At 36.4% G+C, this 71,593-nt stretch overlaps 8 protein-coding genes and 1 pseudogene across 8 annotated transcripts in view; all 9 read left to right on the top strand.

Annotated features, from left to right (window-relative positions):
• LOC141134035 (nodal homolog 2-A-like) overlaps positions 1–4,117 on the top strand; it is a 5,507-nt gene extending 1,390 nt beyond the window's left edge. The window contains exons 3-4 of the mRNA XM_073623623.1: positions 3,005–3,387; positions 3,965–4,117. Of these exons, the coding sequence (XP_073479724.1) occupies positions 3,005–3,387; positions 3,965–4,117 (536 nt within the window). The remainder of the gene's footprint in view (positions 1–3,004; positions 3,388–3,964) is intronic.
• A 5,847-nt stretch (positions 4,118–9,964) lies between these two features.
• Positions 9,965–12,227, top strand: LOC141134693 (nodal homolog 2-A-like). Its single transcript, XM_073624137.1, has 3 exons — positions 9,965–10,250; positions 10,775–11,496; positions 12,075–12,227. Exons 1-3 carry the CDS (start codon positions 9,965–9,967, stop codon positions 12,225–12,227), a joined length of 1,161 nt encoding a protein of 386 aa, XP_073480238.1.
• A 5,701-nt stretch (positions 12,228–17,928) lies between these two features.
• LOC141134692 (nodal homolog 2-A-like) lies at positions 17,929–20,191 on the top strand. The gene is made up of 3 exons (XM_073624136.1): positions 17,929–18,214; positions 18,739–19,460; positions 20,039–20,191. The coding sequence occupies exons 1-3, from the start codon at positions 17,929–17,931 to the stop codon at positions 20,189–20,191; spliced, it is 1,161 nt and encodes a 386-aa protein (XP_073480237.1).
• Positions 20,192–25,825: 5,634 nt separating this feature from the next.
• LOC141134691 (nodal homolog 2-A-like) lies at positions 25,826–28,088 on the top strand. The gene is made up of 3 exons (XM_073624135.1): positions 25,826–26,111; positions 26,636–27,357; positions 27,936–28,088. The coding sequence occupies exons 1-3, from the start codon at positions 25,826–25,828 to the stop codon at positions 28,086–28,088; spliced, it is 1,161 nt and encodes a 386-aa protein (XP_073480236.1).
• Positions 28,089–33,722: 5,634 nt separating this feature from the next.
• On the top strand, positions 33,723–35,985 carry LOC141134690 (nodal homolog 2-A-like). The gene is made up of 3 exons (XM_073624134.1): positions 33,723–34,008; positions 34,533–35,254; positions 35,833–35,985. The coding sequence occupies exons 1-3, from the start codon at positions 33,723–33,725 to the stop codon at positions 35,983–35,985; spliced, it is 1,161 nt and encodes a 386-aa protein (XP_073480235.1).
• Positions 35,986–41,834: 5,849 nt separating this feature from the next.
• Positions 41,835–44,097, top strand: LOC141134689 (nodal homolog 2-A-like). Its single transcript, XM_073624133.1, has 3 exons — positions 41,835–42,120; positions 42,645–43,366; positions 43,945–44,097. Exons 1-3 carry the CDS (start codon positions 41,835–41,837, stop codon positions 44,095–44,097), a joined length of 1,161 nt encoding a protein of 386 aa, XP_073480234.1.
• Positions 44,098–49,731: 5,634 nt separating this feature from the next.
• Positions 49,732–51,994, top strand: LOC141134688 (nodal homolog 2-A-like). The gene is made up of 3 exons (XM_073624131.1): positions 49,732–50,017; positions 50,542–51,263; positions 51,842–51,994. The coding sequence occupies exons 1-3, from the start codon at positions 49,732–49,734 to the stop codon at positions 51,992–51,994; spliced, it is 1,161 nt and encodes a 386-aa protein (XP_073480232.1).
• Positions 51,995–57,629: 5,635 nt separating this feature from the next.
• On the top strand, positions 57,630–59,893 carry LOC141134687 (nodal homolog 2-A-like). The gene is made up of 3 exons (XM_073624130.1): positions 57,630–57,915; positions 58,441–59,162; positions 59,741–59,893. The coding sequence occupies exons 1-3, from the start codon at positions 57,630–57,632 to the stop codon at positions 59,891–59,893; spliced, it is 1,161 nt and encodes a 386-aa protein (XP_073480231.1).
• A 5,634-nt stretch (positions 59,894–65,527) lies between these two features.
• LOC141134686 (nodal homolog 2-A-like) lies at positions 65,528–67,790 on the top strand (annotated as a pseudogene).
• Positions 67,791–71,593: the final 3,803 nt, after the last annotated feature.

Below are 71,593 nucleotides of genomic sequence, written 5' to 3'. Positions count from 1 at the left end.
GTGGTAGGTTAACCAAAGCACAAAAACACAAGGTGAGTATAGTAGCAAGTCCAAGTTGCAATCTTGAAACACCCAATACGAGGACAATATGCGACCGGTCTAAACTATGTGGCATGTTCACCAATGCCAGGAGCCTGGCGGACAAGATGGGTGAACTAGAGATACTGTTGTACAAGGAGGATTTGGATTTTGTGGGAATTTCAGAGACCTGGTTCAACAGCTCTCATGATTGGCTGGCAAACATTCAAGGGTATACCCTATACCGCAAGGATAGAGAGGGTAAAAAAGGGGGAGGGGTATGCCTATATATCAAGAATAATGTACAAGTGAATGTGAGAGATGACATCACTGAGGGGGCTAGGGAGGAGGTGGAATCTTTATGGGTAGAGCTCCAAAGGGATGAAGCTAAGGGGAAAATAATACTGGGAGTATGCTATAGGCCCCCTAACCTGAGGGAGGAAGTGGAGACGGATCTCCTATCACAAATTGGATTAGCAGCAAGGATGGGAAGTGTTATCATAATGGGGGATTTTAATTATCCAGACATAGACTGGGCGGAGGGAACCGCGCATTCATTTAAGGCTCGCCAGTTCCTTAATGTCTTGCAGGACAATTTTATGGGTCAGATGGTAGACGCACCAACTAGAAATAAAACATTACTAGATCTACTGATTACCAACAATACAGACCTGATAACAGATGTGGAAATACGGGGCAATTTAGGTAACAGCGATCACAGGTCAATTAGTTTCAGTATAAATCACACAAATAGGAGACATGAAGGGAACACAAAGACACTGAATTTCAAAAGAGCCAACTTCCCTAAACTACAAACCTTGCTAAAAGGCATAAATTGGGATAAAATATTAGGAACAAAGAATACAGAGGAGAGATGGGTTTGCTTTAAGAGCATATTAAATAAGGGCATTAGCCAATGTATCCCATTGGGTAATAAATTTAAAAGAGCGAACAAACATCCTGGATGGCTTAACTCCAATGTAAAAATGCATATAAAAGCAAAGGAGAAGGCCTTCAAAAAATACAAGGTTGAGGGATCATCCACAGCATTCAGAATTTATAAAGAATGCAATAAGAAATGTAAGGGTGCAATTAGGATGGCTAAGATAGAACATGAAAGACACATAGCGGAGGAGAGCAAAAAAAATCCCAAGAAATTCTTTAAGTATGTAAACAGTAAAAAAGGGAGGACAGACCATATTGGCCCCATAAAGAATGAGGAAGGACATCTGGTTACAAAGGATGGGGAGATGGCAGAGGTATTGAATTTATTCTTCTCCTCAGTATTCACGAGTGAATCGGGGGGCTTCAGTAACCAAAACTGCAGTGTTTATCCTCATGACACAACACAGGAAGCACCTACATGGTTAACAGAGGACGGAATTAAAATTAGACTTGAGAAACTTAACATTAATAAATCACCGGGACCAGATGGCTTGCATCCGAGGGTACTTAGGGAACTCAGTCAGGTGATTGCCAGACCGTTGTTCCTAATTTTTACAGACAGTCTATTGACTGGAATGGTGCCAGCTGATTGGAGAAAAGCCAATGTAGCACCAATATTTAAAAAGGGCCCAAAAAACATCCCTGGGAATTACAGACCAGTTAGCCTAACATCAATAGTATGTAAACTCTTGGAGGGGATGATAAGGGACTATATACAAGATTTTAGTAATAAGAATGATATCATTAGCAGTAATCAGCATGGATTCATGAAGAATCGTTCTTGCCAAACCAATCTATTAACCTTCTATGAGGAGGTGAGTTGCCATCTAGATAAAGGAAGGCCCGTAGACGTGGTGTATCTGGATTTTGCAAAAGCATTTGACACAGTTCCCCATAAACGTTTACTGTACAAAATAAGGTGCGTTGGCATGGACCATAGGGTGAGTACATGGATTGAAAACTGGCTACAAGGGCGTGTTCAGAGGGTGGTGATAAATGGGGAGTACTCAGAATGGTCAGGGGTGGGTAGTGGGGTCCCCCAGGGTTCTGTGCTGGGACCAATCCTATTTAATTTGTTCATAAATGACCTGGAGGATGGGATAAACAGTTCCATCTCTGTATTTGCAGACGATACTAAGCTAAGCAGGGCAATAACTTCTCCGCAGGATGTGGAAATCTTGCAAAAAGACCTGAACAAATTAATGGGGTGGGCGACTACATGGCAAATGAGGTTCAATGTAGAAAAATGTAAAATAATGCATTTGGGTGTCAAAAATATGAATGCAATCTATACACTGGGGGGAGAACCTCTGGGGGAATCTAGGATGGAAAAGGACTTGGGGGTCCTAGTGGATGATAGGCTCAGCAATGGCATGCAATGCCAAGCTGCTGCTAATAAAGCAAACAGAATATTGGCATGCATTAAAAGGGGGATCAACTGCAGAGATAAAACGATAATTCTCCCGCTCTACAAGACTCTGGTCCGCCCGCACCTGGAGTATGCTGTCCAGTTCTGGGCACCAGTCCTCAGGAGGGACGTACTGGAAATGGAGCGAGTACAAAGAAGGGCAACAAAGCTAATAAAGGGTCTGGAGGATCTTAGTTATGAGTAAAGGTTGCGAGCACTGAACTTATTCTCTCTGGAGAAGAGACGCTTGAGAGGGGATATGATTTCAATTTACAAATACTGTACTGGTGACCCCACAATAGGGATAAAACTTTTTCGCAGAAGAGAGTTTAATAAGACTCGTGGCCACTCATTGCAATTAGAGGAAAAGAGGTTTAACCTTAAACTACGTAGAGGGTTCTTTACTGTAAGAGCGGCAAGGATGTGGAATTCCCTTCCACAGGCGGTGGTCTCAGCGGGGAGCATTGATAGCTTCAAGAAACTATTAGATAATCACCTGAATGACCGCAATATACAGGGATATGTAATGTAATACTGACACATAATCACACACATAGGTTGGACTTGATGGACTTGTGTCTTTTTTCAACCTCACCTACTATGTAACTATGTAACTATGTAACAGTTGCACAGACATATCTACTGACAGAGTTTTATTGATAGTGTTCACAAAGGACAACCCTTCTGCTAAAGTCAATGGATATCCCAACCTCATCCAAACAGTGGAGTCTTCTAAATATGTGATGTCACCAGAAGTCAAAAGTGAACAAGGTATCAAAAGGCACAGGAAGAACAGAAATACAAAAGACAGCATCATAATGAACCACTTTCCATCCAGAACCGTGGAGGAAGGAAAACCCTTGTGTCAAAGGGTTGATGTGATGGTGGACTTTGAGAAGTTCGGGTGGGGAAATCTGATTATCCACCCGAAGAACTTCAATGCCTACAGATGTGAAGGAGCCTGCCCCATTCCCCTAAGTGAGCCCTTCAAACCAACCAACCATGCTTACATTATGGTAAGTGTCATTTTTTTTACTGATAATTGTCTTTGCCTTTTTCAAGTATTCTTTAATATTTGGTGCTATTCAGTATTTCGTAATAATGGGTGCCATTAGACGGACAGCATTGGAGGAATATTACATATTGCATGTAACTTTTATTATGGGTTTATAGGTCTTTATGGATCCTTAGAGGAGTGTCAACTAGCCTGACTCCTTAGGGCAGGCATGTCAAACTCAAAAATGTGGAGTCCAAATCTGGATAAACTCTATAAAGGGCAGCATTTTATGGAATTTCTCTTACAGTTATGTTTAGGCATCAGTATGGCAATTAAAAAGCCTTGTTTTTTTAATGTAATTCACCTTACAGTAAACCAATGCTATGTTCAATTGTAATCCTCATATTGGCTGAGGGCCATAAGAAAGATGTAGATAAAATGCATGAAGCCCAACCAGTTTGACATGTCTAATTTAGAGGAATGTTAGATGTATCAATTGTATATTGCTGTGCTAAATATGTGGATTGTTTGATGTGTGCATCATCATTTTCTAGTAGATTTGTAAACTAACAAATATCTATTTTTTTGTTTTACAGAGTTTGCTGAAGCTATTCAATTCAGATAAAGTTGAATGTGCCTCCTGTGCCCCAGTGAAAATGAGACCTTTGTCTATGCTGATGAATGACAATGGAGATGTGGTAATGAAACACCATGAAGATATGATTGTAGAAGAATGTGGATGTCATTGAGGAATTGCTAAAACATATGTCACAAGTATTGAAAAGATGCAAAGTAAGCAGTGACTTTAAAGGAATAATGGCACTTTGCAGTGTCTGGTGAAAGGCCTGCTGAACTCTCTGCTTTAAGTTAAAAAGAGTTCAAAAGCTAAAAACTGGAGCCAGAGGAAGAAAAGAAACTTCCATTGCTGGCCTACATTATTGCCATGAACTGGAGATAAAACCTGGTTTATAAAAGGCAAATACTTTTTTTAAATATTTATATTTTTTTATTGCCTAAAATGTATTTTGTAGTTTACAGTGCAGTCATTGTATGATTATTATCCATTAAAATATAATGAATAAAATACATCTGTTTCATTTTCTTTATTGTTTGATAGCACTAATTGAACAATGGGAATATGGAGCTGAAGCTTTCCAGTAGAGCCCCTAAAATGTTTTAGATAAGACTTGTGCAGAAAATGGTGGATTTTGACTTTAATACACAGACTTAAGTAGTCCTTGTAAACAACTTAATGAAGTGCAGGCAAAAAAACATTTAGAATTAAACAAATATTTTAAATGCTTCGTTGCAGTGTTTTCCATTTCCAATGTTTTTTTGATTTGCATTGTTCTTGAACTTGCTGGAATGGCCTAGATCTTTTGGAGGAGAGAAAAGGGCTTTGAATCTGAATTGTACAAGCTTTACATTCAAAAGATTAGATGCTGTATGATGCAACTGAATTAGAAAATAATATTGCTAAATTGCTGAAGTTAATCTTAGAGCTATGTAGTGCATACATATGCAAGATAAAACATGAATAATATTGATAGTAAGAATTAATTATAAAGAGCTTCAAGTATTGAATTGGATAGCCTTAGTATAATATATATATTCATCATTTTGGACAGGGGTCAGCAACCTTTTTCCACTTAAGGGCAGGCATTCAATGTATGTGAATGCGTGGATGGTGGAGGGCCACATTCACCTGCTAATAAATGAAGATAATAATAATCCTAACATAGTAATAATACCAGTACAGGTTTACCTCACTTTAAGGTGCTTCACTAATAAAAAGCCAGTTGACTCTGAGGGATCATGTGGCTGGGGATTCAGATTTTACTGCCCCCTTCCCCATCCTGGTACCCAAGGGTGGCTGACACCAGCCCTGCCAGTCAGCATGGTCTGGAGATGGGGTTCCTGTCCCTGGGGAAAATGGGGTTCCTGCCCTTAGGGGAGATGGGGTCCCCATTACTAGAGGAGATAGGTCCCCGTCCCCAGGGCTGATGGGGTCCTGTCCCCAAGTGAGAAGGGGTCCCTGTCCCCAGGGGTGATGGAGTCCCTGTCCCCAAGTGAGAGGGGTCCCTTTCCCCAGGGGAAAAGGGGTCCCTGTCTCCAGGGGAGATGGGGTCCCTGTACCTAGGGAAATGGGGTCCCCAGGGGGAGGAGTTCTCTGTTACTAGGGGAGATGGGGGCCCCATTACCAGGGTAATGGGGTCACATCCCCAGGAGAGAAGGGGTCCCTGTCCCCAGGGGAGAAGGGGACCCTGTCCCCAAGTGAGAGGAGTCCCTGTCCACAGGGTAGAAGGAGTTCCTGTCCCCAGGTGAGAAGGGGCCCCTGTCCCCAGGGGAGAAGATGTCCCTGTCCCCAGGGGTGATGGTGTCCCTGTCTCCTGCCCCCACTGTAGTGTCCTCTTACCCCTGCACCCAACCCCACCCCACCCAATCCCCATACAAAAACACACTGTGTAGGTAGAACTCTCCTACCTTACACACATGTGCAGCAGAGCAGAGATCGGCATCACAGGTCTGGATTAGTGTGGGAACTGCTGAAGTTAACTTTTTACATTAACAGGCTAGTGATTGGTTGCTACGATCGCTCGGAAACCAATCACCTGCTGTTTAACGAAAAAAGTTAACTCCAGCGGTTCCTGCCCCATCCAGCCCTGTGATACCAGCCACTCGCTGCTGTCCAATGAAGAGGACAGTGGCAAAAATCTCCGTGGCCTGGGTGCCAGTGAATTACTTATGGCCCTGACGGGCTGGACATTAAATGGTGGTGGGCCGGGTGCGGCCCGTGGGTTGCTGACCCCTGCTTTAGGAGATACTTGGAAAGAAAAGTATTGTGCTTTGCCTAAAGTGCAGTGGTATTCATAGATTAAGTTTTATTTGTTAAAATGAGAATGTATGTTTTTATAATAACATGGGTTTGTCATTTTCTAGCTCACATACTTTTAAAGAAAATATTTAATATAAACTGGTGTTAACGTTACCTAATATCTGTAATTCCTCAACATTATTGTTATTATACAGTATATAAATAGCACCAACAGTTCACGCAGCGATTTACAAAATAAGGACAGACAGTACATATACAATTTAAAGCGGACATTCAGTAATTTTTTCAACTTTCCATGTATTAAATCTTCTGCCCTTGTTGTTTTAATGTTGGATAGTAAAAAAAAAAGATTCTGCCAGTAAAATCCTTATACAGCCCACTTCCTGTTTCTTGTCTGGTAAAAAGCCTAGGCTTAGGACATCATGAACAGCTCGCTCTCTAACTCTCGTGAGAGTTTGCCAGGAAGGGAGGGGGGATTAGTAATAAGAGGGCTAATGAGAGCTGTAGAGCTGGAGGTGTGCCTCTGTGTGTCTGTGTAAATCCAGGAAGTTAACAGGCAGCAGCTTTAGCTGCCCACAGTTAACATGGTTGCAGCCAGACTCGGTGGAGGGAGATTTCTGCAGCATATTTGGCAAGTACAGAATCACAGTATATATAAAATAATATGCAAAGTGGTTGGAGGGAAGCTTCAGAATGGCAAAGATGTTTGTATTACAAATTATGTGAGCAGAGTGCCGGTTCTCTTTGAAGGAATCAGAGGGCCCTGAATAACAGAAGAAGTGCAAATTGTATTATTGACACTGGTAATATTTGATATTGGGATCATTAATATGAAAGGTGGGAGGTGTAAAGACTTGGATCCAGCAATAGGAAAAAAATAGGAGAACCCTTTAAACCTTTAAGATGGAACATGACATGTGAAAGTAATTGGCTATGGTGTTCATTGCAATAGGTCATAATCTTTTGGTATTTTTATATGTCCTAGACAGTTTTTTTTTAAATTGTACATGCCATTGACAGATTTGGTATGAGGGGCATTACTCTTGTCTAGCTCCTACAGTTACATTTCACATAATACAAAATCAATAAAAAGTCAGGCAGAGTGGGAGCCCTTCATAAGGCCCACAGGAACTATGCATACCCGGGGACTTAACACAGAGATCTCACCAAAAGAGTTCCTGAAAGATCTAAGAAACTGTTAGATGGTTTAACACTTCAGCATCTTCCAAAAACCAAACGATCAATGAGGCCACCCTGTAATGTTGTAAGATAATTTTTTATTATTTAAAGTTAGTTTAGGTTGTACTACAAGGATACATTGGGCTTGATTTACCAAAGGCAAATAGGCTGTTCACTTTGCAAGGCAAGTGCACTGTGCAAATGAGCTTTCCCCAGAGCCTAATGATTAAATGTTTTTCATACAAGTTACTGTGATGCACGCCAACTGATAGGTTGGAATAGCCATTTTACAGATATTTGTAGGAACAGCTGTAAAAGAAATCAACATGATGTAAATAAAGTTATCAATTTAATGTTTGATGTATTTCCATGCATGATTTGTAATCATATATGTACATGGGAGCAGCATTATTTGCTCATGGCATACGAAGACTCTGTTTCCTGCTTTGCAGTGCTACACTATGGTTGTGCTTTACTGCTCCTTCTCACAATGGATGTCTATGAGTCAGCTGACTGACTAAAGATAATTTGTTTTGTTGATAGCCTTTCTAAATATCTATTGAGCAGTTATGCTGAGTGACTGAAACAGCTAATTTTGACATAATAATAAAATATAGCAAACATCTAAAAATGTAAAAGTCACTCCAAATTTTAATTTGTAAAAGTCACTCCAAATTTTAAAGTGAACAAAGTTAACACAAAATATGTCCTCACTGAAAGTACTGTATACTTTCACTTTAGCCCTGAAGTTTCACTGTTGGGTAGATTAGTTCTCTAATGTCAAACAAATATGTCCTTTAATCTAACCATAAATGAAAATGAGCATACTGATTTCATTTCATGTGTACTATGTGTTAAAGTAAAGTGTTAAATGTTGATGTTTTGACATAATTGATTGTTGTGCATGCAATGGCTGTCTACAACAACAGCAGATCAAAGCAACATTCAAAGATTAAGTATCTGCTATATCTATATGTAGGTTTGCCTTAATTATTTATAACATTAAATGTATAATCGTAAAAGTATACATAGTTTATAAAATGAATGATTACACTTTAAATGTCTTTTAAACACTTTTTATATTGATAGAAACTGTTGAATCAAATTCCATATTATAAAACAATTTTAGAACTGCATACATTTATATATATATTATTTTGCAATGTTATATAAAGCCCTATAATATTCCATAAAGCAGGTTTGCCAAAAGTATCAAACTAATATGTCTAATGATAAAGTAATTATATGGGTCATGTATTGATGCTTTGCGTATACATAGGCTTTTCATATTGCATACTAGTCTACAAATAAACTATTAGAGCTAATAAGTAGTTCATTGTAATTCCTTATGATGTCTCAAATGGTTATTCTTCTTTACAAATTGAGTCTATGGGATAGTATACTGGTTATTCTAACCATATGTGAATAATTTCTATCACTGAAATTGTTATTAAGTTAATCATTAGAATTTGTGGCAGGGAATTTTTTTGTACCCTGCTATTTCAATTCATAAAGAAAATGTGGATTTTCATGATATTTAATTGCAGTTTAATATTTGTAGATCATGCAAAAAAAAAAAACATATACAGTATAGTTTATAGTTTATATAGTTTATAGTTAAAATCTCAAAATGCTATCATGTGGTCAATTAGGAGAGCACATGTCAGTCAATATAAGCCAAATGATAAATTGGCAATATGTTTCAAACATTGAGTTGTTTATGGTATATGATAAATAAGTGATTATTGTTAGTATTGTATGTACTGTATATATCAAAAAACAAACATATAAATTAAAACAGAATAAGATAATTCTTAGTAAACATTACCTGGTAGCATTAGGTCCCCAATTATATACTTATATTCAATAGCCATTATTTATTATAATATCTGAATGTAAAAAAAAAATGTAAATGTGATATATGGGTAGTATGCTTTAAATAACCTAACATACTTCAGGATACTATGCTTAAAAGCAATGTCTTACATACTCAAAATTAAAATGCTACCAAACATACACTTGTCCCCGTCACTTAAAGAAAACAGAATATAATATAGTATAATACAATATAATACTTTTCTTCTGTTACTCAAAACAAATAATAATATACAATAATTACAATCCGTTACAATAATTTGCTGTTATTTCTATAATTGGAATTATATTGTTCACTAAAGGCAAAAATATTTCAGAAATATATTTTGTGTAAATGTAAACGTGTATAAATATATTACTGACAAAGTTTCAGTTTCTACATTAAAATAATATAATAGTTTCTGTTCACTTGATACTGTCAAAAGATTTTCATACCTCATTTAAATAATGCATATTTAGCTCATAGGATTTTGAGCATGTGTTACTAACATGAAAGGATGACTTTATACCTGACAGTTACCTTGATAGTCTTTGATGTTGAGGTCAATGACATCAAAGGTCACAGGTGTGAACATGGGACCTATTCATCCAACCATATAAAAAAAATGAAGGAATCATAAGGACTTCACTTCAGGCTTGCAGATCTTCTGATGAACATCTCCTAAACATTACAAGTCAAGAGAGGGTACAGGAAATCTGAGAAGAAATGACCTGGATGAATGTCATTCTCTACCTCACAACCATCTCCATGGTCCAGGGATTGCCAGCCTTTATGCAAGAAAACCAAAAAAGAATTCCTCTTCAACAATCTAACCATGGATTAAGAACTTCAAGCAGTCTTGATGGACAGGCATACTCTCCAAATAAGAAGTACTCACCATTTATGATGCAGCTCTATCAGAGCCTCATTATGGGGAATGACACAGGTCTGTCCAGCCTGGAGCATTCCATCCTTCAAGATTCAGATACTGTCCTAAGACTTACTGCCAAAGGTAAATACGGAACTCTATATTTTTCCATATAACAATGTAACATGCTGCTTTATTTATTACCTAAATGTAATGATAATTTTATTATTGATGGGCTAGATTATCTTCCACAGAGAAGGGCAAGAACACTTTTTGTGTCAGGCATTTTAATTAAGGGCAATTTATTTCTTATAGCTGATTCTCTAACAGTGATAAAACTAACTTAAAAGTATGTGCTTTTGTAGTTTTAGTCTTCCCTTTAACACTCCTGACATGCCTCATATATGACAGATTTGCCTTAGCAGTTTCACATACATCGCCTACTGCCTAAAGATTTATTTTAAATAGTAAACATCATTTTAAAGAATATTGCTTTATATAACAATATTTTTTTTTATATATGTATTATTTATTTATTTAATACTATTTATTTATTTATATATTTATTAATATATTTTAACCATAGATTCATATATTGTAAAAACGAAGTATGTCTTTTTATAATTAGAATGATTTTTATGTCATGTTTTTTGTTCTTTCTTCCCCAGGATGCACCACGATGGACAATCATCGATCACTCTACTTTGACATGTCCTCTCTCTCAAGCAGTAATGAGATTCAATTGGCAGAGTTTAGGATTCAACTTTCTCCTACAGAGAAAACACAAGATATGATACTGCATATTTACCACAGCGAACAAGGTTCCAAGAGATTGCTTCTGCAGTCTTTTCACATTGATTCCTCTGTAACAATGGGTGACTCCTGGAAAGTATTTACCCTCACTAAAATTTTGAATGCTTATCTCAACCTTCGTCAAACTTCATATTATGATGATATCATGGGGGGTGGAACCTCATCTCAGATGGATCATGAGAACGGTTGCACAGACATATCTACTGACAGAGTTTTATTGATAGTGTTCACAAAGGACAACCCTTCTGCTAAAGTCAATGGATATCCCAACCTCATCCAAACAGTGGAGTCTTCTAAATATGTGATGTCACCAGAAGTCAAAAGTGAACAAGGTATCAAAAGGCACAGGAAGAACAGAAATACAAAAGACAGCATCATAATGAACCACTTTCCATCCAGAACCGTGGAGGATGGAAAACCCTTGTGTCAAAGGGTTGATATGATGGTGGACTTTGAGAAGTTCGGGTGGGGAAATCTGATTATCCACCCGAAGAATTTCAATGCCTACAGATGTGAAGGAGCCTGCCCCATTCCCCTAAGTGAGCCCTTCAAACCAACCAACCATGCTTACATTATGGTAAGTGTCATTTTTTTTTACTGATAATTGTCTTTGCCTTTTTCAAGTATTCTTTAATATTTGGTGCTATTCAGTATTTCGTAATAATGGGTGCCATTAGACAGACAGTATTGGAGGAATATTACATATTGCATGTAACTTTTATTATGGGTTTATAGGTCTTTATGGATCCTTAGAGGAGTGTCAACTAGCCTGACTCCTTAGGGCAGGCATGTCAAACTCAAAAATGTGGAGTCCAAATCTGGATAAACTCTATAAAGGGCAGCATTTTATGGAATTTCTCTTACAGTTATGTTTAGGCATCAGCATGGCAATTAAAAAGCCTTGTTTTTTTAATGTAATTCACCTTACAGTAAACCAATGCTATGTTCAATTGTAATCCTCATATTGGCTGAGGGCCATAAGAAAGATGTAGATGAGATGCATGAAGCCCAACCAGTTTGACATGTCTAATTTAGAGGAATGTTAGATGTATCAATTGTATATTGCTGTGCTAAATATGTGGATTGTTTGATGTGTGCATCATCATTTTCTGGTAGATTTGTAAACTAACAAATATCTATTTTTTTGTTTTACAGAGTTTGCTGAAGCTATTCAATTCAGATAAAGTTGAATGTGCCTCCTGTGCCCCAGTGAAAATGAGACCTTTGTCTATGCTGATGAATGACAATGGAGATGTGGTAATGAAACACCACGAAGATATGATTGTAGAAGAATGTGGATGTCATTGAGGAACTGCTAAAACATATGTCACAAGTATTGAAAAGATGCAAAGTAAGCAGTGACTTTAAAGGAATAATGGCACTTTGCAGTGTCTGGTGAAAGGCCTGCTGAACTCTCTGCTTTAAGTTAAAAAGAGTTCAAAAGCTAAAAACTGGAGCCAGAGGAAGAAAAGAAACTTCCATTGCTGGCCTACATTATTGCCATGAACTGGAGATATAACCTGGTTTATAAAGGGCAAATACTTTTTTTAAATATTTATATTTTTTTATTGCCTAAAATGTATTTTGTAGTTTACAGTGCAGTCATTGTATGATTATTATCCATTAAAATATAATGAATAAAATACATCTGTTTCATTTTCTTTATTGTTTGATAGCACTAATTGAACAATGGGAATATGGAGCTGAAGCTTTCCAGTAGAGCCCCTAAAATGTTTTAGATAAGACTTGTGCAGAAAATGGTGGATTTTGACTTTAATACACAGACTTAAGTAGTCCTTGTATACAACTTAATGAAGTGCAGGCAAAAAAACATTTAGAATTAAACAAATATTTTAAATGCTTCGTTGCAGTGTTTTCCATTTCCAATGTTTTTTTGATTTGCATTGTTCTTGAACTTGCTGGAATGGCCTAGATCTTTTGGAGGAGAGAAAAGGGCTTTGAATCTGAATTGTACAAGCTTTACATTCAAAAGATTAGATGCTGTATGATGCAACTGAATTAGAAAATAATATTGCTAAATTGCTGAAGTTAATCTTAGAGCTATGTAGTGCATACATATGCAAGATAAAACATGAATAATATTGATAGTAAGAATTAATTATAAAGAGCTTCAAGTATTGAATTGGATAGCCTTAGTATAATATATATATTCATCATTTTGGACAGGGGTCAGCAACCTTTTTCCACTTAAGGGCCGGCATTCAATGTATGTGAATGTGTGGATGGTGGAGGGCCACATTCACCTGCTAATAAATGAAGATAATAATAATCCTAACATAGTAATAATACCAGTACAGGTTTACCTCACTTTAAGGTGCTTCACTAATAAAAAGCCAGTTGACTCTGAGGGATCATGTGGCTGGGGATTCAGATTTTACTGCCCCCTCCCCCATCCTGGTACCCAAGGGTGGCTGACACCAGCCCTGCCAGTCAGCATGGTCTGGAGATGGGGTTCCTGTCCCTAGGGAAAATGGGGTTCCTGCCCTTAGGGGAGATGGGGTCCCCATTACTAGAGGAGATAGGTCCCCGTCCCCAGGGGTGATGGGGTCCTGTCCCCAAGTGAGAAGGGGTCCCTGTCCCCAGGGGTGATGGAGTCCCTGTCCCCAAGTGAGAGGGGTCCCTTTCCCCAGGGGAAAAGGGGTCCCTGTCTCCAGGGGAGATGGGGTCCCTGTCCCTAGGGAAATGGGGTCCCCAGGGGGAGGGGTTCTCTGTTACTAGGGGAGATGGGGGCCCCATTACCAGGGTAATGAGGTCACATCCCCAGGAGAGAAGGGGTCCCTGTCCCCAAGGGAGAAGGGGACCCTGTCCCCAAGTGAGAGGAGTCCCTGTCCACAGGGTAGAAGGAGTTCCTGTCCCCAGGTGAGAAGGGGCCCCTGTCCCCAGGGGAGAAGATGTCCCTGTCCCCAGGGGTGATGGTGTCCCTGTCTCCTGCCCCCACTGTAGTGTCCTCTTACCCCCTGCACCCAACCCCACCCCACCCCACCCCATCCCCATACAAAAACACACTGTGTAGGTAGAACTCTCCTACCTTACACACATGTGCAGCAGAGCAGAGATCGGCATCACAGGTCTGGATTAGTGTGGGAACTGCTGAAGTTAACTTTTTACATTAACAGGCTAGTGATTGGTTGCTACGATCGCCTGGAAACCAATCACCTGCTGTTTAACGAAAAAAGTTAACTCCAGCGGTTCCTGCCCCATCCAGCCCTGTGATACCAGCCACTCGCTGCTGTCCAATGAAGAGGACAGTGGCAAAAATCTCCGTGGCCTGGGTGCCAGTGAATTACTCATGGCCCTGACGGGCTGGACATTAAATGGTGGTGGGCCGGGTGCGGCCCGTGGGTTGCTGAGCCCTGCTTTAGGAGATACTTGGAAAGAAAAGTATTGTGCTTTGCCTAAAGTGCAGTGGTATTCATAGATTAAGTTTGATTTGTTAAAATGAGAATGTATGTTTTTATAATAACATGGGTTTGTCATTTTCTAGCTCACATACTTTTAAAGAAAATATTTAATATAAACTGGTGTTAACGTTACCTAATATCTGTAATTACTCAACATTATTGTTATTATACAGTATATAAATAGCACCAACAGTTCACGCAGCGATTTACAAAATAAGGACAGACAGTACATAAACAATTTAAAGCGGACATTCAGTATTTTTTTCAACTTTCCATGTATTAAATCTTCTGCCCTTGTTGTTTTAATGTTGGATAGTAAAAAAAAGATTCTGCCAGTAAAATCCTTATACAGCCCACTTCCTGTTTCTTGTCTGGTAAAAAGCCTAGGCTTATGACATCATGAACAGCTCTCTCTCTAACTCTCGTGAGAGTTTGCCAGGAAGGGAGGGGGGATGAGTCATAGGAGGGCTAATGAGAGCTGTAGAGCTGGAGGTGTGCCTCTGTGTGTCTGTGTAAATCCAGGAAGTTAACAGGCAGCAGCTTTAGCTGCCCATAGTTAAAATGGTTGCAGCCAGACTCAGTGGAGGGAGATTTCTGCAGCATATTTGGCAAGTACAGAATCACAGTATATATGAAATAATATGCAAAGTGGTTGGAGGGAAGCTTCAGAATGGCAAAGATGTTTGTATTACAAATTATGTGAGCAGAGTGCAGTTCCTCTTGTATACAGAAGGAATCAGAGGGCCCTGAATAACAGAAGAAGTGCAAATTGTATTATTGACACTGGTAATATTTGATATTGGGATCATTAATATGAAAGGTGGGAGGTGTGAAGACTTGGATCCAGCAATAGGAAAAAAATAGGAGAACCCTTTAAACCTTTAAGATGGAACATGACATGTGAAAGTAATTGGCTATGGTGTTCATTGCAATAGGTCATAATCTTTTGGTATTTTCATATGTCCTAGACAGTTTTTTTTAAATTGTACATGCCATTGACAGATTTGGTATGAGGGGCATTACTCTTGTCTAGCTCCTACAGTTACATTTCACATAATACAAAATCAATAAAAAGTCAGGCAGAGTGGGAGCCCTTCATAAGGCCCACAGGAACTATGCATACCCGGGGACTTAACACAGAGATCTCACCAAAAGAGTTCCTGAAAGATCTAAGAAACTGTTAGATGATTTAACACTTCAGCATCTTCCAAAAACCAAATGATCAATGAGGCCACCCTGTAATGTTGTAAGATAATTTTTTATTATTTAAAGTTAGTTTAGGTTGTACTACAAGGATACATTGGGCTTGATTTACCAAAGGCAAATAGGCTGTTCACTTTGCAAGGCAACTGCACTGTGCAAATGAGCTTTCCCCAGAGCCTAATGATTAAATGTTTTTCATACAAGTTACTGTGATGCACGCCAACTGATAGGTTGGAATAGCCATTTTACAGATATTTGTAGGAACAGCTGTAAAAGAAATCAACATGATGTAAATAAAGTTATCAATTTAATGTTTGATGTGTTTCCATGCATGATTTGTAATCATATATGTACATGGGAGCAGCATTATTTGCTCATGGCATACGAAGACTCTGTTTCCTGCTTTGCAGTGCTACACTATGGTTGTGCTTTACTGCTCCTTCTCACAATGGATGTCTATGAGTCAGCTGACTGACTAAAGATAATTTGTTTTGTTGATAGCCTTTCTAAATATCTATTGAGCAGTTATGCTGAGTGACTGAAACAGCTAATTTTGACGTAATAATAAAATATAGCAAACATCTAAAAATGTAAAAGTCACTCCAAATTTTAATTTGTAAAAGTCACTCCAAATTTTAAAGTGAACAAAGTTAACACAAAATATGTCCTCACTGAAAGTACTGTATACTTTCACTTTAACCCTGAAGTTTCACTGTTGGGTAGATTAGTTCTTTAATATCAAACAAACATGTCCTTTAATCTAACCATAAAAGAAAATGAACATACTGATTTCATTTCATGTGTACTATGTGTTAAAGTAAAGTGTTAAATGTTGATGTTTTGACATAATTGATTGTTGTGCATGCAATGACTGTCTACAACAACAGCAGATCAAAGCAACATTCAAAGATTAAGTATCTGCTATATCTATATGTAGGTTTGCCTTAATTATTTATAACATTAAATGTATAATCGTAAAAGTATACATAGTTTATAAAATGAATGATTACACTTTAAATGTCTTTTAAACACTTTTTATATTGATAGAAACTGTTGAATCAAATTCCATATTATAAAACAATTTTAGAATTGCATACATTTATATATATATTATTTTGCAATGTTATATAAAGCCCTATAATATTCCATAAAGCAGGTTTGCCAAAAGTATCAAACTAATATGTCAAATGATAAAGTAATTATATGGGTCATGTATTGATGCTTTGCATATACATAGGCTTTTCATATTGCATACTAGTCTACAAATAAACTATTAGAGCTAATAAATAGTTCATTGTAATTATTTATGATGTCTCAAATGGTTATTCTTCTTTACAAATTGAGTCTATGGGATAGTATACTGGTTATTCTAACCATATGTGAATAATTTCTATCACTGAAATTGTTATTAAGTTAATCATTAGAATTTGTGGCAGGGGATTTTTTTGTACCCTGCTATTTCAATTCATAAAGAAAATGTGGATTTTCATGATATTTAATTGCAGTTTAATATTTGTAGATCATGCAAAAAAAAAACATATACAGTATAGTTTATAGTTTAAATAGTTTATAGTTAAAATCTCAAAATGCTATCATGTGGTCAATTAGGAGAGCACATGTCAGTCAATATAAGCCAAATGATAAATTGGCAATATGTTTCAAACATTGAGTTGTTTATGGTATATGATAAATAAGTGATTATTGTTAGTATTGTATGTATTGTATATATCAAAAAACAAACATATAAATTAAAATAGAATAAGACAATTCTTAGTAAACATTACCTGGTAGCATTAGGTCCCCAATTATATACTTATATTCAATAGCCATTATTTATTATAATATCTGAATGTAAAAAAAATATTTAAATGTGATATATGGGTAGTATGCTTTAAATAACCTATACAATATACAATAATTACATTCCATTACAATAATTTGCTGTTATTTCTATAATTGGAATTATATTGTTCACTAAAGGCAAAAATATTTCAGAAATATATTTTGTGTAAATGTAAACGTGTATAAATATATTACTGACAAAGTTTCAGTTTCTACATTAAAATAATATAATAGTTTCTGTTCACTTGATACTGTCAAAAGATTTTCATACCTCATTTAAATAATGCATATTTAGCTCATAGGATTTTGAGCATGTGTTACTAACATGAAAGGATGACTTTATACCTGACAGTTACCTTGATAGTCTTTGATGTTGAGGTCAATGACATCAAAGGTCACAGGTGTGAACATGGGACCTATTCATCCAACCATATAAAAAAAATGAAGGAATCATAAGGACTTCACTTCAGGCTTGCAGATCTTCTGATGAACATCTCCTAAACATTACAAGTCAAGAGAGGGTACAGGAAATCTGAGAAGAAATGACCTGGATGAATGTCATTCTCTACCTCACAACCATCTCCATGGTCCAGGGATTGCCAGCCTTTATGCAAGAAAACCAAAAAAGAATTCCTCTTCAACAATCTAACCATGGATTAAGAACTTCAAGCAGTCTTGATGGACAGGCATACTCTCCAAATAAGAAGTACTCACCATTTATGATGCAGCTCTATCAGAGCCTCATTATGGGGAATGACACAGGTCTGTCCAGCCTGGAGCATTCCATCCTTCAAGATTCAGATACTGTCCTAAGACTTACTGCCAAAGGTAAATACGGAACTCTATATTTTCCCATATAACAATGTAACATGCTGCTTTATTTATTACCTAAATGTAATGATAATTTTATTATTGATGGGCTAGATTATCTTCCACAGAGAAGGGCAAGAACACTTTTTGTGTCAGGCATTTTAATTAAGGGCAATTTATTTCTTATAGCTGATTCTCTAACAGTGATAAAACTAACTTAAAAGTATGTGCTTTTGTAGTTTTAGTCTTCCCTTTAACACTCCTGACATGCCTCATATATGACAGATTTGCCTTAGCAGTTTCACATACATCGCTTACTGACTAAAGATTTATTTTAAATAGTAAACATCATTTTAAAGAATATTGCTTTATATAACAATATTTTTTTTTATATATGTATTATTTATTTATTTAATACTATTTATTTATTTATATATTTATTAATATATTTTAACCATAGATTCATATATTGTAAAAACGAAGTATGTCTTTTTATAATTAGATTGATTTTTATGTCATGTTTTTTGTTCTTTCTTCCCCAGGATGCACCAAGATGGACAATCATCGATCACTCTACTTTGACATGTCCTCTCTCTCAAGCAGTAATGAGATTCAATTGGCAGAGTTTAGGATTCAACTTTCTCCTACAGAGAAAACACAAGATATGATACTGCATATTTACCACAGCGAACAAGGTTCCAAGAGATTGCTTCTGCAGTCTTTTCACATTGATTCCTCTGTAACAATGGGTGACTCCTGGAAAGTGTTTACCCTCACTAAAATTTTGAATGCTTATCTCAACCTTCGTCAAACTTTATATTATGATGATATCATGGGGGGTGGAACCTCATCTCAGAAGGATCATGAGAACGGTTGCACAGACATATCTACTGACAGAGTTTTATTGATAGTGTTCACAAAGGACAACCCTTCTGCTAAAGTCAATGGATATCCCAACCTCATCCAAACAGTGGAGTCTTCTAAATATGTGATGTCACCAGAAGTCAAAAGTGAACAAGGTATCAAAAGGCACAGGAAGAACAGAAATACAAAAGACAGCATCATAATGAACCACTTTCCATCCAGAACCGTGGAGGATGGAAAACCCTTGTGTCAAAGGGTTGATATGATGGTGGACTTTGAGAAGTTCGGGTGGGGAAATCTGATTATCCACCCGAAGAATTTCAATGCCTACAGATGTGAAGGAGCCTGCCCCATTCCCCTAAGTGAGCCCTTCAAACCAACCAACCATGCTTACATTATGGTAAGTGTCATTTTTTTTTACTGATAATTGTCTTTGCCTTTTTCAAGTATTCTTTAATATTTGGTGCTATTCAGTATTTCGTAATAATGGGTGCCATTAGACAGACAGCATTGGAGGAATATTACATATTGCATGTAACTTTTATTATGGGTTTATAGGTCTTTATGGATCCTTAGAGGAGTGTCAACTAGCCTGACTCCTTAGGGCAGGCATGTCAAACTCAAAAATGTGGAGTCCAAATCTGGATAAACTCTATAAAGGGCAGCATTTTATGGAATTTCTCTTACAGTTATGTTTAGGCATCAGCATGGCAATTAAAAAGCCTTGTTTTTTTAATGTAATTCACCTTACAGTAAACCAATGCTATGTTCAATTGTAATCCTCATATTGGCTGAGGGCCATAAGAAAGATGTAGATGAGATGCATGAAGCCCAACCAGTTTGACATGTCTAATTTAGAGGAATGTTAGATGTATCAATTGTATATTGCTGTGCTAAATATGTGGATTGTTTGATGTGTGCATCATCATTTTCTGGTAGATTTGTAAACTAACAAATATCTATTTTTTTGTTTTACAGAGTTTGCTGAAGCTATTCAATTCAGATAAAGTTGAATGTGCCTCCTGTGCCCCAGTGAAAATGAGACCTTTGTCTATGCTGATGAATGACAATGGAGATGTGGTAATGAAACACCACGAAGATATGATTGTAGAAGAATGTGGATGTCATTGAGGAACTGCTAAAACATATGTCACAAGTATTGAAAAGATGCAAAGTAAGCAGTGACTTTAAAGGAATAATGGCACTTTGCAGTGTCTGGTGAAAGGCCTGCTGAACTCTCTGCTTTAAGTTAAAAAGAGTTCAAAAGCTAAAAACTGGAGCCAGAGGAAGAAAAGAAACTTCCATTGCTGGCCTACATTATTGCCATGAACTGGAGATAAAACCTGGTTTATAAAGGGCAAATACTTTTTTTAAATATTTATATTTTTTTATTGCCTAAAATGTATTTTGTAGTTTACAGTGCAGTCATTGTATGATTATTATCCATTAAAATATAATGAATAAAATACATCTGTTTCATTTTCTTTATTGTTTGATAGCACTAATTGAACAATGGGAATATGGAGCTGAAGCTTTCCAGTAGAGCCCCTAAAATGTTTTAGATAAGACTTGTGCAGAAAATGGTGGATTTTGACTTTAATACACAGACTTAAGTAGTCCTTGTATACAACTTAATGAAGTGCAGGCAAAAAAACATTTAGAATTAAACAAATATTTTAAATGCTTCGTTGCAGTGTTTTCTATTTCCAATGTTTTTTTGATTTGCATTGTTCTTGAACTTGCTGGAATGGCCTAGATCTTTTGGAGGAGAGAAAAGGGCTTTGAATCTGAATTGTACAAGCTTTACATTCAAAAGATTAGATGCTGTATGATGCAACTGAATTAGAAAATAATATTGCTAAATTGCTGAAGTTAATCTTAGAGCTATGTAGTGCATACATATGCAAGATAAAACATGAATAATATTGATAGTAAGAATTAATTATAAAGAGCTTCAAGTATTGAATTGGATAGCCTTAGTATAATATATATATTCATCATTTTGGACAGGGGTCAGCAACCTTTTTCCACTTAAGGGCCGGCATTCAATGTATGTGAATGCGTGGATGGTGGAGGGCCACATTCACCTGCTAATAAATGAAGATAATAATAATCCTAACATAGTAATAATACCAGTACAGGTTTACCTCACTTTAAGGTGCTTCACTAATAAAAAGCCAGTTGACTCTGAGGGATCATGTGGCTGGGGATTCAGATTTTACTGCCCCCTCCCCCATCCTGGTACCCAAGGGTGGCTGACACCAGCCCTGCCAGTCAGCATGGTCTGGAGATGGGGTTCCTGTCCCTAGGGAAAATGGGGTTCCTGCCCTTAGGGGAGATGGGGTCCCCATTACTAGAGGAGATAGGTCCCCGTCCCCAGGGGTGATGGGGTCCTGTCCCCAAGTGAGAAGGGGTCCCTGTCCCCAGGGGTGATGGAGTCCCTGTCCCCAAGTGAGAGGGGTCCCTTTCCCCAGGGGAAAAGGGGTCCCTGTCTCCAGGGGAGATGGGGTCCCTGTCCCTAGGGAAATGGGGTCCCCAGGGGGAGGGGTTCTCTGTTACTAGGGGAGATGGGGGCCCCATTACCAGGGTAATGGGGTCACATCCCCAGGAGAGAAGGGGTCCCACACTGTGTAGGTAGAACTCTCCTACCTTACACACATGTGCAGCAGAGCAGAGCTCGGCATCACAGGTCTGGATTAGTGTGGGAACTGCTGAAGTTAACTTTTTACATTAACAGGCTAGTGATTGGTTGCTACGATCGCCTGGAAACCAATCACCTGCTGTTTAACGAAAAAAGTTAACTCCAGCGGTTCCTGCCCCATCCAGCCCTGTGATACCAGCCACTCGCTGCTGTCCAATGAAGAGGACAGTGGCAAAAATCTCCGTGGCCTGGGTGCCAGTGAATTACTCATGGCCCTGACGGGCTGGACATTAAATGGTGGTGGGCCGGGTGCGGCCCGTGGGTTGCTGAGCCCTGCTTTAGGAGATACTTGGAAAGAAAAGTATTGTGCTTTGCCTAAAGTGCAGTGGTATTCATAGATTAAGTTTGATTTGTTAAAATGAGAATGTATGTTTTTATAATAACATGGGTTTGTCATTTTCTAGCTCACATACTTTTAAAGAAAATATTTAATATAAACTGGTGTTAACGTTACCTAATATCTGTAATTCCTCAACATTATTGTTATTATACAGTATATAAATAGCACCAACAGTTCACGCAGCGATTTACAAAATAAGGACAGACAGTACATATACAATTTAAAGCGGACATTCAGTAATTTTTTCAACTTTCCATGTATTAAATCTTCTGCCCTTGTTGTTTTAATGTTGGATAGTAAAAAAAGATTCTGCCAATAAAATCCTTATACAGCCCACTTTCTGTTTCTTGTCTGGTAAAAAGCCTAGGCTTATGACATCATGAACAGCTCTCTCTCTAACTCTCATGAGAGTTTGCCAGGAAGGGAGGGGGGATGAGTCATAGGAGGGCTAATGAGAGCTGTAGAGCTGGAGGTGTGCCTCTGTGTGTCTGTGTAAATCCAGGAAGTTAACAGGCAGCAGCTTTAGCTGCCCACAGTTAAAATGGTTGCAGCCAGACTCGGTGGAGGGAGATTTCTGCAGCATATTTGGCAAGTACAGAATCACAGTATATATGAAATAATATGCAAAGTGGTTGGAGGGAAGCTTCAGAATGGCAAAGATGTTTGTATTACAAATTATGTGAGCAGAGTGCAGTTCCTCTTGTATACAGAAGGAATCAGAGGGCCCTGAATAACAGAAGAAGTGCAAATTGTATTATTGACACTGGTAATATTTGATATTGGGATCATTAATATGAAAGGTGGGAGGTGTGAAGACTTGGATCCAGCAATAGGAAAAAAATAGGAGAACCCTTTAAACCTTTAAGATGGAACATGACATGTGAAAGTAATTGGCTATGGTGTTCATTGCAATAGGTCATAATCTTTTGGTATTTTCATATGTCCTAGACAGTTTTTTTTAAATTGTACATGCCATTGACAGATTTGGTATGAGGGGCATTACTCTTGTCTAGCTCCTACAGTTACATTTCACATAATACAAAATCAATAAAAAGTCAGGCAGAGTGGGAGCCCTTCATAAGGCCCACAGGAACTATGCATACCCGGGGACTTAACACAGAGATCTCACCAAAAGAGTTCCTGAAAGATCTAAGAAACTGTTAGATGGTTTAACACTTCAGCATCTTCCAAAAACCAAACGATCAATGAGGCCACCCTGTAATGTTGTAAGATAAATTTTAATTATTTAAAGTTAGTTTAGGTTGTACTACAAGGATACATTGGGCTTGATTTACCAAAGGCAAATAGGCTGTTCACTTTGCAAGGCAAGTGCACTGTGCAAATGAGCTTTCCCCAGAGCCTAATGATTAAATGTTTTTCATACAAGTTACTGTGATGCACGCCAACTGATAGGTTGGAATAGCCATTTTACAGATATTTGTAGGAACAGCTGTAAAAGAAATCAACATGATGTAAATAAAGTTATCAATTTAATGTTTGATGTGTTTCCATGCATGATTTGTAATCATATATGTACATGGGAGCAGCATTATTTGCTCATGGCATACGAAGACTCTGTTTCCTGCTTTGCAGTGCTACACTATGGTTGTGCTTTACTGCTCCTTCTCACAATGGATGTCTATGAGTCAGCTGACTGACTAAAGATAATTTGTTTTGTTGATAGCCTTTCTAAATATCTATTGAGCAGTTATGCTGAGTGACTGAAACAGCTAATTTTGACGTAATAATAAAATATAGCAAACATCTAAAAATGTAAAAGTCACTCCAAATTTTAATTTGTAAAAGTCACTCCAAATTTTAAAGTGAACAAAGTTAACACAAAATATGTCCTCACTGAAAGTACTGTATACTTTCACTTTAACCCTGAAGTTTCACTGTTGGGTAGATTAGTTCTTTAATGTCAAACAAATATGTCCTTTAATCTAACCATAAAAGAAAATGAACATACTGATTTCATTTCATGTGTACTATGTGTTAAAGTAAAGTGTTAAATGTTGATGTTTTGACATAATTGATTGTTGTGCATGCAATGACTGTCTACAACAACAGCAGATCAAAGCAACATTCAAAGATTAAGTATCTGCTATATCTATATGTAGGTTTGCCTTAATTATTTATAACATTAAATGTATAATCGTAAAAGTATACATAGTTTATAAAATGAATGATTACACTTTAAATGTCTTTTAAACACTTTTTATATTGATAGAAACTGTTGAATCAAATTCCATATTATAAAACAATTTTAGAATTGCATACATTTATATATATATTATTTTGCAATGTTATATAAAGCCCTATAATATTCCATAAAGCAGGTTTGCCAAAAGTATCAAACTAATATGTCAAATGATAAAGTAATTATATGGGTCATGTATTGATGCTTTGCATATACATAGGCTTTTCATATTGCATACTAGTCTACAAATAAACTATTAGAGCTAATAAATAGTTCATTGTAATTATTTATGATGTCTCAAATGGTTATTCTTCTTTACAAATTGAGTCTATATGATAGTATACTGGTTATTCTAACCATATGTGAATAATTTCTATCACTGAAATTGTTATTAAGTTAATCATTAGAATTTGTGGCAGGGGATTTTTTTGTACCCTGCTATTTCAATTCATAAAGAAAATGTGGATTTTCATGATATTTAATTGCAGTTTAATATTTGTAGATCATGCAAAAAAAAAAAACATATACAGTATAGTTTATAGTTTAACTAGTTTATAGTTAAAATCTCAAAATGCTATCATGTGGTCAATTAGGAGAGCACATGTCAGTCAATATAAGCCAAATGATAAATTGGCAATATGTTTCAAACATCGAGTTGTTTATGGTATATGATAAATAAGTGATTATTGTTAGTATTGTATGTACTGTATATATCAAAAAACAAACATATAAATTAAAATAGAATAAGAAAATTTTTAGTAAACATTACCTGGTAGCATTAGGTCCCCAATTATATACATATAATCAATAGCCATTATTTATTATTATATCTGAATGTAAAAAAAAAATATTTAAATGTGATATATGGGTAGTATGCTTTAAATAACCTAACATACTTCAGGATACTATGCTTAAAAGCAATGTCTTACATACTCAAAATTAAAATGCTACCAAACATACACTTGTCCCCGTCACTTAAAGAAAACAGAATATAATATAGTATAATACAATATAATACTTTTCTTCTGTTACTCAAAACAAATAATAATATACAATAATTACAATCCATTACAATAATTTGCTGTTATTTCTATAATTGGAATTATATTGTTCACTAAAGGCAAAAATATTTCAGAAATATATTTTGTGTAAATGTAAACGTGTATAAATATATTACTGACAAAGTTTCAGTTTCTACATTAAAATAATATAATAGTTTCTGTTCACTTGATACTGTCAAAAGATTTTCATACCTCATTTAAATAATGCATATTTAGCTCATAGGATTTTGAGCATGTGTTACTAACATGAAAGGATGACTTTATAACTGACAGTTACCTTGATAGTCTTTGATGTTGAGGTCAATGACATCAAAGGTCACAGGTGTGAACATGGGACCTATTCATCCAACCATATAAAAAAAATGAAGGAATCATAAGGACTTCACTTCAGGCTTGCAGATCTTCTGATGAACATCTCCTAAACTTTACAAGTCAAGAGAGGGTACAGGAAATCTGAGAAGAAATGACCTGGATGAATGTCATTCTCTACCTCACAACCATCTCCATGGTCCAGGGATTGCCAGCCTTTATGCAAGAAAACCAAAAAAGAATTCCTCTTCAACAATCTAACCATGGATTAAGAACTTCAAGCAGTCTTGATGGACAGGCATACTCTCCAAATAAGAAGTACTCACCATTTATGATGCAGCTCTATCAGAGCCTCATTATGGGGAATGACACAGGTCTGTCCAGCCTGGAGCATTCCATCCTTCAAGATTCAGATACTGTCCTAAGACTTACTGCCAAAGGTAAATACGGAACTCTATATTTTCCCATATAACAATGTAACATGCTGCTTTATTTATTACCTAAATGTAATGATAATTTTATTATTGATGGGCTAGATTATCTTCCACAGAGAAGGGCAAGAACACTTTTTGTGTCAGGCATTTTAATTAAGGGCAATTTATTTCTTATAGCTGATTCTCTAACAGTGATAAAACTAACTTAAAAGTATGTGCTTTTGTAGTTTTAGTCTTCCCTTTAACACTCCTGACATGCCTCATATATGACAGATTTGCCTTAGCAGTTTCACATACATCGCCTACTGCCTAAAGATTTATTTGAAATAGTAAACATCATTTTAAAGAATATTGCTTTATATAACAATATTTTTTTTTATATATGTATTATTTATTTATTTAATACTATTTATTTATTTATATATTTATTAATATATTTTAACCATAGATTCATATATTGTAAAAACGAAGTATGTCTTTTTATAATTAGATTGATTTTTATGTCATGTTTTTTGTTCTTTCTTCCCCAGGATGCACCAAGATGGACAATCATCGATCACTCTACTTTGACATGTCCTCTCTCTCAAGCAGTAATGAGATTCAATTGGCAGAGTTTAGGATTCAACTTTCTCCTACAGAGAAAACACAAGATATGATACTGCATATTTACCACAGCGAACAAGGTTCCAAGAGATTGCTTCTGCAGTCTTTTCACATTGATTCCTCTGTAACAATGGGTGACTCCTGGAAAGTGTTTACCCTCACTAAAATTTTGAATGCTTATCTCAACCTTCGTCAAACTTCATATTATGATGATATCATGGGGGGTGGAACCTCATCTCAGAAGGATCATGAGAACGGTTGCACAGACATATCTACTGACAGAGTTTTATTGATAGTGTTCACAAAGGACAACCCTTCTGCTAAAGTCAATGGATATCCCAACCTCATCCAAACAGTGGAGTCTTCTAAATATGTGATGTCACCAGAAGTCAAAAGTGAACAAGGTATCAAAAGGCACAGGAAGAACAGAAATACAAAAGACAGCATCATAATGAACCACTTTCCATCCAGAACCGTGGAGGATGGAAAACCCTTGTGTCAAAGGGTTGATATGATGGTGGACTTTGAGAAGTTCGGGTGGGGAAATCTGATTATCCACCCGAAGAATTTCAATGCCTACAGATGTGAAGGAGCCTGCCCCATTCCCCTAAGTGAGCCCTTCAAACCAACCAACCATGCTTACATTATGGTAAGTGTCATTTTTTTTTACTGATAATTGTCTTTGCCTTTTTCAAGTATTCTTTAATATTTGGTGCTATTCAGTATTTCGTAATAATGGGTGCCATTAGACAGACAGCATTGGAGGAATATTACATATTGCATGTAACTTTTATTATGGGTTTATAGGTCTTTATGGATCCTTAGAGGAGTGTCAACTAGCCTGACTCCTTAGGGCAGGCATGTCAAACTCAAAAATGTGGAGTCCAAATCTGGATAAACTCTATAAAGGGCAGCATTTTATGGAATTTCTCTTACAGTTATGTTTAGGCATCAGCATGGCAATTAAAAAGCCTTGTTTTTTTAATGTAATTCACCTTACAGTAAACCAATGCTATGTTCAATTGTAATCCTCATATTGGCTGAGGGCCATAAGAAAGATGTAGATGAGATGCATGAAGCCCAACCAGTTTGACATGTCTAATTTAGAGGAATGTTAGATGTATCAATTGTATATTGCTGTGCTAAATATGTGGATTGTTTGATGTGTGCATCATCATTTTCTGGTAGATTTGTAAACTAACAAATATCTATTTTTTTGTTTTACAGAGTTTGCTGAAGCTATTCAATTCAGATAAAGTTGAATGTGCCTCCTGTGCCCCAGTGAAAATGAGACCTTTGTCTATGCTGATGAATGACAATGGAGATGTGGTAATGAAACACCACGAAGATATGATTGTAGAAGAATGTGGATGTCATTGAGGAACTGCTAAAACATATGTCACAAGTATTGAAAAGATGCAAAGTAAGCAGTGACTTTAAAGGAATAATAGCACTTTGCAGTGTCTGGTGAAAGGCCTGCTGAACTCTCTGCTTTAAGTTAAAAAGAGTTCAAAAGCTAAAAACTGGAGCCAGAGGAAGAAAAGAAACTTCCATTGCTGGCCTACATTATTGCCATGAACTGGAGATAAAACCTGGTTTATAAAGGGCAAATACTTTTTTTAAATATTTATATTTTTTTATTGCCTAAAATGTATTTTGTAGTTTACAGTGCAGTCATCGTATGATTATTATCCATTAAAATATAATGAATAAAATACATCTGTTTCATTTTCTTTATTGTTTGATAGCACTAATTGAACAATGGGAATATGGAGCTGAAGCTTTCCAGTAGAGCCCCTAAAATGTTTTAGATAAGACTTGTGCAGAAAATGGTGGATTTTGACTTTAATACACAGACTTAAGTAGTCCTTGTATACAACTTAATGAAGTGCAGGCAAAAAAACATTTAGAATTAAACAAATATTTTAAATGCTTCGTTGCAGTGTTTTCTATTTCCAATGTTTTTTTGATTTGCATTGTTCTTGAACTTGCTGGAATGGCCTAGATCTTTTGGAGGAGAGAAAAGGGCTTTGAATCTGAATTGTACAAGCTTTACATTCAAAAGATTAGATGCTGTATGATGCAACTGAATTAGAAAATAATATTGCTAAATTGCTGAAGTTAATCTTAGAGCTATGTAGTGCATACATATGCAAGATAAAACATGAATAATATTGATAGTAAGAATTAATTATAAAGAGCTTCAAGTATTGAATTGGATAGCCTTAGTATAATATATATATTCATCATTTTGGACAGGGGTCAGCAACCTTTTTCCACTTAAGGGCCGGCATTCAATGTATGTGAATGCGTGGATGGTGGAGGGCCACATTCACCTGCTAATAAATGAAGATAATAATAATCCTAACATAGTAATAATACCAGTACAGGTTTACCTCACTTTAAGGTGCTTCACTAATAAAAAGCCAGTTGACTCTGAGGGATCATGTGGCTGGGGATTCAGATTTTACTGCCCCCTCCCCCATCCTGGTACCCAAGGGTGGCTGACACCAGCCCTGCCAGTCAGCATGGTCTGGAGATGGGGTTCCTGTCCCTAGGGAAAATGGGGTTCCTGCCCTTAGGGGAGATGGGGTCCCCATTACTAGAGGAGATAGGTCCCCGTCCCCAGGGGTGATGGGGTCCTGTCCCCAAGTGAGAAGGGGTCCCTGTCCCCAGGGGTGATGGAGTCCCTGTCCCCAAGTGAGAGGGGTCCCTTTCCCCAGGGGAAAAGGGGTCCCTGTCTCCAGGGGAGATGGGGTCCCTGTCCCTAGGGAAATGGAGTCCCCAGGGGGAGGGGTTCTCTGTTACTAGGGGAGATGGGGGCCCCATTACCAGGGTAATGGGGTCACATCCCCAGGAGAGAAGGGGTCCCACACTGTGTAGGTAGAACTCTCTTACCTTACACACATGTGCAGCAGAGCAGAGCTCGGCATCACAGGTCTGGATTAGTGTGGGAACTGCTGAAGTTAACTTTTTACATTAACAGGCTAGTGATTGGTTGCTACGATCGCCTGGAAACCAATCACCTGCTGTTTAACGAAAAAAGTTAACTCCAGCGGTTCCTGCCCCATCCAGCCCTGTGATACCAGCCACTCGCTGCTGTCCAATGAAGAGGACAGTGGCAAAAATCTCCGTGGCCTGGGTGCCAGTGAATTACTCATGGCCCTGACGGGCTGGACATTAAATGGTGGTGGGCCGGGTGCGGCCCGTGGGTTGCTGACCCCTGCTTTAGGAGATACTTGGAAAGAAAAGTATTGTGCTTTGCCTAAAGTGCAGTGGTATTCATAGATTAAGTTTGATTTGTTAAAATGAGAATGTATGTTTTTATAATAACATGGGTTTGTCATTTTCTAGCTCACATACTTTTAAAGAAAATATTTAATATAAACTGGTGTTAACGTTACCTAATATCTGTAATTCCTCAACATTATTGTTATTATACAGTATATAAATAGCACCAACAGTTCACGCAGCGATTTACAAAATAAGGACAGACAGTACATATACAATTTAAAGCGGACATTCAGTAATTTTTTCAACTTTCCATGTATTAAATCTTCTGCCCTTGTTGTTTTAATGTTGGATAGTAAAAAAAGATTCTGCCAATAAAATCCTTATACAGCCCACTTTCTGTTTCTTGTCTGGTAAAAAGCCTAGGCTTATGACATCATGAACAGCTCTCTCTCTAACTCTCATGAGAGTTTGCCAGGAAGGGAGGGGGGATGAGTCATAGGAGGGCTAATGAGAGCTGTAGAGCTGGAGGTGTGCCTCTGTGTGTCTGTGTAAATCCAGGAAGTTAACAGGCAGCAGCTTTAGCTGCCCACAGTTAAAATGGTTGCAGCCAGACTCGGTGGAGGGAGATTTCTGCAGCATATTTGGCAAGTACAGAATCACAGTATATATGAAATAATATGCAAAGTGGTTGGAGGGAAGCTTCAGAATGGCAAAGATGTTTGTATTACAAATTATGTGAGCAGAGTGCAGTTCCTCTTGTATACAGAAGGAATCAGAGGGCCCTGAATAACAGAAGAAGTGCAAATTGTATTATTGACACTGGTAATATTTGATATTGGGATCATTAATATGAAAGGTGGGAGGTGTGAAGACTTGGATCCAGCAATAGGAAAAAAATAGGAGAACCCTTTAAACCTTTAAGATGGAACATGACATGTGAAAGTAATTGGCTATGGTGTTCATTGCAATAGGCCATAATCTTTTGGTATTTTCATATGTCCTAGACAGTTTTTTTTAAATTGTACATGCCATTGACAGATTTGGTATGAGGGGCATTACTCTTGTCTAGCTCCTACAGTTACATTTCACATAATACAAAATCAATAAAAAGTCAGGCAGAGTGGGAGCCCTTCATAAGGCCCACAGGAACTATGCATACCCGGGGACTTAACACAGAGATCTCACCAAAAGAGTTCCTGAAAGATCTAAGAAACTGTTAGATGGTTTAACACTTCAGCATCTTCCAAAAACCAAACGATCAATGAGGCCACCCTGTAATGTTGTAAGATAAATTTTTATTATTTAAAGTTAGTTTAGGTTGTACTACAAGGATACATTGGGCTTGATTTACCAAAGGCAAATAGGCTGTTCACTTTGCAAGGCAAGTGCACTGTGCAAATGAGCTTTCCCCAGAGCCTAATGATTAAATGTTTTTCATACAAGTTACTGTGATGCACGCCAACTGATAGGTTGGAATAGCCATTTTACAGATATTTGTAGGAACAGCTGTAAAAGAAATCAACATGATGTAAATAAAGTTATCAATTTAATGTTTGATGTGTTTCCATGCATGATTTGTAATCATATATGTACATGGGAGCAGCATTATTTGCTCATGGCATACGAAGACTCTGTTTCCTGCTTTGCAGTGCTACACTATGGTTGTGCTTTACTGCTCCTTCTCACAATGGATGTCTATGAGTCAGCTGACTGACTAAAGATAATTTGTTTTGTTGATAGCCTTTCTAAATATCTATTGAGCAGTTATGCTGAGTGACTGAAACAGCTAATTTTGACGTAATAATAAAATATAGCAAACATCTAAAAATGTAAAAGTCACTCCAAATTTTAATTTGTAAAAGTCACTCCAAATTTTAAAGTGAACAAAGTTAACACAAAATATGTCCTCACTGAAAGTACTGTATACTTTCACTTTAACCCTGAAGTTTCACTGTTGGGTAGATTAGTTCTTTAATGTCAAACAAATATGTCCTTTAATCTAACCATAAAAGAAAATGAACATACTGATTTCATTTCATGTGTACTATGTGTTAAAGTAAAGTGTTAAATGTTGATGTTTTGACATAATTGATTGTTGTGCATGCAATGACTGTCTACAACAACAGCAGATCAAAGCAACATTCAAAGATTAAGTATCTGCTATAACTATATGTAGGTTTGCCTTAATTATTTATAACATTAAATGTATAATCGTAAAAGTATACATAGTTTATAAAATGAATGATTACACTTTAAATGTCTTTTAAACACTTTTTATATTGATAGAAACTGTTGAATCAAATTCCATATTATAAAACAATTTTAGAATTGCATACATTTATATATATATTATTTTGCAATTTTATATAAAGCCCTATAATATTCCATAAAGCAGGTTTGCCAAAAGTATCAAACTAATATGTCAAATGATAAAGTAATTATATGGGTCATGTATTGATGCTTTGCATATACATAGGCTTTTCATATTGCATACTAGTCTACAAATAAACTATTAGAGCTAATAAATAGTTCATTGTAATTATTTATGATGTCTCAAATGGTTATTCTTCTTTACAAATTGAGTCTATATGATAGTATACTGGTTATTCTAACCATATGTGAATAATTTCTATCACTGAAATTGTTATTAAGTTAATCATTAGAATTTGTGGCAGGGGATTTTTTTTGTACCCTGCTATTTCAATTCATAAAGAAAATGTGGATTTTCATGATATTTAATTGCAGTTTAATATTTGTAGATCATGCAAAAAAAAAAACATATACAGTATAGTTTATAGTTTAAATAGTTTATAGTTAAAATCTCAAAATGCTATCATGCGGTCAATTAGGAGAGCACATGTCAGTCAATATAAGCCAAATGATAAATTGGCAATATGTTTCAAACATCGAGTTGTTTATGGTATATGATAAATAAGTGATTATTGTTAGTATTGTATGTACTGTATATATCAAAAAACAAACATATAAATTAAAATAGAATAAGAAAATTCTTAGTAAACATTACCTGGTAGCATTAGGTCCCCAATTATATACTTATAATCAATAGCCATTATTTATTATTATATCTGAATGTAAAAAAAAAATATTTAAATGTGATATATGGGTAGTATGCTTTAAATAACCTAACATACTTCAGGATACTATGCTTAAAAGCAATGTCTTACATACTCAAAATTAAAATGCTACCAAACATACACTTGTCCCCGTCACTTAAAGAAAACAGAATATAATATAGTATAATACAATATAATACTTTTCTTCTGTTACTCAAAACAAATAATAATATACAATAATTACAATCCATTACAATAATTTGCTGTTATTTCTATAATTGGAATTATATTGTTCACTAAAGGCAAAAATATTTCAGAAATATATTTTGTGTAAATGTAAACGTGTATAAATATATTACTGACAAAGTTTCAGTTTCTACATTAAAATAATATAATAGTTTCTGTTCACTTGATACTGTCAAAAGATTTTCATACCTCATTTAAATAATGCATATTTAGCTCATAGGATTTTGAGCATGTGTTACTAACATGAAAGGATGACTTTATAACTGACAGTTACCTTGATAGTCTTTGATGTTGAGGTCAATGACATCAAAGGTCACAGGTGTGAACATGGGACCTATTCATCCAACCATATAAAAAAAATGAAGGAATCATAAGGACTTCACTTCAGGCTTGCAGATCTTCTGATGAACATCTCCTAAACATTACAAGTCAAGAGAGGGTACAGGAAATCTGAGAAGAAATGACCTGGATGAATGTCATTCTCTACCTCACAACCATCTCCATGGTCCAGGGATTGCCAGCCTTTATGCAAGAAAACCAAAAAAGAATTCCTCTTCAACAATCTAACCATGGATTAAGAACTTCAAGCAGTCTTGATGGACAGGCATACTCTCCAAATAAGAAGTACTCACCATTTATGATGCAGCTCTATCAGAGCCTCATTATGGGGAATGACACAGGTCTGTCCAGCCTGGAGCATTCCATCCTTCAAGATTCAGATACTGTCCTAAGACTTACTGCCAAAGGTAAATACGGAACTCTATATTTTCCCATATAACAATGTAACATGCTGCTTTATTTATTACCTAAATGTAATGATAATTTTATTATTGATGGGCTAGATTATCTTCCACAGAGAAGGGCAAGAACACTTTTTGTGTCAGGCATTTTAATTAAGGGCAATTTATTTCTTATAGCTGATTCTCTAACAGTGATAAAACTAACTTAAAAGTATGTGCTTTTGTAGTTTTAGTCTTCCCTTTAACACTCCTGACATGCCTCATATATGACAGATTTGCCTTAGCAGTTTCACATACATCGCCTACTGCCTAAAGATTTATTTTAAATAGTAAACATCATTTTAAAGAATATTGCTTTATATAACAATATTTTTTTTTATATATGTATTATTTATTTATTTAATACTATTTATTTATTTATATATTTATTAATATATTTTAACCATAGATTCATATATTGTAAAAACGAAGTATGTCTTTTTATAATTAGATTGATTTTTATGTCATGTTTTTTGTTCTTTCTTCCCCAGGATGCACCAAGATGGACAATCATCGATCACTCTACTTTGACATGTCCTCTCTCTCAAGCAGTAATGAGATTCAATTGGCAGAGTTTAGGATTCAACTTTCTCCTACAGAGAAAACACAAGATATGATACTGCATATTTACCACAGCGAACAAGGTTCCAAGAGATTGCTTCTGCAGTCTTTTCACATTGATTCCTCTGTAACAATGGGTGACTCCTGGAAAGTGTTTACCCTCACTAAAATTTTGAATGCTTATCTCAACCTTCGTCAAACTTCATATTATGATGATATCATGGGGGGTGGAACCTCATCTCAGAAGGATCATGAGAACGGTTGCACAGACATATCTACTGACAGAGTTTTATTGATAGTGTTCACAAAGGACAACCCTTCTGCTAAAGTCAATGGATATCCCAACCTCATCCAAACAGTGGAGTCTTCTAAATATGTGATGTCACCAGAAGTCAAAAGTGAACAAGGTATCAAAAGGCACAGGAAGAACAGAAATACAAAAGACAGCATCATAATGAACCACTTTCCATCCAGAACCGTGGAGGATGGAAAACCCTTGTGTCAAAGGGTTGATATGATGGTGGACTTTGTGAAGTTCGGGTGGGGAAATCTGATTATCCACCCGAAGAATTTCAATGCCTACAGATGTGAAGGAGCCTGCCCCATTCCCCTAAGTGAGCCCTTCAAACCAACCAACCATGCTTACATTATGGTAAGTGTCATTTTTTTTTACTGATAATTGTCTTTGCCTTTTTCAAGTATTCTTTAATATTTGGTGCTATTCAGTATTTCGTAATAATGGGTGCCATTAGACAGACAGCATTGGAGGAATATTACATATTGCATGTAACTTTTATTATGGGTTTATAGGTCTTTATGGATCCTTAGAGGAGTGTCAACTAGCCTGACTCCTTAGGGCAGGCATGTCAAACTCAAAAATGTGGAGTCCAAATCTGGATAAACTCTATAAAGGGCAGCATTTTATGGAATTTCTCTTACAGTTATGTTTAGGCATCAGCATGGCAATTAAAAAGCCTTGTTTTTTTAATGTAATTCACCTTACAGTAAACCAATGCTATGTTCAATTGTAATCCTCATATTGGCTGAGGGCCATAAGAAAGATGTAGATGAGATGCATGAAGCCCAACCAGTTTGACATGTCTAATTTAGAGGAATGTTAGATGTATCAATTGTATATTGCTGTGCTAAATATGTGGATTGTTTGATGTGTGCATCATCATTTTCTGGTAGATTTGTAAACTAACAAATATCTATTTTTTTGTTTTACAGAGTTTGCTGAAGCTATTCAATTCAGATAAAGTTGAATGTGCCTCCTGTGCCCCAGTGAAAATGAGACCTTTGTCTATGCTGATGAATGACAATGGAGATGTGGTAATGAAACACCACGAAGATATGATTGTAGAAGAATGTGGATGTCATTGAGGAACTGCTAAAACATATGTCACAAGTATTGAAAAGATGCAAAGTAAGCAGTGACTTTAAAGGAATAATGGCACTTTGCAGTGTCTGGTGAAAGGCCTGCTGAACTCTCTGCTTTAAGTTAAAAAGAGTTCAAAAGCTAAAAACTGGAGCCAGAGGAAGAAAAGAAACTTCCATTGCTGGCCTACATTATTGCCATGAACTGGAGATACAACCTGGTTTATAAAGGGCAAATACTTTTTTTAAATATTTATATTTTTTTATTGCCTAAAATGTATTTTGTAGTTTACAGTGCAGTCATTGTATGATTATTATCCATTAAAATATAATGAATAAAATACATCTGTTTCATTTTCTTTATTGTTTGATAGCACTAATTGAACAATGGGAATATGGAGCTGAAGCTTTCCAGTAGAGCCCCTAAAATGTTTTAGATAAGACTTGTGCAGAAAATGGTGGATTTTGACTTTAATACACAGACTTAAGTAGTCCTTGTATACAATTTAATGAAGTGCAGGCAAAAAAACATTTAGAATTAAACAAATATTTTAAATGCTTCGTTGCAGTGTTTTCTATTTCCAATGTTTTTTTGATTTGCATTGTTCTTGAACTTGCTGGAATGGCCTAGATCTTTTGGAGGAGAGAAAAGGGCTTTGAATCTGTATTGTACAAGCTTTACATTCAAAAGATTAGATGCTGTATGATGCAACTGAATTAGAAAATAATATTGCTAAATTGCTGAAGTTAATCTTAGAGCTATGTAGTGCATACATATGCAAGATAAAACATGAATAATATTGATAGTAAGAATTAATTATAAAGAGCTTCAAGTATTGAATTGGATAGCCTTAGTATAATATATATATATTCATCAATTTGGACAGGGGTCAGCAACCTTTTTCCACTTAAGGGCCGGCATTCAATGTATGTGAATGCGTGGATGATGGAGGGCCACATTCACCTGCTAATAAATGAAGATAATAATAATCCTAACATAGTAATAATACCAGTACAGGTTTACCTCACTTTAAGGTGCTTCACTAATAAAAAGCCAGTTGACTCTGAGGGATCATGTGGCTGGGGATTCAGATTTTACTGCCCCCTCCCCCATCCTGGTACCCAAGGGTGGCTGACACCAGCCCTGCCAGTCAGCATGGTCTGGAGATGGGGTTCCTGTCCCTAGGGAAAATGGGGTTCCTGCCCTTAGGGGAGATGGGGTCCCCATTACTAGAGAAGATAGGTCCCCGTCCCCAGGGGTGATGGGGTCCTGTCCCCAAGTGAGAAGGGGTCCCTGTCCCCAGGGGTGATGGAGTCCCTGTCCCCAAGTGAGAGGGGTCCCTTTCCCCAGGGGAAAAGGGGTCCCTGTCTCCAGGGGAGATGGGGTCCCTGTCCCTAGGGAAATGGGGTCCCCAGGGGGAGGGGTTCTCTGTTACTAGGGGAGATGGGGGCCCAATTACCAGGGTAATGGGGTCACATCCCCAGGAGAGAAGGGGTCCCTGTCCCCAGGGGAGAAGGGGACCCTGTCCCCAAGTGAGAGGAGTCCCTGTCCACAGGGTAGAAGGAGTTCCTGTCCCCAGGTGAGAAGGGGCCCCTGTCCCCAGGGGAGAAGATGTCCCTGTCCCCAGGGGTGATGGTGTCCCTGTCTCCTGCCCCCACTGTAGTGTCCTCTTACCCCCTGCACCCAACCCCACCCCACCCCCATACAAAAACACACTGTGTAGGTAGAACTCTCCTACCTTACACACATGTGCAGCAGAGCAGAGATCGGCATCACAGGTCTGGATTAGTGTGGGAACTGCTGAAGTTAACTTTTTACATTAACAGGCTAGTGATTGGTTGCTACGATCGCCTGGAAACCAGTCACCTGCTGTTTAACGAAAAAAGTTAACTCCAGCGGTTCCTGCCCCATCCAGCCCTGTGATACCAGCCACTCGCTGCTGTCCAATGAAGAGGACAGTGGCAAAAATCTCCGTGGCCTGGGTGCCAGTGAATTACTCATGGCCCTGACGGGCTGGACATTAAATGGTGGTGGGCCGGGTGCGGCCCGTGGGTTGCTGACCCCTGCTTTAGGAGATACTTGGAAAGAAAAGTATTGTGCTTTGCCTAAAGTGCAGTGGTATTCATAGATTAAGTTTGATTTGTTAAAATGAGAATGTATGTTTTTATAATAACATGGGTTTGTCATTTTCTAGCTCACATACTTTTAAAGAAAATATTTAATATAAACTGGTGTTAACGTTACCTAATATCTGTAATTCCTCAACATTATTGTTATTATACAGTATATAAATAGCACCAACAGTTCACGCAGCGATTTACAAAATAAGGACAGACAGTACATATACAATTTAAAGCGGACATTCAGTAATTTTTTCAACTTTCCATGTATTAAATCTTCTGCCCTTGTTGTTTTAATGTTGGATAGTAAAAAAAAGATTCTGCCAGTAAAATCTTTATACAGCCCACTTCCTGTTTCTTGTCTGGTAAAAAGCCTAGGCTTATGACATCATGAACAGCTCTCTCTCTAACTCTCGTGAGAGTTTGCCAGGAAGGGAGGGGGGATGAGTCATAGGAGGGCTAATGAGAGCTGTAGAGCTGGAGGTGTGCCTCTGTGTGTCTGTGTAAATCCAGGAAGTTAACAGGCAGCAGCTTTAGCTGGCCACAGTTAAAATGGTTGCAGCCAGACTCGGTGGAGGGAGATTTCTGCAGCATATTTGGCAAGTACAGAATCACAGTATATATGAAATAATATGCAAAGTGGTTGGAGGGAAGCTTCAGAATGGCAAAGATGTTTGTATTACAAATTATGTGAGCAGAGTGCAGTTCCTCTTGTATACAGAAGGAATCAGAGGGCCCTGAATAACAGAAGAAGTGCAAATTGTATTATTGACACTGGTAATATTTGATATTGGGATCATTAATATGAAAGGTGGGAGGTGTGAAGACTTGGATCCAGCAATAGGAAAAAAATAGGAGAACCCTTTAAACCTTTAAGATGGAACATGACATGTGAAAGTAATTGGCTATGGTGTTCATTGCAATAGGTCATAATCTTTTGGTATTTTCATATGTCCTAGACAGTTTTTTTTAAATTGTACATGCCATTGACAGATTTGGTATGAGGGGCATTACTCTTGTCTAGCTCCTACAGTTACATTTCACATAATACAAAATCAATAAAAAGTCAGGCAGAGTGGGAGCCCTTCATAAGGCCCACAGGAACTATGCATACCCGGGGACTTAACACAGAGATCTCACCAAAAGAGTTCCTGAAAGATCTAAGAAACTGTTAGATGGTTTAACACTTCAGCATTTTCCAAAAACCAAACGATCAATGAGGCCACCCTGTAATGTTGTAAGATAAATTTTTATTATTTAAAGTTAGTTTAGGTTGTACTACAAGGATACATTGGGCTTGATTTACCAAAGGCAAATAGGCTGTTCACTTTGCAAGGCAAGTGCACTGTGCAAATGAGCTTTCCCCAGAGCCTAATGATTAAATGTTTTTCATACAAGTTACTGTGATGCACGCCAACTGATAGGTTGGAATAGCCATTTTACAGATATTTTTAGGAACAGCTGTAAAAGAAATCAACATGATGTAAATAAAGTTATCATTTTAATGTTTGATGTGTTTCCATGCATGATTTGTAATCATATATGTACATGGGAGCAGCATTATTTGCTCATGGCATACGAAGACTCTGTTTCCTGCTTTGCAGTGCTACACTATGGTTGTGCTTTACTGCTCCTTCTCACAATGGATGTCTATGAGTCAGCTGACTGACTAAAGATAATTTGTTTTGTTGATAGCCTTTCTAAATATCTATTGAGCAGTTATGCTGAGTGACTGAAACAGCTAATTTTGACGTAATAATAAAATGTAGCAAACATCTAAAAATGTAAAAGTCACTCCAAATTTTAATTTGTAAAAGTCACTCCAAATTTTAAAGTGAACAAAGTTAACACAAAATATGTCCTCACTGAAAGTACTGTATACTTTCACTTTAACCCTGAATTTTCACTGTTGGGTAGATTAGTTCTTTAATGTCAAACAAATATGTCCTTTAATCTAACCATAAAAGAAAATGAACATACTGATTTCATTTCATGTGTACTATGTGTTAAAGTAAAGTGTTAAATGTTGATGTTTTGACATAATTGATTGTTGTGCATGCAATGACTGTCTACAACAACAGCAGATCAAAGCAACATTCAAAGATTAAGTATCTGCTATATCTATATGTAGGTTTGCCTTAATTATTTATAACATTAAATGTATAATCGTAAAAGTATACATAGTTTATAAAATGAATGATTACACTTTAAATGTCTTTTAAACACTTTTTATATTGATAGAAACTGTTGAATCAAATTCCATATTATAAAACAATTTTAGAATTGCATACATTTATATATATATTATTTTGCAATTTTATATAAAGCCCTATAATATTCCATAAAGCAGGTTTGCCAAAAGTATCAAACTAATATGTCAAATGATAAAGTAATTATATGGGTCATGTATTGATGCTTTGCATATACATAGGCTTTTCATATTGCATACTAGTCTACAAATAAACTATTAGAGCTAATAAATAGTTCATTGTAATTATTTATGATGTCTCAAATGGTTATTCTTCTTTACAAATTGAGTCTATATGATAGTATACTGGTTATTCTAACCATATGTGAATAATTTCTATCACTGAAATTGTTATTAAGTTAATCATTAGAATTTGTGGCAGGGGATTTTTTTGTACCCTGCTATTTCAATTCATAAAGAAAATGTGGATTTTCATGATATTTAATTGCAGTTTAATATTTGTAGATCATGCAAAAAAAAAAACATATACAGTATAGTTTATAGTTTAAATAGTTTATAGTTAAAATCTCAAAATGCTATCATGCGGTCAATTAGGAGAGCACATGTCAGTCAATATAAGCCAAATGATAAATTGGCAATATGTTTCAAACATCGAGTTGTTTATAGTATATGATAAATAAGTGATTATTGTTAGTATTGTATGTACTGTATATATCAAAAAACACACATATAAATTAAAATAGAATAAGAAAATTCTTAGTAAACATTACCTGGTAGCATTAGGTCCCCAATTATATACTTATAATCAATAGCCATTATTTATTATTATATCTGAATGTAAAAAAAAAATATTTAAATGTGATATATGGGTAGTATGCTTTAAATAACCTAACATACTTCAGGATACTATGCTTAAAAGCAATGTCTTACATACTCAAAATTAAAATGCTACCAAACATAAACTTGTCCCCGTCACTTAAAGAAAACAGAATATAATATAGTATAATACAATATAATACTTTTCTTCTGTTACTCAAAACAAATAATAATATACAATAATTACAATCCATTACAATAATTTGCTGTTATTTCTATAATTGGAATTATATTGTTCACTAAAGGCAAAAATATTTCAGAAATATATTTTGTGTAAATGTAAACGTGTATAAATATATTACTGACAAAGTTTCAGTTTCTACATTAAAATAATATAATAGTTTCTGTTCACTTGATACTGTCAAAAGATTTTCATACCTCATTTAAATAATGCATATTTAGCTCATAGGATTTTGAGCATGTGTTACTAACATGAAAGGATGACTTTATAACTGACAGTTACCTTGATAGTCTTTGATGTTGAGGTCAATGACATCAAAGGTCACAGGTGTGAACATGGGACCTATTCATCCAACCATATAAAAAAAATGAAGGAATCATAAGGACTTCACTTCAGGCTTGCAGATCTTCTGATGAACATCTCCTAAACATTACAAGTCAAGAGAGGGTACAGGAAATCTGAGAAGAAATGACCTGGATGAATGTCATTCTCTACCTCACAACCATCTCCATGGTCCAGGGATTGCCAGCCTTTATGCAAGAAAACCAAAAAAGAATTCCTCTTCAACAATCTAACCATGGATTAAGAACTTCAAGCAGTCTTGATGGACAGGCATACTCTCCAAATAAGAAGTACTCACCATTTATGATGCAGCTCTATCAGAGCCTCATTATGGGGAATGACACAGGTCTGTCCAGCCTGGAGCATTCCATCCTTCAAGATTCAGATACTGTCCTAAGACTTACTGCCAAAGGTAAATACGGAACTCTATATTTTCCCATATAACAATGTAACATGCTGCTTTATTTGTTACCCAAAAGTAATTTTAATTTTATTATTGATGGGCTAGATTATCTTCCACAGAGAAGGGCAAGAACACTTTTTGTGTCAGGCATTTTAATTAAGGGCAATTTAGTTCTTATAGCTGATTCTCTAACAGTGATAAAACTAACTTAAAAGTATGTGCTTTTGTAGTTTTAGTCTTCCCTTTAACACTCCTGACATGCCTCATATATGACAGATTTGCCTTAGCAGTTTCACATACATCGCCTACTGCCTAAAGATTTATTTTAAATAGTAAACATAATTTTAAAGAATATTGCTTTATATAACAATATTTTTTTTTATATATGTATTATTTATTTATTTAATACTATTTATTTATTTATATATTTATTAATATATTTTAACCATAGATTCATATATTGTAAAAACGAAGTATGTCTTTTTATAATTAGATTGATTTTTATGTCATGTTTTTTGTTCTTTCTTCCCCAGGATGCACCAAGATGGACAATCATCGATCACTCTACTTTGACATGTCCTCTCTCTCAAGCAGTAATGAGATTCAATTGGCAGAGTTTAGGATTCAACTTTCTCCTACAGAGAAAACACAAGATATGATACTGCATATTTACCACAGCGAACAAGGTTCCAAGAGATTGCTTCTGCAGTCTTTTCACATTGATTCCTCTGTAACAATGGGTGACTCCTGGAAAGTGTTTACCCTCACTAAAATTTTGAATGCTTATCTCAACCTTCGTCAAACTTCATATTATGATGATATCATGGGGGGTGGAACCTCATCTCAGAAGGATCATGAGAACGGTTGCACAGACATATCTACTGACAGAGTTTTATTGATAGTGTTCACAAAGGACAACCCTTCTGCTAAAGTCAATGGATATCCCAACCTCATCCAAACAGTGGAGTCTTCTAAATATGTGATGTCACCAGAAGTCAAAAGTGAACAAGGTATCAAAAGGCACAGGAAGAACAGAAATACAAAAGACAGCATCATAATGAACCACTTTCCATCCAGAACCGTGGAGGATGGAAAACCCTTGTGTCAAAGGGTTGATATGATGGTGGACTTTGTGAAGTTCGGGTGGGGAAATCTGATTATCCACCCGAAGAATTTCAGTGCCTACAGATGTGAAGGAGCCTGCCCCATTCCCCTAAGTGAGCCCTTCAAACCAACCAACCATGCTTACATTATGGTAAGTGTCATTTTTTTTTACTGATAATTGTCTTTGCCTTTTTCAAGTATTCTTTAATATTTGGTGCTATTCAGTATTTCGTAATAATGGGTGCCATTAGACAGACAGCATTGGAGGAATATTACATATTGCATGTAACTTTTATTATGGGTTTATAGGTCTTTATGGATCCTTAGAGGAGTGTCAACTAGCCTGACTCCTTAGGGCAGGCATGTCAAACTCAAAAATGTGGAGTCCAAATCTGGATAAACTCTATAAAGGGCAGCATTTTATGGAATTTCTCTTACAGTTATGTTTAGGCATCAGCATGGCAATTAAAAAGCCTTGTTTTTTTAATGTAATTCACCTTACAGTAAACCAATGCTATGTTCAATTGTAATCCTCATATTGGCTGAGGGCCATAAGAAAGATGTAGATGAGATGCATGAAGCCCAACCAGTTTGACATGTCTAATTTAGAGGAATGTTAGATGTATCAATTGTATATTGCTGTGCTAAATATGTGGATTGTTTGATGTGTGCATCATCATTTTCTGGTAGATTTGTAAACTAACAAATATCTATTTTTTTGTTTTACAGAGTTTGCTGAAGCTATTCAATTCAGATAAAGTTGAATGTGCCTCCTGTGCCCCAGTGAAAATGAGACCTTTGTCTATGCTGATGAATGACAATGGAGATGTGGTAATGAAACACCACGAAGATATGATTGTAGAAGAATGTGGATGTCATTGAGGAACTGCTAAAACATATGTCACAAGTATAGAAAAGATGCAAAGTAAGCAGTGACTTTAAAGGAATAATGGCACTTTGCAGTGTCTGGTGAAAGGCCTGCTGAACTCTCTGCTTTAAGTTAAAAAGAGTTCAAAAGCTAAAAACTGGAGCCAGAGGAAGAAAAGAAACTTCCATTGCTGGCCTACATTATTGCCATGAACTGGAGATAAAACCTGGTTTATAAAGGGCAAATACTTTTTTTAAATATTTATATTTTTTTATTGCCTAAAATGTATTTTGTAGTTTACAGTGCAGTCATTGTATGATTATTATCCATTAAAATATAATGAATAAAATACATCTGTTTCATTTTCTTTATTGTTTGATAGCACTAATTGAACAATGGGAATATGGAGCTGAAGCTTTCCAGTAGAGTCCCTAAAATGTTTTAGATAAGACTTGTGCAGAAAATGGTGGATTTTGACTTTAATACACAGACTTAAGTAGTCCTTGTATACAACTTAATGAAGTGCAGGCAAAAAAACATTTAGAATTAAACAAATATTTTAAATGCTTCGTTGCAGTGTTTTCTATTTCCAATGTTTTTTTGATTTGCATTGTTCTTGAACTTGCTGGAATGGCCTAGATCTTTTGGAGGAGAGAAAAGGGCTTTGAATCTGAATTGTACAAGCTTTACATTCAAAAGATTAGATGCTGTATGATGCAACTGAATTAGAAAATAATATTGCTAAATTGCTGAAGTTAATCTTAGAGCTATGTAGTGCATACATATGCAAGATAAAACATGAATAATATTGATAGTAAGAATTAATTATAAAGAGCTTCAAGTATTGAATTGGATAGCCTTAGTATAATATATATATTCATCATTTTGGACAGGGGTCAGCAACCTTTTTCCACTTAAGGGACGGCATTCAATGTATGTGAATGCGTGGATGGTGGAGGGCCACATTCACCTGCTAATAAATGAAGATAATAATAATCCTAACATAGTAATAATACCACTACAGGTTTACCTCACTTTAAGGTGCTTCACTAATAAAAAGCCAGTTGACTCTGAGGGATCATGTGGCTGGGGATTCAGATTTTACTGCCCCCTCCCCCATCCTGGTACCCAAGGGTGGCTGACACCAGCCCTGCCAGTCAGCATGGTCTGGAGATGGGGTTCCTGTCCCTAGGGAAAATGGGGTTCCTGCCCTTAGGGGAGATGGGATCCCCATTACTAGAGGAGATAGGTCCCCGTCCCCAGGGGTGATGGGGTCCTGTCCCCAAGTGAGAAGGGGTCCCTGTCCCCAGGGGTGATGGAGTCCCTGTCCCCAAGTGAGAGGGGTCCCTTTCCCGAGGGGAAAAGGGGTCCCTGTCTCCAGGGGAGATGGGGTCCCTGTCCCTAGGGAAATGGGGTCCCCAGGGGGAGGGGTTCTCTGTTACTAGGGGAGATGGGGGCCCCATTACCAGGGTAATGGGGTCACATCCCCAGGAGAGAAGGGGTCCCACACTGTGTAGGTAGAACTCTCCTACCTTACACACATGTGCAGCAGAGCAGAGCTCGGCATCACAGGTCTGGATTAGTGTGGGAACTGCTGAAGTTAACTTTTTACATTAACAGGCTAGTGATTGGTTGCTACGATCGCCTGGAAACCAATCACCTTCTGTTTAACGAAAAAAGTTAACTCCAGCGGTTCCTGCCCCATCCAGCCCTGTGATACCAGCCACTCGCTGCTGTCCAATGAAGAGGACAGTGGCAAAAATCTCCGTGGCCTGGGTGCCAGTGAATTACTCATGGCCCTGACGGGCTGGACATTAAATGGTGGTGGGCCGGGTGCGGCCCGTGGGTTGCTGACCCCTGCTTTAGGAGATACTTGGAAAGAAAAGTATTGTGCTTTGCCTAAAGTGCTGTGGTATTCATAGATTAGGTTTGATTTGTTAAAATGAGAATGTATGTTTTTATAATAACATGGGTTTGTCATTTTCTAGCTCACATACTTTTAAAGAAAATATTTAATATAAACTGGTGTTAACGTTACCTAATATCTGTAATTCCTCAACATTATTGTAATTATACAGTATATAAATAGCACCAACAGTTCACGCAGCGATTTACAAAATAAGGACAGACAGTACATATACAATTTAAAGCGGACATTCAGTAATTTTTTCAACTTTCCATGTATTAAATCTTCTGCCCTTGTTGTTTTAATGTTGGATAGTAAAAAAAAGATTCTGCCAATAAAATCCTTATACAGCCCACTTTCTGTTTCTTGTCTGGTAAAAAGCCTAGGCTTATGACATCATGAACAGCTCTCTCTCTAACTCTCGTGAGAGTTTGCCAGGAAGGGAGGGGGGATGAGTCATAGGAGGGCTAATGAGAGCTGTAGAGCTGGAGGTGTGCCTCTGTGTGTCTGTGTAAATCCAGGAAGTTAACAGGCAGCAGCTTTAGCTGCCCACAGTTAAAATGGTTGCAGCCAGACTCGGTGGAGGGAGATTTCTGCAGCATATTTGGCAAGTACAGAATCACAGTATATATGAAATAATATGCAAAGTGGTTGGAGGGAAGCTTCAGAATGGCAAAGATGTTTGTATTACAAATTATGTGAGCAGAGTGCAGTTCCTCTTGTATACAGAAGGAATCAGAGGGCCCTGAATAACAGAAGAAGTGCAAATTGTATTATTGACACTGGTAATATTTGATATTGGGATCATTAATATGAAAGGTGGGAGGTGTGAAGACTTGGATCCAGCAATAGGAAAAAAATAGGAGAACCCTTTAAACCTTTAAGATGGAACATGACATGTGAAAGTAATTGGCTATGGTGTTCATTGCAATAGGTCATAATCTTTTGGTATTTTCATATGTCCTAGACAGTTTTTTTTAAATTGTACATGCCATTGACAGATTTGGTATGAGGGGCATTACTCTTGTCTAGCTCCTACAGTTACATTTCACATAATACAAAATCAATAAAAAGTCAGGCAGAGTGGGAGCCCTTCATAAGGCCCACAGGAACTATGCATACCCAGGGACTTAACACAGAGATCTCACCAAAAGAGTTCCTGAAAGATCTAAGAAACTGTTAGATGGTTTAACACTTCAGCATCTTCCAAAAACCAAACGATCAATGAGGCCACCCTGTAATGTTGTAAGATAAATTTTTATTATTTAAAGTTAGTTTAGGTTGTACTACAAGGATACATTGGGCTTGATTTACCAAAGGCAAATAGGCTGTTCACTTTGCAAGGCAAGTGCACTGTGCAAATGAGCTTTCCCCAGAGCCTAATGATTAAATGTTTTTCATACAAGTTACTGTGATGCACGCCAACTGATAGGTTGGAATAGCCATTTTACAGATATTTGTAGGAACAGCTGTAAAAGAAATCAACATGATGTAAATAAAGTTATCAATTTAATGTTTGATGTGTTTCCATGCATAATTTGTAATCATATATGTACATGGGAGCAGCATTATTTGCTCATGGCATACGAAGACTCTGTTTCCTGCTTTGCAGTGCTACACTATGGTTGTGCTTTACTGCTCCTTCTCACAATGGATGTCTATGAGTCAGCTGACTGACTAAAGATAATTTGTTTTGTTGATAGCCTTTCTAAATATCTATTGAGCAGTTATGCTGAGTGACTGAAACAGCTAATTTTGACGTAATAATAAAATATAGCAAACATCTAAAAATGTAAAAGTCACTCCAAATTTTAATTTGTAAAAGTCACTCCAAATTTTAAAGTGAACAAAGTTAACACAAAATATGTCCTCACTGAAAGTACTGTATACTTTCACTTTAACCCTGAAGTTTCACTGTTGGGTAGATTAGTTCTTTAATGTCAAACAAATATGTCCTTTAATCTAACCATAAAAGAAAATGAACATACTGATTTCATTTCATGTGTACTATGTGTTAAAGTAAAGTGTTAAATGTTGATGTTTTGACATAATTGATTGTTGTGCATGCAATGACTGTCTACAACAACAGCAGATCAAAGCAACATTCAAAGATTAAGTATCTGCTATATCTATATGTAGGTTTGCCTTAATTATTTATAACATTAAATGTATAATCGTAAAAGTATACATAGTTTATAAAATGAATGATTACACTTTAAATGTCTTTTAAACACTTTTTATATTGATAGAAACTGTTGAATCAAATTCCATATTATAAAACAATTTTAGAATTGCATACATTTATATATATATTATTTTGCAATGTTATATAAAGCCCTATAATATTCCATAAAGCAGGTTTGCCAAAAGTATCAAACTAATATGTCAAATGATAAAGTAATTATATGGGTCATGTATTGATGCTTTGCATATACATAGGCTTTTCATATTGCATACTAGTCTACAAATAAACTATTAGAGCTAATAAATAGTTCATTGTAATTATTTATGATGTCTCAAATGGTTATTCTTCTTTACAAATTGAGTCTATATGATAGTATACTGGTTATTCTAACCATATGTGAATAATTTCTATCACTGAAATTGTTATTAAGTTAATCATTAGAATTTGTGGCAGGGGATTTTTTTGTACCCTGCTATTTCAATTCATAAAGAAAATGTGGATTTTCATGATATTTAATTGCAGTTTAATATTTGTAGATCATGCAAAAAAAAAAAACATATACAGTATAGTTTATAGTTTAAATAGTTTATAGTTAAAATCTCAAAATGCTATCATGTGGTCAATTAGGAGAGCACATGTCAGTCAATATAAGCCAAATGATAAATTGGCAATATGTTTCAAACATCGAGTTGTTTATGGTATATGATAAATAAGTGATTATTGTTAGTATTGTATGTACTGTATATATCAAAAAACAAACATATAAATTAAAATAGAATAAGAAAATTCTTAGTAAACATTACCTGGTAGCATTAGGTCCCCAATTATATACTTATAATCAATAGCCATTATTTATTATTATATCTGAATGTAAAAAAAAATATTTAAATGTGATATATGGGTAGTATGCTTTAAATAACCTAACATACTTCAGGATACTATGCTTAAAAGCAATGTCTTACATACTCAAAATTAAAATGCTACCAAACATACACTTGTCCCCGTCACTTAAAGAAAACAGATTATAATATAGTATAATACAATATAATACTTTTCTTCTGTTAATCAAAACAAATAATAATATACAATAATTACAATCCATTACAATAATTTGCTGTTATTTCTATAATTGGAATTATATTGTTCACTAAAGGCAAAAATATTTCAGAAATATATTTTGTGTAAATGTAAACATGTATAAATATATTACTGACAAAGTTTCAGTTTCTACATTAAAATAATATAATAGTTTCTGTTCACTTGATACTGTCAAAAGATTTTCATACCTCATTTAAATAATGCATATTTAGCTCATAGGATTTTGAGCATGTGTTACTAACATGAAAGGATGACTTTATAACTGACAGTTACCTTGATAGTCTTTGATGTTGAGGTCAATGACATCAAAGGTCACAGGTGTGAACATGGGACCTATTCATCCAACCATATAAAAAAAATGAAGGAATCATAAGGACTTCACTTCAGGCTTGCAGATCTTCTGATGAACATCTCCTAAACATTACAAGTCAAGAGAGGGTACAGGAAATCTGAGAAGAAATGACCTGGATGAATGTCATTCTCTACCTCACAACCATCTCCATGGTCCAGGGATTGCCAGCCTTTATGCAAGAAAACCAAAAAAGAATTCCTCTTCAACAATCTAACCATGGATTAAGAACTTCAAGCAGTCTTGATGGACAGGCATACTCTCCAAATAAGAAGTACTCACCATTTATGATGCAGCTCTATCAGAGCCTCATTATGGGGAATGACACAGGTCTGTCCAGCCTGGAGCATTCCATCCTTCAAGATTCAGATACTGTCCTAAGACTTACTGCCAAAGGTAAATACGGAACTCTATATTTTCCCATATAACAATGTAACATGCTGCTTTATTTATTACCTAAATGTAATGATAATTTTATTATTGATGGGCTAGATTATCTTCCACAGAGAAGGGCAAGAACACTTTTTGTGTCAGGCATTTTAATTAAGGGCAATTTATTTCTTATAGCTGATTCTCTAACAGTGATAAAACTAACTTAAAAGTATGTGCTTTTGTAGTTTTAGTCTTCCCTTTAACACTCCTGACATGCCTCATATATGACAGATTTGCCTTAGCAGTTTCACATACATCGCCTACTGTTTAAAGATTTATTTTAAATAGTAAACATCATTTTAAAGAATATTGCTTTATATAACAATATTTTTTTTTATATATGTATTATTTATTTATTTAATACTATTTATTTATTTATATATTTATTAATATATTTTAACCATAGATTCATATATTGTAAAATCGAAGTATGTCTTTTTATAATTAGATTGATTTTTATGTCATGTTTTTTGTTCTTTCTTCCCCAGGATGCACCAAGATGGACAATCATCGATCACTCTACTTTGACATGTCCTCTCTCTCAAGCAGTAATGAGATTCAATTGGCAGAGTTTAGGATTCAACTTTCTCCTACAGAGAAAACACAAGATATGATACTGCATATTTACCACAGCGAACAAGGTTCCAAGAGATTGCTTCTGCAGTCTTTTCACATTGATTCCTCTGTAACAATGGGTGACTCCTGGAAAGTGTTTACCCTCACTAAAATTTTGAATGCTTATCTCAACCTTCGTCAAACTTCATATTATGATGATATCATGGGGGGTGGAACCTCATCTCAGAAGGATCATGAGAACGGTTGCACAGACATATCTACTGACAGAGTTTTATTGATAGTGTTCACAAAGGACAACCCTTCTGCTAAAGTCAATGGATATCCCAACCTCATCCAAACAGTGGAGTCTTCTAAATATGTGATGTCACCAGAAGTCAAAAGTGAACAAGGTATCAAAAGGCACAGGAAGAACAGAAATACAAAAGACAGCATCATAATGAACCACTTTCCATCCAGAACCGTGGAGGATGGAAAACCCTTGTGTCAAAGAGTTGATATGATGGTGGACTTTGAGAAGTTCGGGTGGGGAAATCTGATTATCCACCCGAAGAATTTCAATGCCTACAGATGTGAAGGAGCCTGCCCCATTCCCCTAAGTGAGCCCTTCAAACCAACCAACCATGCTTACATTATGGTAAGTGTCATTTTTTTTTACTGATAATTGTCTTTGCCTTTTTCAAGTATTCTTTAATATTTGGTGCTATTCAGTATTTCGTAATAATGGGTGCCATTAGACAGACAGCATTGGAGGAATATTACATATTGCATGTAACTTTTATTATGGGTTTATAGGTCTTTATGGATCCTTAGAGGAGTGTCAACTAGCCTGACTCCTTAGGGCAGGCATGTCAAACTCAAAAATGTGGAGTCCAAATCTGGATAAACTCTATAAAGGGCAGCATTTTATGGAATTTCTCTTACAGTTATGTTTAGGCATCAGCATGGCAATTAAAAAGCCTTGTTTTTTTAATGTAATTCACCTTACAGTAAACCAATGCTATGTTCAATTGTAATCCTCATATTGGCTGAGGGCCATAAGAAAGATGTAGATGAGATGCATGAAGCCCAACCAGTTTGACATGTCTAATTTAGAGGAATGTTAGATGTATCAATTGTATATTGCTGTGCTAAATATGTGGATTGTTTGATGTGTGCATCATCATTTTCTGGTAGATTTGTAAACTAACAAATATCTATTTTTTTGTTTTACAGAGTTTGCTGAAGCTATTCAATTCAGATAAAGTTGAATGTGCCTCCTGTGCCCCAGTGAAAATGAGACCTTTGTCTATGCTGATGAATGACAATGGAGATGTGGTAATGAAACACCACGAAGATATGATTGTAGAAGAATGTGGATGTCATTGAGGAACTGCTAAAACATATGTCACAAGTATTGAAAAGATGCAAAGTAAGCAGTGACTTTAAAGGAATAATGGCACTTTGCAGTGTCTGGTGAAAGGCCTGCTGAACTCTCTGCTTTAAGTTAAAAAGAGTTCAAAAGCTAAAAACTGGAGCCAGAGGAAGAAAAGAAACTTCCATTGCTGGCCTACATTATTGCCATGAACTGGAGATAAAACCTGGTTTATAAAGGGCAAATACTTTTTTTAAATATTTATATTTTTTTATTGCCTAAAATGTATTTTGTAGTTTACAGTGCAGTCATTGTATGATTATTATCCATTAAAATATAATGAATAAAATACATCTGTTTCATTTTCTTTATTGTTTGATAGCACTAATTGAACAATGGGAATATGGAGCTGAAGCTTTCCAGTAGAGTCCCTAAAATGTTTTAGATAAGACTTGTGCAGAAAATGGTGGATTTTGACTTTAATACACAGACTTAAGTAGTCCTTGTATACAACTTAATGAAGTGCAGGCAAAAAAACATTTAGAATTAAACAAATATTTTAAATGCTTTGTTGCAGTGTTTTCTATTTCCAATGTTTTTTTGATTTGCATTGTTCTTGAACTTGCTGGAATGGCCTAGATCTTTTGGAGGAGAGAAAAGGGCTTTGAATCTGAATTGTACAAGCTTTACATTCAAAAGATTAGATGCTGTATGATGCAACTGAATTAGAAAATAATATTGCTAAATTGCTGAAGTTAATCTTAGAGCTATGTAGTGCATACATATGCAAGATAAAACATGAATAATATTGATAGTAAGAATTAATTATAAAGAGCTTCAAGTATTGAATTGGATAGCCTTAGTATAATATATATATTCATAATTTTGGACAGGGGTCAGCAACCTTTTTCCACTTAAGGGCCGGCATTCAATGTATGTGAATGCGTGGATGGTGGAGGGCCACATTCACCTGCTAATAAATGAAGATAATAATAATCCTAACATAGTAATAATACCAGTACAGGTTTACCTCACTTTAAGGTGCTTCACTAATAAAAAGCCAGTTGACTCTGAGGGATCATGTGGCTGGGGATTCAGATTTTACTGCCCCCTCCCCCATCCTGGTACCCAAGGGTGGCTGACACCAGCCCTGCCAGTCAGCATGGTCTGGAGATGGGGTTCCTGTCCCTAGGGAAAATGGGGTTCCTGCCCTTAGGGGAGATGGGGTCCCCATTACTAGAGGAGATAGGTCCCCGTCCCCAGGGGTGATGGGGTCCTGTCCCCAAGTGAGAAGGGGTCCCTGTCCCCAGGGGTGATGGAGTCCCTGTCCCCAAGTGAGAGGGGTCCCTTTCCCCAGGGGAAAAGGGGTCCCTGTCTCCAGGGGAGATGGGGTCCCTGTCCCTAGGGAAATGGGGTCCCCAGGGGGAGGGGTTCTCTGTTACTAGGGGAGATGGGGGCCCCATTACCAGGGTAATGGGGTCACATCCCCAGGAGAGAAGGGGTCCCACACTGTGTAGGTAGAACTTTCCTACCTTACACACATGTGCAGCAGAGCATAGCTCGGCATCACAGGTCTGGATTAGTGTGGGAACTGCTGAAGTTAACTTTTTACATTAACAGGCTAGTGATTGGTTGCTACGATCGCCTGGAAACCAATCACCTGCTGTTTAACGAAAAAAGTTAACTCCAGCGGTTCCTGCCCCATCCAGCCCTGTGATACCAGCCACTCGCTGCTGTCCAATGAAGAGGACAGTGGCAAAAATCTCCGTGGCCTGGGTGCCAGTGAATTACTCATGGCCCTGACGGGCTGGACATTAAATGGTGGTGGGCCGGGTGCGGCCCGTGGGTTGCTGACCCCTGCTTTAGGAGATACTTGGAAAGAAAAGTATTGTGCTTTGCCTAAAGTGCAGTGGTATTCATAGATTAAGTTTGATTTGTTAAAATGAGAATGTATGTTTTTATAATAACATGGGTTTGTCATTTTCTAGCTCACATACTTTTAAAGAAAATATTTAATATAAACTGGTGTTAACGTTACCTAATATCTGTAATTCCTCAACATTATTGTTATTATACAGTATATAAATAGCACCAACAGTTCACGCAGCGATTTACAAAATAAGGACAGACAGTACATATACAATTTAAAGCGGACATTCAGTAATTTTTTCAACTTTCCATGTATTAAATCTTCTGCCCTTGTTGTTTTAATGTTGGATAGTAAAAAAAGATTCTGCCAATAAAATCCTTATACAGCCCACTTTCTGTTTCTTGTCTGGTAAAAAGCCTAGGCTTATGACATCATGAACAGCTCTCTCTCTAACTCTCGTGAGAGTTTGCCAGGAAGGGAGGGGGGATGAGTCATAGGAGGGCTAATGAGAGCTGTAGAGCTGGAGGTGTGCCTCTGTGTGTCTGTGTAAATCCAGGAAGTTAACAGGCAGCAGCTTTAGCTGCCCACAGTTAAAATGGTTGCAGCCAGACTCGGTGGAGGGAGATTTCTGCAGCATATTTGGCAAGTACAGAATCACAGTATATATGAAATAATATGCAAAGTGGTTGGAGGGAAGCTTCAGAATGGCAAAGATGTTTGTATTACAAATTATGTGAGCAGAGTGCAGTTCCTCTTGTATACAGAAGGAATCAGAGGGCCCTGAATAACAGAAGAAGTGCAAATTGTATTATTGACACTGGTAATATTTGATATTGGGATCATTAATATGAAAGGTGGGAGGTGTGAAGACTTGGATCCAGCAATAGGAAAAAAATAGGAGAACCCTTTAAACCTTTAAGATGGAACATGACATGTGAAAGTAATTGGCTATGGTGTTCATTGCAATAGGTCATAATCTTTTGGTATTTTCATATGTCCTAGACAGTTTTTTTTAAATTGTACATGCCATTGACAGATTTGGTATGAGGGGCATTACTCTTGTCTAGCTCCTACAGTTACATTTCACATAATACAAAATCAATAAAAAGTCAGGCAGAGTGGGAGCCCTTCATAAGGCCCACAGGAACTATGCATACCCGGGGACTTAACACAGAGATCTCACCAAAAGAGTTCCTGAAAGATCTAAGAAACTGTTAGATGGTTTAACACTTCAGCATCTTCCAAAAACCAAACGATCAATGAGGCCACCCTGTAATGTTGTAAGATAAATTTTTATTATTTAAAGTTAGTTTAGGTTGTACTACAAGGATACATTGGGCTTGATTTACCAAAGGCAAATAGGCTGTTCACTTTGCAAGGCAATTGCACTGTGCAAATGAGCTTTCCCCAGAGCCTAATGATTAAATGTTTTTCATACAAGTTACTGTGATGCACGCCAACTGATAGGTTGGAATAGCCATTTTACAGATATTTGTAGGAACAGCTGTAAAAGAAATCAACATGATGTAAATAAAGTTATCAATTTAATGTTTGATGTGTTTCCATGCATGATTTGTAATCATATATGTACATGGGAGCAGCATTATTTGCTCATGGCATACGAAGACTCTGTTTCCTGCTTTGCAGTGCTACACTATGGTTGTGCTTTACTGCTCCTTCTCACAATGGATGTCTATGAGTCAGCTGACTGACTAAAGATAATTTGTTTTGTTGATAGCCTTTCTAAATATCTATTGAGCAGTTATGCTGAGTGACTGAAACAGCTAATTTTGACGTAATAATAAAATATAGCAAACATCTAAAAATGTAAAAGTCACTCCAAATTTTAATTTGTAAAAGTCACTCCAAATTTTAAAGTGAACAAAGTTAACACAAAATATGTCCTCACTGAAAGTACTGTATACTTTCACTTTAACCCTGAAGTTTCACTGTTGGGTAGATTAGTTCTTTAATGTCAAACAAATATGTCCTTTAATCTAACCATAAAAGAAAATGAACATACTGATTTCATTTCATGTGTACTATGTGTTAAAGTAAAGTGTTAAATGTTGATGTTTTGACATAATTGATTGTTGTGCATGCAATGACTGTCTACAACAGCAGCAGATCAAAGCAACATTCAAAGATTAAGTATCTGCTATATCTATATGTAGGTTTGCCTTAATTATTTATAACATTAAATGTATAATCGTAAAAGTATACATAGTTTATAAAATGAATGATTACACTTTAAATGTCTTTTAAACACTTTTTATATTGATAGAAACTGTTGAATCAAATTCCATATTATAAAACAATTTTAGAATTGCATACATTTATATATATATTATTTTGCAATGTTATATAAAGCCCTATAATAGTCCATAAAGCAGGTTTGCCAAAAGTATCAAACTAATATGTCAAATGATAAAGTAATTATATGGGTCATGTATTGATGCTTTGCATATACATAGGCTTTTCATATTGCATACTAGTCTACAAATAAACTATTAGAGCTAATAAATAGTTCATTGTAATTATTTATGATGTCTCAAATGGTTATTCTTCTTTACAAATTGAGTCTATATGATAGTATACTGGTTATTCTAACCATATGTGAATAATTTCTATCACTGAAATTGTTATTAAGTTAATCATTAGAATTTGTGGCAGGGGATTTTTTTGTACCCTGCTATTTCAATTCATAAAGAAAATGTGGATTTTCATGATATTTAATTGCAGTTTAATATTTGTAGATCATGCAAAAAAAAAAAAAACATATACAGTATAGTTTGTAGTTTAAATAGTTTATAGTTAAAATCTCAAAATGCTATCATGTGGTCAATTAGGAGAGCACATGTCAGTCAATATAAGCCAAATGATAAATTGGCAATATGTTTCAAACATCGAGTTGTTTATGGTATATGATAAATAAGTGATTATTGTTAGTATTGTATGTACTGTATATATCAAAAAACAAACATATAAATTAAAATAGAATAAGAAAATTCTTAGTAAACATTACCTGGTAGCATTAGGTCCCCAATTATATACTTATAATCAATAGCCATTATTTATTATTATATCTGAATGTAAAAAAAAATATTTAAATGTGATATATGGGTAGTATGCTTTAAATAACCTAACATACTTCAGGATACTATGCTTAAAAGCAATGTCTTACATACTCAAAATTAAAATGCTACCAAACATACACTTGTCCCCGTCACTTAAAGAAAACAGAATATAATATAGTATAATACAATATAATACTTTTCTTCTGTTACTCAAAACAAATAATAATATACAATAATTACAATCCATTACAATAATTTGCTGTTATTTCTATAATTGGAATTATATTGTTCACTAAAGGCAAAAATATTTCAGAAATATATTTTGTGTAAATGTAAACGTGTATAAATATATTACTGACAAAGTTTCAGTTTCTACATTAAAATAATATAATAGTTTCTGTTCACTTGATACTGTCAAAAGATTTTCATACCTCATTTAAATAATGCATATTTAGCTCATAGGATTTTGAGCATGTGTTACTAACATGAAAGGATGACTTTATAACTGACAGTTACCTTGATAGTCTTTGATGTTGAGGTCAATGACATCAAAGGTCACAGGTGTGAACATGGGACCTATTCATCCAACCATATAAAAAAAATGAAGGAATCATAAGGACTTCACTTCAGGCTTGCAGATCTTCTGATGAACATCTCCTAAACATTACAAGTCAAGAGAGGGTACAGGAAATCTGAGAAGAAATGACCTGGATGAATGTCATTCTCTACCTCACAACCATCTCCATGGTCCAGGGATTGCCAGCCTTTATGCAAGAAAACCAAAAAAGAATTCCTCTTCAACAATCTAACCATGGATTAAGAACTTCAAGCAGTCTTGATGGACAGGCATACTCTCCAAATAAGAAGTACTCACCATTTATGATGCAGCTCTATCAGAGCCTCATTATGGGGAATGACACAGGTCTGTCCAGCCTGGAGCATTCCATCCTTCAAGATTCAGATACTGTCCTAAGACTTACTGCCAAAGGTAAATACGGAACTCTATATTTTCCCATATAACAATGTAACATGCTGCTTTATTTATTACCTAAATGTAATGATAATTTTATTATTGATGGGCTAGATTATCTTCCACAGAGAAGGGCAAGAACACTTTTTGTGTCAGGCATTTTAATTAAGGGCAATTTATTTCTTATAGCTGATTCTCTAACAGTGATAAAACTAACTTAAAAGTATGTGCTTTTGTAGTTTTAGTCTTCCCTTTAACACTCCTGACATGCCTCATATATGACAGATTTGCCTTAGCAGTTTCACATACATCGCCTACTGCCTAAAGATTTATTTTAAATAGTAAACATCATTTTAAAGAATATTGCTTTATATAACAATATTTTTTTTTTATATATGTATTATTTATTTATTTAATACTATTTATTTATTTATATATTTATTAATATATTTTAACCATAGATTCATATATTGTAAAAACGAAGTATGTCTTTTTATAATTAGATTGATTTTTATGTCATGTTTTTTGTTCTTTCTTCCCCAGGATGCACCAAGATGGACAATCATCGATCACTCTACTTTGACATGTCCTCTCTCTCAAGCAGTAATGAGATTCAATTGGCAGAGTTTAGGATTCAACTTTCTCCTACAGAGAAAACACAAGATATGATACTGCATATTTACCACAGCGAACAAGGTTCCAAGAGATTGCTTCTGCAGTCTTTTCACATTGATTCCTCTGTAACAATGGGTGACTCCTGGAAAGTGTTTACCCTCACTAAAATTTTGAATGCTTATCTCAACCTTCGTCAAACTTCATATTATGATGATATCATGGGGGGTGGAACCTCATCTCAGAAGGATCATGAGAACGGTTGCACAGACATATCTACTGACAGAGTTTTATTGATAGTGTTCACAAAGGACAACCCTTCTGCTAAAGTCAATGGATATCCCAACCTCATCCAAACAGTGGAGTCTTCTAAATATGTGATGTCACCAGAAGTCAAAAGTGAACAAGGTATCAAAAGGCACAGGAAGAACAGAAATACAAAAGACAGCATCATAATGAACCACTTTCCATCCAGAACCGTGGAGGATGGAAAACCCTTGTGTCAAAGGGTTGATATGATGGTGGACTTTGTGAAGTTCGGGTGGGGAAATCTGATTATCCACCCGAAGAATTTCAATGCCTACAGATGTGAAGGAGCCTGCCCCATTCCCCTAAGTGAGCCCTTCAAACCAACCAACCATGCTTACATTATGGTAAGTGTCATTTTTTTTTACTGATAATTGTCTTTGCCTTTTTCAAGTATTCTTTAATATTTGGTGCTATTCAGTATTTCGTAATAATGGGTGCCATTAGACAGACAGCATTGGAGGAATATTACATATTGCATGTAACTTTTATTATGGGTTTATAGGTCTTTATGGATCCTTAGAGGAGTGTCAACTAGCCTGACTCCTTAGGGCAGGCATGTCAAACTCAAAAATGTGGAGTCCAAATCTGGATAAACTCTATAAAGGGCAGCATTTTATGGAATTTCTCTTACAGTTATGTTTAGGCATCAGCATGGCAATTAAAAAGCCTTGTTTTTTTAATGTAATTCACCTTACAGTAAACCAATGCTATGTTCAATTGTAATCCTCATATTGGCTGAGGGCCATAAGAAAGATGTAGATGAGATGCATGAAGCCCAACCAGTTTGACATGTCTAATTTAGAGGAATGTTAGATGTATCAATTGTATATTGCTGTGCTAAATATGTGGATTGTTTGATGTGTGCATCATCATTTTCTGGTAGATTTGTAAACTAACAAATATCTATTTTTTTGTTTTACAGAGTTTGCTGAAGCTATTCAATTCAGATAAAGTTGAATGTGCCTCCTGTGCCCCAGTGAAAATGAGACCTTTGTCTATGCTGATGAATGACAATGGAGATGTGGTAATGAAACACCACGAAGATATGATTGTAGAAGAATGTGGATGTCATTGAGGAACTGCTAAAACATATGTCACAAGTATTGAAAAGATGCAAAGTAAGCAGTGACTTTAAAGGAATAATGGCACTTTGCAGTGTCTGGTGAAAGGCCTGCTGAACTCTCTGCTTTAAGTTAAAAAGAGTTCAAAAGCTAAAAACTGGAGCCAGAGGAAGAAAAGAAACTTCCATTGCTGGCCTACATTATTGCCATGAACTGGAGATAAAACCTGGTTTATAAAGGGCAAATACTTTTTTTAAATATTTATATTTTTTTATTGCCTAAAATGTATTTTGTAGTTTACAGTGCAGTCATTGTATGATTATTATCCATTAAAATATAATGAATAAAATACATCTGTTTCATTTTCTTTATTGTTTGATAGCACTAATTGAACAATGGGAATATGGAGCTGAAGCTTTCCAGTAGAGTCCCTAAAATGTTTTAGATAAGACTTGTGCAGAAAATGGTGGATTTTGACTTTAATACACAGACTTAAGTAGTCCTTGTATACAACTTAATGAAGTGCAGGCAAAAAAACATTTAGAATTAAACAAATATTTTAAATGCTTTGTTGCAGTGTTTTCTATTTCCAATGTTTTTTTGATTTGCATTGTTCTTGAACTTGCTGGAATGGCCTAGATCTTTTGGAGGAGAGAAAAGGGCTTTGAATCTGAATTGTACAAGCTTTACATTCAAAAGATTAGATGCTGTATGATGCAACTGAATTAGAAAATAATATTGCTAAATTGCTGAAGTTAATCTTAGAGCTATGTAGTGCATACATATGCAAGATAAAACATGAATAATATTGATAGTAAGAATTAATTATAAAGAGCTTCAAGTATTGAATTGGATAGCCTTAGTATAATATATATATTCATCATTTTGGACAGGGGTCAGCAACCTTTTTCCACTTAAGGGCCGGCATTCAATGTATGTGAATGCGTGGATGGTGGAGGGCCACATTCACCTGCTAATAAATGAAGATAATAATAATCCTAACATAGTAATAATACCAGTACAGGTTTACCTCACTTTAAGGTGCTTCACTAATAAAAAGCCAGTTGACTCTGAGGGATCATGTGGCTGGGGATTCAGATTTTACTGCCCCCTCCCCCATCCTGGTACCCAAGGGTGGCTGACACCAGCCCTGCCAGTCAGCATGGTCTGGAGATGGGGTTCCTGTCCCTAGGGAAAATGGGGTTCCTGCCCTTAGGGGAGATGGGATCCCCATTACTAGAGGAGATAGGTCCCCGTCCCCAGGGGTGATGGGGTCCTGTCCCCAAGTGAGAAGGGGTCCCTGTCCCCAGGGGTGATGGAGTCCCTGTCCCCAAGTGAGAGGGGTCCCTTTCCCCAGGGGAAAAGGGGTCCCTGTCTCCAGGGGAGATGGGGTCCCTGTCCCTAGGGAAATGGGGTCCCCAGGGGGAGGGGTTCTCTGTTACTAGGGGAGATGGGGGCCCCATTACCAGGGTAATGGGGTCACTTCCCCAGGAGAGAAGGGGTCCCACACTGTGTAGGTAGAACTCTCCTACCTTACACACATGTGCAGCAGAGCAGAGCTCGGCATCACAGGTCTGGATTAGTGTGGGAACTGCTGAAGTTAACTTTTTACATTAACAGGCTAGTGATTGGTTGCTACGATCACCTGGAAACCAATCACCTGCTGTTTAACGAAAAAAGTTAACTCCAGCGGTTCCTGCCCCATCCAGCCCTGTGATACCAGCCACTCGCTGCTGTCCAATGAAGAGGACAGTGGCAAAAATCTCCGTGGCCTGGGTGCCAGTGAATTACTCATGGCCCTGACGGGCTGGACATTAAATGGTGGTGGGCCGGGTGCGGCCCGTGGGTTGCTGACCCCTGCTTTAGGAGATACTTGGAAAGAAAAGTATTGTGCTTTGCCTAAAGTGCAGTGGTATTCATAGATTAAGTTTGATTTGTTAAAATGAGAATGTATGTTTTTATAATAACATGGGTTTGTCATTTTCTAGCTCACATACTTTTAAAGAAAATATTTAATATAAACTGGTGTTAACGTTACCTAATATCTGTAATTCCTCAACATTATTGTTATTATACAGTATATAAATAGCACCAACAGTTCACGCAGCGATTTACAAAATAAGGACAGACAGTACATATACAATTTAAAGCGGACATTCAGTAGTTTTTTCAACTTTCCATGTATTAAATCTTCTGCCCTTGTTGTTTTAATGTTGGATAGTAAAAAAAGATTCTGCCAATAAAATCCTTATACAGCCCACTTTCTGTTTCTTGTCTGGTAAAAAGCCTAGGCTTATGACATCATGAACAGCTCTCTCTCTAACTCTCGTGAGAGTTTGCCAGGAAGGGAGGGGGGATGAGTCATAGGAGGGCTAATGAGAGCTGTAGAGCTGGAGGTGTGCCTCTGTGTGTCTGTGTAAATCCAGGAAGTTAACAGGCAGCAGCTTTAGCTGCCCACAGTTAAAATGGTTGCAGCCAGACTCGGTGGAGGGAGATTTCTGCAGCATATTTGGCAAGTACAGAATCACAGTATATATGAAATAATATGCAAAGTGGTTGGAGGGAAGCTTCAGAATGGCAAAGATGTTTGTATTACAAATTATGTGGGCAGAGTGCAGTTCCTCTTGTATACAGAAGGAATCAGAGGGCCCTGAATAACAGAAGAAGTGCAAATTGTATTATTGACACTGGTAATATTTGATATTGGGATCATTAATATGAAAGGTGGGAGGTGTGAAGACTTGGATCCAGCAATAGGAAAAAAACAGGAGAACCCTTTCAACCTTTAAGATGGAACATGACATGTGAAAGTAATTGGCTATGGTGTTCATTGCAATAGGTCATAATCTTTTGGTATTTTCATATGTCCTAGACAGTTTTTTTTAAATTGTACATGCCATTGACAGATTTGGTATGAGGGGCATTACTCTTGTCTAGCTCCTACAGTTACATTTCACATAATACAAAATCAATAAAAAGTCAGGCAGAGTGGGAGCCCTTCATAAGGCCCACAGGAACTATGCATACCCGGGGACTTAACACAGAGATCTCACCAAAAGAGTTCCTGAAAGATCTAAGAAACTGTTAGATGGTTTAACACTTCAGCATCTTCCAAAAACCAAACGATCAATGAGGCCACCCTGTAATGTTGTAAGATAAATTTTTATTATTTAAAGTTAGTTTAGGTTGTACTACAAGGATACATTGGGCTTGATTTACCAAAGGCAAATAGGCTGTTCACTTTGCAAGGCAAGTGCACTGTGCAAATGAGCTTTCCCCAGAGCCTAATGATTAAATGTTTTTCATACAAGTTACTGTGATGCACGCCAACTGATAGGTTGGAATAGCCATTTTACAGATATTTGTAGGAACAGCTGTAAAAGAAATCAACATGATCTAAATAAAGTTATCAATTTAATGTTTGATGTGTTTCCATGCATGATTTGTAATCATATATGTACATGGGAGCAGCATTATTTGCTCATGGCATACGAAGACTCTGTTTCCTGCTTTGCAGTGCTACACTATGGTTGTGCTTTACTGCTCCTTCTCACAATGGATGTCTATGAGTCAGCTGACTGACTAAAGATAATTTGTTTTGTTGATAGCCTTTCTAAATATCTATTGAGCAGTTATGCTGAGTGACTGAAACAGCTAATTTTGACGTAATAATAAAATATAGCAAACATCTAAAAATGTAAAAGTCACTCCAAATTTTAATTTGTAAAAGTCACTCCAAATTTTAAAGTGAACAAAGTTAACACAAAATATGTCCTCACTGAAAGTACTGTATACTTTCACTTTAACCCTGAAGTTTCACTGTTGGGTAGATTAGTTCTTTAATGTCAAACAAATATGTCCTTTAATCTAACCATAAAAGAAAATGAACATACTGATTTCATTTCATGTGTACTATGTGTTAAAGTAAAGTGTTAAATGTTGATGTTTTGACATAATTGATTGTTGTGCATGCAATGACTGTCTACAACAACAGCAGATCAAAGCAACATTCAAAGATTAAGTATCTGCTATATCTATATGTAGGTTTGCCTTAATTATTTATAACATTAAATGTATCATCGTAAAAGTATACATAGTTTATAAAATGAATGATTACACTTTAAATGTCTTTTAAACACTTTTTATATTGATAGAAACTGTTGAATCAAATTCCATATTATAAAACAATTTTAGAATTGCATACATTTATATATATATTATTTTGCAATGTTATATAAAGCCCTATAATATTCCATAAAGCAGGTTTGCCAAAAGTATCAAACTAATATGTCAAATGATAAAGTAATTATATGGGTCATGTATTGATGCTTTGCATATACATAGGCTTTTCATATTGCATACTAGTCTACAAATAAACTATTAGAGCTAATAAATAGTTCATTGTAATTATTTATGATGTCTCAAATGGTTATTCTTCTTTACAAATTGAGTCTATATGATAGTATACTGGTTATTCTAACCATATGTGAATAATTTCTATCACTGAAATTGTTATTAAGTTAATCATTAGAATTTGTGGCAGGGGATTTTTTTGTACCCTGCTATTTCAATTCATAAAGAAAATGTGGATTTTCATTATATTTAATTGCAGTTTAATATTTGTAGATCATGCAAAAAAAAAAAAACATATACAGTATAGTTTATAGTTTAAATAGTTTATAGTTAAAATCTCAAAATGCTATCATGTGGTCAATTAGGAGAGCACATGTCAGTCAATATAAGCCAAATGATAAATTGGCAATATGTTTCAAACATCGAGTTGTTTATGGTATATGATAAATAAGTGATTATTGTTAGTATTGTATGTACTGTATATATCAAAAAACAAACATATAAATTAAAATAGAATAAGAAAATTCTTAGTAAACATTACCTGGTAGCATTAGGTCCCCAATTATATACTTATAATCAATAGCCATTATTTATTATTATATCTGAATGTAAAAAAAAATATTTAAATGTGATATATGGGTAGTATGCTTTAAATAACCTAACATACTTCAGGATACTATGCTTAAAAGCAATGTCTTACATACTCAAAATTAAAATGCTACCAAACATACACTTGTCCCCGTCACTTAAAGAAAACAGAATATAATATAGTATAATACAATATAATACTTTTCTTCTGTTACTCAAAACAAATAATAATATACAATAATTACAATCCATTACAATAATTTGCTGTTATTTCTATAATTGGAATTATATTGTTCACTAAAGGCAAAAATATTTCAGAAATATATTTTGTGTAAATGTAAACGTGTATAAATATATTACTGACAAAGTTTCAGTTTCTACATTAAAATAATATAATAGTTTCTGTTCACTTGATACTGTCAAAAGATTTTCATACCTCATTTAAATAATGCATATTTAGCTCATAGGATTTTGAGCATGTGTTACTAACATGAAAGGATGACTTTATAACTGACAGTTACCTTGATAGTCTTTGATGTTGAGGTCAATGACATCAAAGGTCACAGGTGTGAACATGGGACCTATTCATCCAACCATATAAAAAAAATGAAGGAATCATAAGGACTTCACTTCAGGCTTGCAGATCTTCTGATGAACATCTCCTAAACATTACAAGTCAAGAGAGGGTACAGGAAATCTGAGAAGAAATGACCTGGATGAATGTCATTCTCTACCTCACAACCATCTCCATGGTCCAGGGATTGCCAGCCTTTATGCAAGAAAACCAAAAAAGAATTCCTCTTCAACAATCTAACCATGGATTAAGAACTTCAAGCAGTCTTGATGGACAGGCATACTCTCCAAATAAGAAGTACTCACCATTTATGATGCAGCTCTATCAGAGCCTCATTATGGGGAATGACACAGGTCTGTCCAGCCTGGAGCATTCCATCCTTCAAGATTCAGATACTGTCCTAAGACTTACTGCCAAAGGTAAATACGGAACTCTATATTTTCCCATATAACAATGTAACATGCTGCTTTATTTATTACCTAAATGTAATGATAATTTTATTATTGATGGGCTAGATTATCTTCCACAGAGAAGGGCAAGAACACTTTTTGTGTCAGGCATTTTAATTAAGGGCAATTTATTTCTTATAGCTGATTCTCTAACAGTGATAAAACTAACTTAAAAGTATGTGCTTTTGTAGTTTTAGTCTTCCCTTTAACACTCCTGACATGCCTCATATATGACAGATTTGCCTTAGCAGTTTCACATACATCGCCTACTGCCTAAAGATTTATTTTAAATAGTAAACATCATTTTAAAGAATATTGCTTTATATAACAATATTTTTTTTTATATATGTATTATTTATTTATTTAATACTATTTATTTATTTATATATTTATTAATATATTTTAACCATAGATTCATATATTGTAAAAACGAAGTATGTCTTTTTATAATTAGATTGATTTTTATGTCATGTTTTTTGTTCTTTCTTCCCCAGGATGCACCAAGATGGACAATCATCGATCACTCTACTTTGACATGTCCTCTCTCTCAAGCAGTAATGAGATTCAATTGGCAGAGTTTAGGATTCAACTTTCTCCTACAGAGAAAACACAAGATATGATACTGCATATTTACCACAGCGAACAAGGTTCCAAGAGATTGCTTCTGCAGTCTTTTCACATTGATTCCTCTGTAACAATGGGTGACTCCTGGAAAGTGTTTACCCTCACTAAAATTTTGAATGCTTATCTCAACCTTCGTCAAACTTCATATTATGATGATATCATGGGGGGTGGAACCTCATCTTAGAAGGATCATGAGAACGGTTGCACAGACATATCTACTGACAGAGTTTTATTGATAGTGTTCACAAAGGACAACCCTTCTGCTAAAGTCAATGGATATCCCAACCTCATCCAAACAGTGGAGTCTTCTAAATATGTGATGTCACCAGAAGTCAAAAGTGAACAAGGTATCAAAAGGCACAGGAAGAACAGAAATACAAAAGACAGCATCATAATGAACCACTTTCCATCCAGAACCGTGGAGGATGGAAAACCCTTGTGTCAAAGGGTTGATATGATGGTGGACTTTGAGAAGTTCGGGTGGGGAAATCTGATTATCCACCCGAAGAATTTCAATGCCTACAGATGTGAAGGAGCCTGCCCCATTCCCCTAAGTGAGCCCTTCAAACCAACCAACCATGCTTACATTATGGTAAGTGTCATTTTTTTTTACTGATAATTGTCTTTGCCTTTTTCAAGTATTCTTTAATATTTGGTGCTATTCAGTATTTCGTAATAATGGGTGCCATTAGACAGACAGCATTGGAGGAATATTACATATTGCATGTAACTTTTATTATGGGTTTATAGGTCTTTATGGATCCTTAGAGGAGTGTCAACTAGCCTGACTCCTTAGGGCAGGCATGTCAAACTCAAAAATGTGGAGTCCAAATCTGGATAAACTCTATAAAGGGCAGCATTTTATGGAATTTCTCTTACAGTTATGTTTAGGCATCAGCATGGCAATTAAAAAGCCTTGTTTTTTTAATGTAATTCACCTTACAGTATACCAATGCTATGTTCAATTGTAATCCTCATATTGGCTGAGGGCCATAAGAAAGATGTAGATGAGATGCATGAAGCCCAACCAGTTTGACATGTCTAATTTAGAGGAATGTTAGATGTATCAATTGTATATTGCTGTGCTAAATATGTGGATTGTTTGATGTGTGCATCATCATTTTCTGGTAGATTTGTAAACTAACAAATATCTATTTTTTTGTTTTACAGAGTTTGCTGAAGCTATTCAATTCAGATAAAGTTGAATGTGCCTCCTGTGCCCCAGTGAAAATGAGACCTTTGTCTATGCTGATGAATGACAATGGAGATGTGGTAATGAAACACCACGAAGATATGATTGTAGAAGAATGTGGATGTCATTGAGGAACTGCTAAAACATATGTCACAAGTATTGAAAAGATGCAAAGTAAGCAGTGACTTTAAAGGAATAATGGCACTTTGCAGTGTCTGGTGAAAGGCCTGCTGAACTCTCTGCTTTAAGTTAAAAAGAGTTCAAAAGCTAAAAACTGGAGCCAGAGGAAGAAAAGAAACTTCCATTGCTGGCCTACATTATTGCCATGAACTGGAGATACAACCTGGTTTATAAAGGGCAAATACTTTTTTTTAAATATTTATATTTTTTTATTGCCTAAAATGTATTTTGTAGTTTACAGTGCAGTCATTGTATGATTATTATCCATTAAAATATAATGAATAAAATACATCTGTTTCATTTTCTTTATTGTTTGATAGCACTAATTGAACAATGGGAATATGGAGCTGAAGCTTTCCAGTAGAGCCCCTAAAATGTTTTAGATAAGACTTGTGCAGAAAATGGTGGATTTTGACTTTAATACACAGACTTAAGTAGTCCTTGTATACAACTTAATGAAGTGCAGGCAAAAAAACATTTAGAATTAAACAAATATTTTAAATGCTTCGTTGCAGTGTTTTCTATTTCCAATGTTTTTTTGATTTGCATTGTTCTTGAACTTGCTGGAATGGCCTAGATCTTTTGGAGGAGAGAAAAGGGCTTTGAATCTGTATTGTACAAGCTTTACATTCAAAAGATTAGATGCTGTATGATGCAACTGAATTAGAAAATAATATTGCTAAATTGCTGAAGCTAATCTTAGAGCTATGTAGTGCATACATATGCAAGATAAAACATGAATAATATTGATAGTAAGAATTAATTATAAAGAGCTTCAAGTATTGAATTCGATAGCCTTAGTATAATATATATATTCATCAATTTGGACAGGGGTCAGCAACCTTTTTCCACTTAAGGGCCGGCATTCAATGTATGTGAATGCGTGGATGGTGGAGGGCCACATTCACCTGCTAATAAATGAAGATAATAATAATCCTAACATAGTAATAATACCAGTACAGGTTTACCTCACTTTAAGGTGCTTCACTAATAAAAAGCCAGTTGACTCTGAGGGATCATGTGGCTGGGGATTCAGATTTTACTGCCCCCTCCCCCATCCTGGTACCCAAGGGTGGCTGACACCAGCCCTGCCAGTCAGCATGGTCTGGAGATGGGGTTCCTGTCCCTAGGGAAAATGGGGTTCCTGCCCTTAGGGGAGATGGGGTCCCCATTACTAGAGGAGATAGGTCCCCGTCCCCAGGGGTGATGGGGTCCTGTCCCCAAGTGAGAAGGGGTCCCTGTCCCCAGGGGTGATGGAGTCCCTGTCCCCAAGTGAGAGGGGTCCCTTTCCCCAGGGGAAAAGGGGTCCCTGTCTCCAGGGGAGATGGGGTCCCTGTCCCTAGGGAAATGGGGTCCCCAGGGGGAGGGGTTCTCTGTTACTAGGGGAGATGGGGGCCCCATTACCAGGGTAATGGGGTCACATCCCCAGGAGAGAAGGGGTCCCTGTCCCCAGGGGAGAAGGGGACCCTGTCCCCAAGTGAGAGGAGTCCCTGTCCACAGGGTAGAAGGAGTTCCTGTCCCCAGGTGAGAAGGGGCCCCTGTCCCCAGGGGAGAAGATGTCCCTGTCCCCAGGGGTGATGGTGTCCCTGTCTCCTGCCCCCACTGTAGTGTCCTCTTACCCCCTGCACCCCACCCCACCCCACCCCATCCCCATACAAAAACACACTGTGTAGGTAGAACTCTCCTACCTTACACACATGTGCAGCAGAGCAGAGATCGGCATCACAGGTCTGGATTAGTGTGGGAACTGCTGAAGTTAACTTTTTACATTAACAGGCTAGTGATTGGTTGCTACGATCGCCTGGAAACCAATCACCTGCTGTTTAACGAAAAAAGTTAACTCCAGCGGTTCCTGCCCCATCCAGCCCTGTGATACCAGCCACTCGCTGCTGTCCAATGAAGAGGACAGTGGCAAAAATCTCCGTGGCCTGGGTGCCAGTGAATTACTCATGGCCCTGACGGGCTGGACATTAAATGGTGGTGGGCCGGGTGCGGCCCGTGGGTTGCTGACCCCTGCTTTAGGAGATACTTGGAAAGAAAAGTATTGTGCTTTGCCTAAAGTGCAGTGGTATTCATAGATTAAGTTTGATTTGTTAAAATGAGAATGTATGTTTTTATAATAACATGGGTTTGTCATTTTCTAGCTCACATACTTTTAAAGAAAATATTTAATATAAACTGGTGTTAACGTTACCTAATATCTGTAATTCCTCAACATTATTGTTATTATACAGTATATAAATAGCACCAACAGTTCACGCAGCGATTTACAAAATAAGGACAGACAGTACATATACAATTTAAAGCGGACATTCAGTAATTTTTTCAACTTTCCATGTATTAAATCTTCTGCCCTTGTTGTTTTAATGTTGGATAGTAAAAAAAAGATTCTGCCAGTAAAATCCTTATACAGCCCACTTCATGTTTCTTGTCTGGTAAAAAGCCTAGGCTTATGACATCATGAACAGCTCTCTCTCTAACTCTCGTGAGAGTTTGCCAGGAAGGGAGGGGGGATGAGTCATAGGAGGGCTAATGAGAGCTGTAGAGCTGGAGGTGTGCCTCTGTGTGTCTATGTAAATCCAGGAAGTTAACAGGCAGCAGCTTTAGCTGCCCACAGTTAAAATGGTTGCAGCCAGACTCGGTGGAGGGAGATTTCTGCAGCATATTTGGCAAGTACAGAATCACAGTATATATGAAATAATATGCAAAGTGGTTGGAGGGAAGCTTCAGAATGGCAAAGATGTTTGTATTACAAATTATGTGAGCAGAGTGCAGTTCCTCTTGTATACAGAAGGAATCAGAGGGCCCTGAATAACAGAAGAAGTGCAAATTGTATTATTGACACTGGTAATATTTGATATTGGGATCATTAATATGAAAGGTGGGAGGTGTGAAGACTTGGATCCAGCAATAGGAAAAAAATAGGAGAACCCTTTAAACCTTTAAGATGGAACATGACATGTGAAAGTAATTGGCTATGGTGTTCATTGCAATAGGTCATAATCTTTTGGTATTTTCATATGTCCTAGACAGTTTTTTTTAAATTGTACATGCCATTGACAGATTTGGTATGAGGGGCATTACTCTTGTCTAGCTCCTACAGTTACATTTCACATAATACAAAATCAATAAAAAGTCAGGCAGAGTGGGAGCCCTTCATAAGGCCCACAGGAACTATGCATACCCGGGGACTTAACACAGAGATCTCACCAAAAGAGTTCCTGAAAGATCTAAGAAACTGTTAGATGGTTTAACACTTCAGCATCTTCCAAAAACCAAACGATCAATGAGGCCACCCTGTAATGTTGTAAGATAAATTTTTATTATTTAAAGTTAGTTTAGGTTGTACTACAAGGATACATTGGGCTTGATTTACCAAAGGCAAATAGGCTGTTCACTTTGCAAGGCAAGTGCACTGTGCAAATGAGTTTTCCCCAGAGCCTAATGATTAAATGTTTTTCATACAAGTTACTGTGATGCACGCCAACTGATAGGTTGGAATAGCCATTTTACAGATATTTGTAGGAACAGCTGTAAAAGAAATCAACATGATGTAAATAAAGTTATCAATTTAATGTTTGATGTGTTTCCATGCATGATTTGTAATCATATATGTACATGGGAGCAGCATTATTTGCTCATGGCATACGAAGACTCTGTTTCCTGCTTTGCAGTGCTACACTATGGTTGTGCTTTACTGCTCCTTCTCACAATGGATGTCTATGAGTCAGCTGACTGACTAAAGATAATTTGT

Source organism: Aquarana catesbeiana, linkage group LG03 (genome assembly GCF_042186555.1).
Source record: "Aquarana catesbeiana isolate 2022-GZ linkage group LG03, ASM4218655v1, whole genome shotgun sequence".
Lineage (NCBI taxonomy): Eukaryota > Metazoa > Chordata > Amphibia > Anura > Ranidae > Aquarana > Aquarana catesbeiana.
The sequence above is the reverse complement of the archived record's forward strand: the minus strand, read 5'-3'. Positions and strand labels throughout refer to the sequence as shown.

Coding starts and splice junctions, on each gene's coding strand:
- LOC141134689 (XM_073624133.1), top strand. CDS start 41,835: ATGACCTGGATGAATGTCATTCTCTACCTCACAACCATCTCCATGGTC. Junction 42,121..42,644: donor CCTAAGACTTACTGCCAAAG/GTAAATACGGAA, acceptor TTTCTTCCCCAG/GATGCACCAAGATGGACAAT. Junction 43,367..43,944: donor CCAACCATGCTTACATTATG/GTAAGTGTCATT, acceptor TTTGTTTTACAG/AGTTTGCTGAAGCTATTCAA.
- LOC141134693 (XM_073624137.1), top strand. CDS start 9,965: ATGACCTGGATGAATGTCATTCTCTACCTCACAACCATCTCCATGGTC. Junction 10,251..10,774: donor CCTAAGACTTACTGCCAAAG/GTAAATACGGAA, acceptor TTTCTTCCCCAG/GATGCACCACGATGGACAAT. Junction 11,497..12,074: donor CCAACCATGCTTACATTATG/GTAAGTGTCATT, acceptor TTTGTTTTACAG/AGTTTGCTGAAGCTATTCAA.
- LOC141134690 (XM_073624134.1), top strand. CDS start 33,723: ATGACCTGGATGAATGTCATTCTCTACCTCACAACCATCTCCATGGTC. Junction 34,009..34,532: donor CCTAAGACTTACTGCCAAAG/GTAAATACGGAA, acceptor TTTCTTCCCCAG/GATGCACCAAGATGGACAAT. Junction 35,255..35,832: donor CCAACCATGCTTACATTATG/GTAAGTGTCATT, acceptor TTTGTTTTACAG/AGTTTGCTGAAGCTATTCAA.
- LOC141134687 (XM_073624130.1), top strand. CDS start 57,630: ATGACCTGGATGAATGTCATTCTCTACCTCACAACCATCTCCATGGTC. Junction 57,916..58,440: donor CCTAAGACTTACTGCCAAAG/GTAAATACGGAA, acceptor TTTCTTCCCCAG/GATGCACCAAGATGGACAAT. Junction 59,163..59,740: donor CCAACCATGCTTACATTATG/GTAAGTGTCATT, acceptor TTTGTTTTACAG/AGTTTGCTGAAGCTATTCAA.
- LOC141134691 (XM_073624135.1), top strand. CDS start 25,826: ATGACCTGGATGAATGTCATTCTCTACCTCACAACCATCTCCATGGTC. Junction 26,112..26,635: donor CCTAAGACTTACTGCCAAAG/GTAAATACGGAA, acceptor TTTCTTCCCCAG/GATGCACCAAGATGGACAAT. Junction 27,358..27,935: donor CCAACCATGCTTACATTATG/GTAAGTGTCATT, acceptor TTTGTTTTACAG/AGTTTGCTGAAGCTATTCAA.
- LOC141134692 (XM_073624136.1), top strand. CDS start 17,929: ATGACCTGGATGAATGTCATTCTCTACCTCACAACCATCTCCATGGTC. Junction 18,215..18,738: donor CCTAAGACTTACTGCCAAAG/GTAAATACGGAA, acceptor TTTCTTCCCCAG/GATGCACCAAGATGGACAAT. Junction 19,461..20,038: donor CCAACCATGCTTACATTATG/GTAAGTGTCATT, acceptor TTTGTTTTACAG/AGTTTGCTGAAGCTATTCAA.
- LOC141134688 (XM_073624131.1), top strand. CDS start 49,732: ATGACCTGGATGAATGTCATTCTCTACCTCACAACCATCTCCATGGTC. Junction 50,018..50,541: donor CCTAAGACTTACTGCCAAAG/GTAAATACGGAA, acceptor TTTCTTCCCCAG/GATGCACCAAGATGGACAAT. Junction 51,264..51,841: donor CCAACCATGCTTACATTATG/GTAAGTGTCATT, acceptor TTTGTTTTACAG/AGTTTGCTGAAGCTATTCAA.